The sequence below is a fragment of the Asparagus officinalis genome, chromosome 8 (assembly GCF_001876935.1).
Source record: "Asparagus officinalis chromosome 8, Aspof.V1, whole genome shotgun sequence".
NCBI classification, from domain to species: Eukaryota; Viridiplantae; Streptophyta; class Magnoliopsida; order Asparagales; family Asparagaceae; genus Asparagus; species Asparagus officinalis.
Window position 1 is genome coordinate 65,430,730 of NC_033801.1, and position 54,269 is coordinate 65,484,998.

The 54,269-nt window shown below is 38.9% G+C and overlaps 1 protein-coding gene across 2 annotated transcripts; it reads right to left on the bottom strand.

Annotated features, from left to right (window-relative positions):
- On the bottom strand, positions 15,808-29,534 carry LOC109822930 (sulfate transporter 3.1-like). Of its 2 annotated transcripts, XM_020389205.1 has the most exons (13): positions 29,107-29,534; positions 27,461-27,462; positions 27,165-27,372; positions 25,734-25,905; positions 25,525-25,590; positions 18,567-18,680; positions 18,131-18,247; positions 17,573-17,699; positions 17,187-17,473; positions 16,831-17,021; positions 16,653-16,741; positions 16,478-16,554; positions 15,808-16,147 (listed from the first exon to the last, which is right to left on the bottom strand). In XM_020389205.1, the coding sequence occupies exons 1-13, from the start codon at positions 29,409-29,411 to the stop codon at positions 15,974-15,976; spliced, it is 1,929 nt and encodes a 642-aa protein (XP_020244794.1). In that variant the 5' UTR covers positions 29,412-29,534; the 3' UTR covers positions 15,808-15,973. The 2 variants fall into 2 exon arrangements, with proteins under 2 accessions (XP_020244794.1, XP_020244793.1); XM_020389204.1 differs by lacking the exons at positions 27,461-27,462; positions 29,107-29,534 and having other exon boundaries at positions 27,165-27,373.

Genomic DNA, 54,269 nt, shown 5'->3' on the forward strand with positions numbered 1-54,269 from the left:
ATCTGACACTTTATTCGAATCTTTCCTAAGGGTCTGGACCCACTGGTGTTGAATTCGTAGATTGTAGTGCCCGTAGATGCTAGCTTGCTAGCTGGTATTCTGAGATTATGCATCAATCGGAATGGCATGATACTGACAGCGGAACCCGGATCGACTTGGATCCGGTTAACAACGCTGGAGCCAATGTGGCCGGTGAAGTATAGAGGCCGATCGTGCTTTGAATTCTTCGTCTGCATGTCTTCTTTGGTGAAAGAGATGCAGGGAAAACGATGCGCCGCGAGATTACAGTGTTCAACTGACGGCTCCGGTTCTTCAGACGACGGCTTGATTCGAGTCAAGAAAGCTTCAGAGTCATTCAAGGCTTCCTGCAATGCTTTCCTTGTGTCTTTTGATAGACGCAATAATTCATATAGGGTTATCCTGGCTGGTATATTAGCTAACTGCGCCATGATGTCAAAATGGGGCGGAGAGCTTGCCTTTCCCGGTTTGTCTCTCCCAATCGGATGATTGAATCGAGACTGCCTCGGGTTTTGGACTTCTTGGTGTAGAGGCTCTTTTCCTTTCTCCTTTTGCTGGACTTTCTCCGTAGCTACAGGTGTTGGGGGAGTCGCGACAATTCCCAGTTCTGCCAACGTCTTTGAGGGAACGGTTTTGTTTGCTCCCAGTTGCTCAGAAGCATCCGGATATTTGTAGTGATATTCATTCCCACTCCGTGTTGCAAAGGTCTCCTGTTCATCTTCAGAAAGCGGGAAGGCTGGGATTTCCTCGTCGTCTTTTCCTGGAATAGCAAAAGCTCCATAACAAGACTTACCTTTTCCTTTTGACCTCTTTTTGGAAGAGGCTCCGGTCCATTGTTCATCTCCAACCAAATCTGGATGAACCCAAAGAATCTCACCATTCGGGGCCGTGTGTGGTACAAGTCCCTTCTGGCGCTGTTTATGAGGATCATCGTTCACGGTCTTCACCGTTGCATTTATTACCGGCTCATGCTGGAACCAGTTCAAGGGAACAGAACCGAAGCTAATCGATACTGCATTTGCACCCACCTTCTTCTCCTTAGGTTGTTTCATAGTGATGACCCCAACATCAATCAAAGCTTGAATTTTATCCTTAAGGGCGTAGCACGACTTGGTAGGGTGGTGAACTGCTCTGTGGAACGCGCAATATTTCGGGTCATTAACCCTTTTGGCGTCTTCCTGATCTTGGATTGGCGGCAACTTAATCTTATTGTTTTCTATAAGGTATTTAAAAATACCGGGAACTTCATCTTCCTTGAATGAGTAAACCTTCGGGAATTTTGGTTCCGAAGTCTTCTGTTTTTGAGGCTGTTGTTGCCACCGTGACTGTTGAGGCGCCCTCTGCTGCTGCTGTTGCGGTTGCGCTTGCACTTCAAATGTTTGGTTCGCATCTACTGCATTCACCTGTGCTTTCCCTTTTCCCTTAGGGACAAAATTTTGTTGCGGGGCTGGTGCCGTCGTTTGACCTCTTTCGGCTTTTTTTCTCTTGAGGAAACGTTCGGCTCTTTCCCCTCGGACCTTCAAGTCTTTCCAGGTCTTAGATGGTGCCATTCCCATAGCTTCAAGAATATCCAATGAAAGATTGTTATGACAAGTCTCCAGAATAAAGTCTTCACTAATCGGATCCCTACAATTCATGGCCTTGTTTCGGAATCGCTTAATGAAATTCTCTACTAACTCTCCGTCCTTTTGTTTCTCATCAAATAATGTCCCGATCGAGACCTCAGTGTCGTCGTCAAAGAAATTTGTGAGAAACATATCCTCCATGTCATCCCAACTGGCGATGCTCCCCGGCTTGAGGCGGCGATACCAATCGAAGGCTGCTCCGCGAAGAGTGCCGACGAATGACCGTACCATCAGAGGTTCGTTCCCGGAGATTATTCCCAAATGAGACTTGAAGTATATTAAATGCTGCGTGGGGGAACCCTTTCCATCAAATGGCGTGAAATTGATCAAATTGAATTTTGCTGGATACGGGATTGATTCCCACTCCCTTGGGTATGGGCACGGTATTCCAGACCTTTTCACTTCCTGAGCATTCATCAACGCATTGATCTTGCTCTCCAAATCCCTCATCTTCTTGTCTTCACTCGTATCTGTCTTCGAGTGGTTTCGGGGAGAGGTAACGTGGTCCTCTTTCGTATTGTTATCATCCGAAGGGCCACCCCCATTATTGTTATTGACGGGAGGGGTGTTCATGTTGACATTATCCTCCCCTTCTCGATCATTATCAGCTTGGTCAGGATTGTTACGACGGCTAGTCTCTCCTTGATGAGTTGTCAATATCGCAATCTGTTGGTCATGCATTTCTCTCATCTGCTGCATGGCCATTTCCATTTCGAACTTGAAGTTTTCCTTCTGCTTAGTCAGGGCATCCTCAAGTATTTTGGCCATCTGTTCAGTGCTAATCATAAGTGACTCATAAGACTGTCCTGCACTTGATGCGGTGTCATCGGAGGCCATCGCCGAGCAAGCATCCGAGCCGGCATCCGAGTATACCTCCGAAGTTTCATCTTCTGAAGGAAGTCCCTTCTGTATTCTTTGGTAGTTCTTTCGCCTACTGGTCCCTGTTCGCAATCGAGTCATACGTTGGGACACTTCGGTGAACTGATCCGGACTGAAGTGTCGTGTTGACTTTCCTCTTCCGGTCATGTTAACAGATACTTTTAGAAATTCATCATCTTGGAGAACAACTCTCTTCTTTCGGAAACGTCTTGGTCTGGATTCAGACGTTTTGGTGGAGATTCTTTCAAATACTGAAACTCTCTCCGGGGTGGTCTTGGAACAACAACATTCTGACAACACTGCCTTGATGATTTTGGCACACGGACAGTGAGAATCCGTGTCCCGGGCATTCATTCTCCTAGATTTGTTCGCACTCCCATCTTGATAGTACAACTCGTCAGTTTGATGACTGGAGCAACCTATCGTGTGTTGGCACGACTTCCCAGGTATAACGTCTTCGTCTGACGAGTACGTTTTCTTCTGAGGATACAACGCTTTGTTAGCATTTTCAGGAGTCGCATGTCTAAGGCGACGTTTTTGTGAATGTCGGCCCTCAACAGGCTCCTGGATTTCAACACGCAGTCCAATGCGGTCATTTACGGGACTTTTCCCGTTATACCTTCTCTTCCACTGCTTAGGATGACGACCTCCAGCCTGACAATGTGCTCGAGATTCATTCAATCGGCCTAAGCGCTCTTTGACCGGAGTTTTGCCTCGATCATCTGGTGAAGGGCCAAGGCGATCTTTGATGGTCATCTTGAAATGGGACAAATCCACACTGTCACAAATCTCAACCGGAGGTGCGGAACTCGATGGAATCGAAGAAATAGGTGCAGGACACTTTCTGCCTTGAATCTGTTGCGGGTCAGATTTGGGTGACCCGTAAGTTGGAAGGTCGGATTTGGACGACCCACAAACTGGAAGGTCGGATTGGAGTGACCCGCGTTTTGGCGGGTCGGATTAGAGTGACCTGCGTTTTGGCGGGTCAGATTGAAGTGACCTGCGTTTCGACGGGTCGGATTGAAGTGACCCGCGCTTTGGCGGGTCGGATTGGAGTGACCTGCGTTTTCGCGGGTCGGATTGGAGTGACTGACGTTTCTCGACATTTTTGGCCGCCGTTTTAGACTTTGGCCTCCATACTTGCTGCAGTCTTTGTGGTTTATGTTCCACTCCTTCTTTCTCCAATTTCTTGGCCTCTTGCACAAGAATTTTTGCTTGTGCAAGTAATGCGCGGCGTTTGTGAATCCGCTCTTGAAGAGTTGATCGGTTCCTTTTGACGCGAACCCATTCGTTCTTCACTGGTTTAAAAGAGGAGGGGCTGTCCACTCTCTGTTGTGGTGGTTGGCGCCTTCTACTTTTCAGATCCGCCTCATAGCGGACTCCATCAACTGGTTCCAAGGCTTTGGCCAGTTGGCGTGCGAGGCGTTGACGTCGCCTCTGACGTGCTCTCTTTGATAGAGTGGGCACATCTCGAATCAGATCCGGTTGATGGAAAATTGGGCAGAGCTTCTACCTCACCAAGGGGGTATTTGCTTGAATTCCTAAAATCGACAAAGCGAAATCAGGGCTCTTCTCGAGATTAAGACAAAGCCTAATCTCAAGGAACGGACGTACGGGCTTCAGATCCTTCGAACGGCTTCTCCTTTGCTCCGAAGTTCGCCGGGATCTCGTTGTCCTTCGCTGAAATTTCGTGCTCCTTCACTCTTCAATCCGGCAGCACCTCGTCCTCTTGATAAAATTCCAGATCCAGAAAATGGAGGCATTTGGTTCATATTTATAGGCCTCAAAATGCGGTTATTTGGATAAGAACAAGGGATTTGGCTCTATCTTTAGTCAACAGCAGCCTAACCACGTTTGAGGATGATCTCAAGTCAGTTAAGAACCCCTGGAACCGATAAACCCTGCAAAAAACCAATTAAAAACCGTCAAAACGTGTTTGGGACATTAGACTGCGCGGCAGAACAATCTGACCCGCGCTCGCGCGGGTCGGAATAATCCGACCCGCACTTGCGCAGGTAGGAATAATCAGACCCGCACTTGCGCGGGTCGGAATCATCCGACCCGCGCTTGCGCGGGTCGGATTGATCCGTCCCGCGCTTGCGCGGGTCGGATCATTTCGTCCTGCGCTTAGCGCGGGTTCGCCGACTTTTTCTCTTTTTTGGTTTCTGGAATCATCCGACCCGCGCTTGCGCGGGTCGGATTGATCCGACCCGCGCATGCGCGGGTCGGATTGATCCGACCCGCGCTTGCGCGGGTACCCAACCACGTTTGGGGATGATCTTAAGTCAGTTAAGAACTCCTGGAACCGATAAACCCTGCAAAAAACCAATTTAAAACCGTCAAAACGTGTTTTGGGACTTTACTGCGCGGCAGAACGATCCGACCCGCGCTTGCGCGGGTCGGATTGATCCGTCCCGCGCTTGCGCGGGTCGGATCATTCCGTCCTGCGCTTAGCGCGGGTTCGCCGACTTTTTCTCTTTTTTGGTTTCTTTCTTCCGGGACTTGTTCTTGTCGCGTATTCGATAGATTTATTGATTCGTATGCTTTGTCGCGAGACCGATCGTCGAACGCGCGTTGGTTAATATACGCGTGCTGATCGATGCGCGTGGGCTGATTGACGTGCGCGCGTTGACTGGCGCGCACGAGGTGATTTGACGTGCACGCGTTTGACCGACGCGCACGAGTTGGTTTGACGAATCTTCTTGACTTGCCCATTCATTGCTTCGAGTTTCGTGCGGGCTCTCGTAGACAATTTTAGACGCCTACAAGTTAGAGAAAACTTCTCCATAGACAAGAAGAACAGTGGATGATGAGATTAAAAATCCTCTTCTTATAGTAGGAAAACTTCTTTTAAAAACAGACTGATGAAATCAGCTTAAACAGGTCTTTTTATAAGACTTTTAATCAAAAATTATAACTTTCTTTCAAACTACACATAATAGCAGTTTATCTCCTATTATTTACGTGGGATCTTAGCTGATGCCGGGATTTATCCGTCGACCGCATACGGATCGGATTCGGTTGGCAGAAGTATTGATCAGAGCTCCTACTTCACCAAGGAAGTATTCACTAAAGTATTGATATCGACCAAGCAAAATCAGTACTCTTCTCGAGATTAAGACCGAGCCTAATCTCAAGGAAAGGGGGTACAGGGCTTCGGATCCTTCGAAAGACTCATTCTTTATGCCGAAGTTCGCCGGGATCTAGCTAGCCTCCTCTGAAAATTTATGCTCCTTGACTCTTCAATCCAGCAGCACCTCCTCCTCTTAATAAAAATTCCAGCCTTGTAGAATGGAGGCCTCAGGTTTATATTTATAGGCCTCGGATGGGGTTATTTGGATGAGAATGGGAGATTTGGCCTTATCTTCAGTCAATAACAGCCTACCCACGTGTAGAGATGATATCAAGTCAGTTGGGAATCTCTAGAATAGATAAATCCTGTGAAAACTACTTAAAAACTATTAAAAACACGTTTGACGTAGCAGGCCACGGTGACCCGCATGACCGCGGGTCACCTCTTGGTAACCCGCATGGTCGCGGGTTACCAAGTGGTGACCTGCGTGCTCGCGGGTCACCAAATGGTGACCCGCTTGACAGCAGGTTACCTCTTGGTGACCCGTGCTCCCACGCGGTCACGCAAGTCACCTCTTGGTGACCTACGTGTGCACAGGTCACCAAGTGATAACTCACGCCCCACGTAGGTTTTGATCTTTTTGGTGTTTTCCGACTTTCTCGGATTTGTACTTTCTATCGTTTTGCACACTTGGTTGTCTTGTTAACTTGTACGCTTTGATAACTTACTTCATGTGCTCGTTAGCTTCTTTACGGTACTTGGAGCTGATTGATAAGCACGACGGGCACTAGGGTAATCCTTCTTAACCCGGATGATGATGTTCATCGTCTTCTCTTCGTCTTGAGCTTGAAAGTACCATAGAAGGGGGTGAATAGGGTTATTGCTAATCTTATTAGATATTAATGCCAATTAAAACTTATTAACAAATATATCCTAACAATGATGATATTCAATAAGCTATATGCAAGGATATATATGCAAAGGGAAAACTAAACAAGAAACGATATAAACAAATAGTGGACACAAAGAGCAATCCAAACACAATGATATGATCACGGAGTTTGGACCTTCCGTCCTACATCTCCGCTCCCCACTCTCGGGGAGAACTCCACTATCGACACACCCAGTTTGGAAGCCGGAACTTCTCTACACACTTGGTTTTCTAGCTCACCGAAAACTCTACAAATCTCTCACAATGTACATACACAAACTACAACCTCAAGTGTTGGTCCTCACGTATCGCCTCCCTCAAGTGCTCGCCTTTACAACCTCTCTCTAGGCTTTACTACCGACGCCACTCCTGTTGGTATCGACTACATCCTCACCACACACTCCTCTTGGTGTAAATGTGTATTACAAAGTGATACTCTCACAACAAGGGCTCAATTACAAGAATTTGTTCTCTACAATAGGTGAGAACACAATTTAGGCTCACTCTCAAGGCTACACTCATCACAACCCTAAATTATACAATATGTGAAAATACTTAAGCTCAATGGTTGTGTGTGCAAGCAATGAGAAAATAAAATCATAAATTATACAATATGTGAAAATACTTAAGCTCAATGGTTGTGTGTGCAAGCAATGAGAAAATAAAATCAAACTCAATTAAAGTCTAGCAAATATAAATATGACAATGTAAATGTAAATAAGCTAGATAAATGAGTTGACAAAACTTCTCTAGAACAAGAGAGATGGAGATATGAAATGGAAGGCTCAAACCAAAGATGATCTCCTCTTCTTGTGAAACAATCTTCACAAAACTAATTTTGTAAACACTTAAACAAACTTAAACCACCCTTAAAACTTGTTTTTAAACTCTCTTTTTCTTAGTTCAAAAATGAAATAGAATGAGGTATATATATGATGAAGAACTAAGGCACAAAACCCAAGCAAAACCAGCAAAAATGATAAAATAACCAAACCTAAAAATATAGCCGTTATAGGCCATCAGTCGACTGACGGGTTTCATCAGTTGACTGATGAGCTGACTGTTGTAGGCATTTTCTAGCTCATCAGTCGACTGACGATCTTCATCAGTCGACTGGTTAGTCGATCAAAACAAAACAGAAACATTTGGCAACTGCAGACACTTTCATCAGTCGACTGATCGGTCAACTGATTTCATCAGTGGACTGACAACAAGTATATAGCATGTTTAAAGCAGAAACTTAATTTTCAAATTGCCTTTAAAAATAGCAAACAAATTCTAAAAATTATGAAACTTTGGGAAATGAATGTAGACATGATAATACATATAAGTATGAACATGTTAAAAACCTGATTTTGCCAAAATAACTTAAACAAAACTTTGAAACACTTTAGAATGGATTTAGAGACTTATACAAGATTGATTTTGCCAAAATAACTTAAACAAAACTTTGAAACACTTTAGAATGGATTTAGAGACTTATACAAGATATGAAAATAGTGTAAACTTTGAAACACTTTAGAATGGATTTAGAGACTTATACAAGATATGAAAATAGTGTAAATAAGTCTTCAAACCATAAACATAATATTTTACAATTTCAATAGAATATGAAATATATAAATGTGAAAATGAAGATATATATTGTTTCATATCTATATAGCTAAACCAAAACAAATAATCCACATAGAAAACAAATAAGTATTATATATCTATTTGTTTGTAAAAACTTTTGTGGATAAAACACATAAACTATTAAATTGTGTGTGTATAATATCGAGCTTAAGGTATTAACACACAAAGTATAAACCCTAAACTAATTTACCCAAGCTTGATAGATCTTCAATATGCTTGACTTGGTTGCGGATGAAGCTTGATCTTGAATATGACTTGATGTGCAATGGCTTCATACCGATATTCCGCCAACCTCCATTTGATGTGATCGTGAAGGCTTAATCCATCCAACCTCCAACTTATTGTTTGTCTAGAATACCTAATAAGAAAATATAAACACTAGACAAATAATATTAGGAATTGTTTGTAATCATCAAAACAAGATTAGAAGATGTAGGCTCATAACATGAGACCTAACAGAGCTGCAAACGAACACCTATAGGCATTTAGACACCTACAACACATAGTAACAATAGTATATATTTCAGTGCAACTCAAACATAAGCTCGAAGCCATTTAGAGTGAGGTCATTTCTATGCTAGAATGGTGATATAGTGATTACACAAACTAAAAGTCAAAGAAGAAATTTCTACAAAGAAAAAGTAATTTAATATGTTAAATTAAGAACTAATTTATAAAATATACATGGGTAGTGCAGATAGCTATAAAAAGTAAGGTTTATATCTTCATAAAAATTTCATAGTGAGTGATCAACTACAATCATCCTAATTTAAACATAAATAATTATTATTTTAGTTACTAATTTGATACGCGTAACTATAGAATAAATCTCCAGCAAAAAATAGGAATTGAGATTGTATTATGCTGACTAATTTGATACGCGTAACTATAGAATAAATCTCCAGCAAAAAATAGGAATTGAGATTGTATTATGCTGTAGGTAAATAAATAAATGTTATTAGAGCTCCTCTTTATATTGAATTTAAAAGTAATAATTTAAAATATTAAGCACCAAATGTTAGCTCATGTGAGAAAGTAAAGTAATCTATGGTCTATACACGTATATAGTCAATCAAACAAACGTATTAAAATTATAATGACCACAGTCAAAATTATATGATGAGTTCACATTAAATATAATTTGTAAAAAATAGTACATTAAAATCAAAATTTTTTTAACCACTACATAGATTGTTTGAAAATTTTTACATATATAAACTATACTGTCTAGGAATAGTGATGTGCATATTTAACTATGGTCTAATAATCTTAAGAACGACTTATTCTTCAATATCATCATTAATTTATGTATATGTGTATTACATTGAAAACACAATAAAAATTTAGAAAACTACAAAATAAAAACCCTCAAAAGGTTTAAAAAGTGTAAAAAACACTCTAAAATTTGTAATTTATAAATACACAAAATTATTAAACATTACACTGAAATCAAGAAATTACAAAAAAAATCATTGAAAAATTTCAAACTTTGGAGCGGTAATTTGCAATGTACTAAACTTTAAGGGTATTTTTGTGACACCCCCTGGGTTCACACAAGGTTGCAGTCCAAGGTGAAACCAAGAATGTCAAACCTGTCATGCATCATACCGTGCAATAACATGTTTTACTATCACAATTACTATCTCTCTAGAAGAGTCAATAACAGGTGTAGGTACAAAAGCAAGTAAAAGATAGTACAAGGGATAACTGATGAAATGATAGAGATTAAATTAATCTTTCATCATTCAACATACAGAAATACAAAGTCAATGTCTGAAGTAAAATAAACTGGAGTTCTCAACAAGTCTCAAATACAACATGTCTGAGTAGAGGAAATAAGGCACACAGCCTTTACAACTTCTAGAATAAAATCCTCTCAAATACAACATGTCTGAGTAGAGGAAATAAGGCACACAGCCTTTACAACTTCTAGAATAAAATCCTTAAATATCTAAACAAAAGTCTATAGTGGAGCTCCAAAATAAAATATATCTATAAAAGACAGCTGAATCACTAAAGTGCATCGCCATCAACCTGCGACTCTCCGGGCACCTAGCTCGTTACCTAAAATGGGAGGGACAACGAGCGTCAAAGAGCTAGCGAGCAACATCACAACCAACCCCAAGGGATAGGGTTCGTTGTATACAAAAAATACAGTTAATACATATATATACATGAAATCACTAATCCTATTTAGGAAATTACAACACGAGCATAGGTACGTCGAGCGAAATAATCCAAACAAGAACCCTCATGTATATACCTTGTAGTTCAAATTGTAAATCCCTAACAATAAGAGGATTTTAGTATTTAGGAAATTACAACACGAGCATAGGTACGTCGAGCGAAATAATCCAAACAAGGAAACCCTCATGTATATACCTTGTATCTCAAATTGTAAATCCCTAAATACCAATCACCAAAATCTAATACAGGAACAATAATATAGAGAATACGTATTTAGGAAATTACAACACGAGCATAGGTACGTCGAGCGAAATAATCCAAACAAGGAAACCCTCATGTATATACCTTGTATCTCAAATTGTAAATCCCTAAATACCAATCACCAAAATCTAATACAGGAACAATAATATAGAGAATACGTATTTAGGAAATTACAACACGAGCATAGGTACGTCGAGCGAAATAATCCAAACAAGGAAACCCTCATGTATATACCTTGTATCTCAAATTGTAAATCCTTAAATATCAATCCCCAAAATCTAATACAGGAAACAATAAAATAAAGAATACTAACCCATCTCAGAACTCAAATACCATGTCATGTCATAACCCACATAAGTGTCATGTCCAGCTTATGTAAGTATAAGTGTCATACTCAAGGTTTAAACAGATGTCCACCACACGGACTAAACTAGAAGTAATGGATGTCCAACACATGGACTGTATATGTAAATTGTCCAACACATTGACTGGAAAATGAATGTCCAACACATGGACTGAATGTGATTATTGTCCAACACATGGACTACACATAATAATTACCCAACATATGGACTAAATGTAATATATGAAAAAGATGCATATACACTAATTTCACACGTGTCTCAGTGTGCAAATCCAAACTCGTGTCCGCAAGTCATCTCACATGCAGAGATGCATAATAAACAATAAATTTCAAAAAAATCAGATATTCGAGACGACTCCTCGTTCACATGGAAGCACGCAATAACAGTAAATATGTCCAAACAATTTCGGTTGAACTGAAACAACCCAAACAGATCCAAACCGAGGAAAACTAGAAATTTCCTTATCAGTCGACTCATGAGTCGATTGGGATCATCGGTCGACTCATTGGTCGATTGGTCAGACAGAAAAAAGGAAAGCTAGAAATTCCCGTCAGTCGACTCATTGGTTGACTGGTAGGTCGACTGAGCAGACAAATCTCCAGTTTCTTACATATGATATTATTTGCAAAATCATTATATCCCAAGCATAATATTACACGTTCTAACATATATTAATTAGTTTAAAACAACATTTTAATATGTAAAATCATCACCAAAAATTCGAAACATGTATACATAGGATTTAAACATTTTAAAGACTATAAAACGAAACTTTAAACTCTTATTAAAGTTGTTTCAGATCTAGATCTCTGTATTAAAAATTGTTGGTGAGCTTTTTATAAACTGAAAATTTGATTTCTCACATCATATGCTATAAAGATCTACTTTTATACACAAAATAATGATTTAGGCTCAATAAATCCGAAATAAAACTCAATAAAATTATACAAACAGTGGGTATAGGGCTGGGCGAGATGTTACTCGCCTCTGGTATGCTGCAAAACTCCTGAATCTACAAGAGAACGATCTCCTTTGCTGCACTGCACAAAATCCTGCTGCAAACCCCTTCGAAACTCCTCCAAATCGCCAAAATCCGAGCTAGGGTTTGAGAGGGAGAGAGAGGGGTTTTGTGAGATCTGATGGGTTTGGGGTTGGTTTCGGGTAAAAGAATATATATATAATACGGTAAAAACCCGAACAAAACCCAACAGACCCGCAAACTAAAAAAAACTAAAAATCAGCCCGTCAGCCGACTCATAGGTCGACTCATAAGTCAACTGAGCAGAAATTTTCCAGATTCGTACATGTTTTGCTTATTTGCCAAAACCAATGCACAAAACTCTATAAAAATAAACTCATACATCTCTAATAACTTGTTATCAAGTATATCTATAACCTCAAGTCATTTACCACAATAGAATTATTTATCATCAATAATTCACATATCTTCATAACAAAAAAATATGGGGTTTTACAACTTTTTATAAATTTCAAATTTAATAGATTTTCAATTAGTTATGTTCATTTCAAAAAATTTATGGGTAATATTTACCATGAAAAGTTTTTACTAAACCTATACTTTTAAAAGGTGTATGATATTTTTTACAAAATTTTAACTTTCTAGGGGTTGTTAGTAATTTTACATATTCATTTTAGTGTCTATAGGTTAGAAATTCTCATGGAGTTTTTTTTTGTAAATTATGAATTTTAAGGACTTTTTGTAATTTTTTAAACTTATAGGCATTTTCTACAGATTGTAAATTGTTTAGAGACTATTAATACTTCCTATGCTTTCAATTTACTAATGAATTTGAAATTTTTAGGGTGTTTTTTATAAATTTTAAATTTTAAATGTTTGTTTATAATTTTTAAAACTTTAAAGGTGTTTTCTATAAATTATAAATTATGTAAGGAATATTTATAATTCATATATTTTTAATGTACTGTTAGGTCATAAATTACTAGAAGTTTTGTAAATTTTATAATTTTGAGGGTTTTATTCAGTAATTTGTAAAAAATTCAGAGTGTGTATTGCAAATTCCATAAATTTTTGGGGGTTGTTTGTGTTATTTATAGGTTTTTAGTATGTTTATAAGTTTGACATTTTCACGATGTTTTTTATAAATTTTATAATTTTAGGGGTGTTTTTGTAATTTTTAAAATTTATAAGATATTTTCTCCAAAGTCAAAAACTTTTAGTTTCTAGTTAGCATATATTTTTTAAATTTCTCACTGAATTGAGATAAGTAAAATTTATAATTTTCTAGATGCTTTAATAAAATTTTGAATTTGTAGGGGTGTTTTTGTAATTTAAAAACTTAGAGAATATTTTTTACAAAGTCGAAAAACTTTTAGGTGCTTCCTAGCATATGTTTTTTAGATTTCTCTACAAATTGAAATAAGTAAAGAATTTGAATTATATAAAACGTATCTATTTTATCCAATAACATGTTAAGTCTTATTATGAGTAGAATAAATCATTTGGTTACCAATTCAAAAAAGATAAGATAATTAAAATAGATTAGGATAACAATGTAATATTCAAAAAAACCTAAGGGTAATATTAACCATAAAAAGATTTTTCCGAACTCATACTTTTAAAGGGAGTATGATTTTTATAAATACTAAAAATTTTGGTTGTTTTTAAAGAAAATTTAAATTCTTAGCAATTTGCTGATAATTTTTAAATTTGATGTGTACTAGTTATAAGTTTTTATAATTTTAAAATTTTTTGTAATTTTTTACTTTTGAGGGAGATTTTGTAATTTTTATAACTGTGAGGTTATTTTTTATAAATTTTAAAATTTTAAGTCACTAATGGCAATCCCTGGAATTCATCTATGTTGTTTCTAAGTTTTAAAATCTCTGAATTTTAGGGTGTTTTTTTTTGCAATTTAAACTTTTTAAGGTTGTTTCTGAATTTTTTGAAATATTGAGTGTGTTATTTGCAAATTTTAAATTTTTAGATTTCATATTTGTTTTTTAGTTTTTAAAAGTCAAGGTGCTTTGTGTAATTTTACACTTTTAAGGATATTGTATGCAATTTTTAAAACTTTTGTGTTTTTCGTAATACTTCATGTATTATAATATGTTATCTATGTATAATTTCTTAATCTTATTTTTCTAAATTGTTGAGTTATAGGTAGTTCATATGGAGTTAATATATCATATAATTAGTATTTGGATAGATTAAAAATTAAATTAAATATTTAAAATAATTTTTTTAAATTGTTGAGTTATAGATAGTTTATGTGGAATTAGATAAGATATGATTAAAATTAGAATAGATTAAGATTTAAATAAAATATTCAAAATAGTGAAGGGTAATATTGACCATGAAAAAGTTTTTCTTGAACTCGTGCTTTTAAAAGGAGTATGATATGATATGATATGATATGATATGATGATATAATTTTTTTTTCTTTATTTCAATTTATGCTTAATCACGTGACTACTCTTTAACCCAATGGTCAAGATTTATATTGGATTTTTAATTTAAAGAATTAAAAATAAACAAGGTTTTCTTTCCAATTTCGGAAAACAAAACTAAATTACTTCATACATTTTTGCTATCACGATGTCAAACATTCTGAAAAAAATATATGCGTTGGAGAGAGAAGAAAAACGAAAGAAATTTAAGGTAAATGAAGTATGTCGGAAGACAAAGAATAACCTTGCAATTTTCAGCCATTTTCTATTTTTTATTTATTTAATAATTTGAAAAATTCTATTATCAGAGTACTTGTCTTGGATAATATAGTGTGATCCTATCCTAATCAAAAGAAATATTTTTAATAGGATATATTATATTGTGATCCTATCCTCATTAATAGAAATGCCTTTGATATGATACAAATTTGATTATAGATATTTATCCTGGAGCTTATCAAATGACATTCCAAAGGAAAGGATCAGTTTAGCTATGATTTGCATCTATTAATTTGCCTCAAAATTTCCATTGTCAATATTACCTTTGAATTTTTTTTGTATGCACTTTCTTTCACCTTTGGTACTATCGTGTATTTAATTGGCAGGAGTTTTGCTGTAACAAAATGACGTCTCTCAAATTTTTAGAACTTCCCTAGGGAGATCACGGCTTGATACCTTGCTTTTTTTTGGAGAGATGTCGGTTTTCATGAATAATATTGTTGCCCATTCGCATAAAAAGTGTGCAAATATAATAGTTTTATAAGAACTTTGTTTTTGGTTAGAAATTTTTTATCCTTAATTATTAAAAAATATATTAGCTTTGTGTATTAATAATTTGTGTAACATCTTGATATATAATTTTATTGTTCTTAAACAAAATGTTTTAGTAACGTGTTTTCTACCTATGAAATCTTGTCATGGACAACTTGAAGGTGGGAATGAATTAATCTCCTTTATTGGTCTCATATGACTTTTGTCAAGCATACATATGGATTTAACATGGATTTATCGTCACGTTATGCACTTGCTTTATGACATATAACGTGCAAAAATTGCAAGTTGAGATTTTTTGATATATTTGTTAGACCAAAATTCTAACATTTGTAATGACAGTTCAATGCAATAGGAAACTTGATATCGGTCTATAAAATGTCAAGTATGATAAGAGCAAATCTTTGTCATCGTCATAAAGTAGAGGAATAAAAAGTATTACCTTATCTAGTATAATATATTATCTGGTTTCATAATCTATTTTATAAATGAGTTATAGTAAAGACATAAACCTAATAGAAACAAGCAAAATATTTGATCACGTGCAATTCACGTGCATCCCACCTGGACATAACAATGATGAATTCAAGTACGTATTTGATGATATCAAAATTTGGAAGACTCATTTGAAAATACTTTGCCAACAACTGTTAAATAGCATAAGAATACGTACAATTACAGTATTCTTCCCCCAAATGCATGCATTAGCCACTACTAAACTAGGTTGGCTATATACTTTGCCAACAACCAAAAAAAGAGCAAATTAATGCAGCTTAACAGTCCTAAATTTATGATCGTCTTAGACGTTGTTTTCAGTAACTAAGACTTCTGGCTTGCACGTTTCGATCAAGAAGCTACACGCGCTCACAGCCTCAGCTACTGTAAGAAATATCCATTCGTGGCCAATTTTCTCAAGGATTTTGGATTTGTCCAGCTTCTTCATCAATTCGCTTCCGGGGTTAGCCAACACAAGCTGAACATACATTTGAAATTATTGTTAGAACAAGAAAACTCTAATGAAAATTTATGACAAAATTAAGGCTGATAATTAAGGAAAAGAGGGTCCTCTACACAAATTTGTATAATGATATCACAGATGAAAACTCGCGTCTTAATTAACATGAACCTTGATATACTTATAAGCATCAGCTATCAGCGCAGACTGTACTGATATACAGTACTGAATACACCGCTAGCTAACATGTGAGGCCAAGAGGCTTGTGTTAAGTTAGATTTCTTCATCTGCTATCTCCCTATTTTATAATTCTCTGTAGACGGCTCTCTTTCCAGTAACTAATATTACCTGAAGCCCTCTTCTGTCAAAAATCTTCTTCACTTCATCAAGCATGCTAATTCCGCTTGTGTCGATGCTAGCCACAGCTACAAACACACAAGAGATGGAGAGTTAAGACTCATGTAGTCGCACACGTGTGACAAACATACCGAACAGTATCCGCACGTGTGAAAGGCTCACTCACCACCCATATCTAGAATGACATATTGCAAGCTACTACTCTCCCCTTTTACTCCCAGTTTGTTTCCCTCCTCTTCCATCCACCGCCATATCCTACACAATAAAAAACGATCAGTATCTATAATAGTAGACGGTGAGATATGAAAATGTGCACATTTCGGGCAGATTAGTTTCTAGCTCACCTCTCTCTCAAGTAACCAGCATTGGAGAAGTATATTGGAGCGTCAATCTGAAGAATTAACACTCCAGGCACGGTCTGGGCCATCGGATATTGATCCACCCTTCTATAGGTTGCCGAGTTCGGTATGTTCCCTACTGCGGTGATTCTAGGCCTCGCGACGAATAACAAAATCCTGAGTACGGAGATTGCAACCTGTATTGATGTGTCTAAAGCAATCTTAGTTTTTTCGTCTTCTTATCTTTCAGGTTATATTTTTTTCTCTTCACGTATTTCCCCTATCTATTTTCCAGTCAACAAATTAAATTGCCTGTTTACAATAATAATAATAAAAAGTCTGTGTTGTTTGAATTTATGTACCGCTAGAACAAGTCCGATTTCAACACTGCCAAAGACTACACCAAGGAACGCCGCAACGCACACAAAGAAGTCCATCTTATCGATGTTCCATAGATGGAATGCTGCTCGATAATCAATGAGACTGAGCATCGCAGAGATAATAATGGCAGCAAGGGCTACTAAAGGCATATAATAGAATAGCGGCGTCAATAATAACAATGTGATCATCATTGTAGTAGCCATCACCACGTTTGATATTGCTGTTTTGCATCCTGCGTTGTAGTTCACTGCCGTTCTTGATAGTGAACCTTTTAAAGAATCACAAGTATTTTAATTAGCCAGTATGAGAAATTATTAAATTAAATATATCGGAAGGTGCATTTGATGAAGTAATGAAAAAAAAAAACCGCTGGTTAGGTAGCAAGATGTTAAAGATCCAGCAATGTTCATCATCCCAAATGCAATCATCTCTTTGTTGCCATCATTGTTGTAGTTCTTGATCATGGCAAAACTCCTTCCTATTGCAATTCCTTCCTGTGGATGTATGTCAACCAAGTACAAATACGGCAATTATCGAGATGCTTTGGCCGGGGTTGTATTGAAATGTGGTAGAGCTTTTTACAAGGGAACATACTACAAATTTTAAAATCAACAGAAAATATAACTAAAACATTCAGAAAACTATCCTGAAATAAAATATCATGAACTTTTATTTATGTTATATGAAACAACCGTGAATTATCAGATGAGGTCATTTTGAGTGTAATGAATTTTCATATGAAGTCACTAAACTACCATGAAATTTACAGTATTGTCAATAAAATGACCAAATAGATTTCTGATATTATCTGATATTTTATTCCTAATAAAGTGAGTTTACATTAATGTTGTAGAAAACCCCTATTAATATTTTATGTTAGTTTGGTAAAATTTACACTGTAGATCAATTTGTATGGAGTACTTACAGCAAGAGCTATTATACCAGTTACAATGCCAGCCTTGAGAGCAACAATCATGTATGGAGGAGACAAGGTCAAGCTTGTCAAAGAGGGTGGATTCAGCCCTTTCTGTAGGCGTCCTATCTGCAAAAAAATATGTGACCGAGAAAAATTAAACCAAACCTGTATGTTAATGGGCCTGCACATTTGTCAACAACAAGGCCCATCACATCACTCCATATCTCTAGAAATAAGATGGAAAATAATAAGGGCATACCCCCAACCACAACTCCGACCACACCCTCTCTCTCATTTGCTACAGTGCTCCGGGCCCCACATGGGATTTTAAAATTTAAAATCCCATGTGAGGCCCGGCGTACTGTAGCAAATAAGAGAGAGGGTGTGGTCGGAGTTGTGATTGGGGTGTGCCCCTATTGCCACTCAAATAAGATGAAGAACTAACCACTTGAACACCGTGGTTTTCTACATGAGTGAGGTAAACCAAGATGCTGCCTAAAATTACACAGGTCAACGGAGCTGCTGCAGAAACCCAGAAGAACTTGGGCCTTCTCTTGCTCTAATTAATCAAACAAAGTTAGTATAAACGTCATTAGTATCTTCCTTAAAAAAGTGCAATATTATTACAATCAACTCTTAGAAAAAAGAAATGTAAAAAAGAGGGTATTCACAGCTTTTATTATGGACTCTTTCAGGAAATTTCGGCCTATAAAATTAATCCATGGTGGTTTTGCCGTTCAATAGTTTAATGAATTCTCTAATGTTTCGGCCATATATCCCAAACAACATATTGGCTGAGCCCACTAAGGTAATTTACATAAAATAAGGGTTTTTTCTAGACACCGCCTTTAAAATAGGGTCAATCTATGGAAACTACCTTATATTGACAATTTATACGTAAACCCTCAATAAAGGTTTTTCGTTGCAATCAGCCATGTGGACACACTTTTAAGTCAAGCGTTCTCGATTTTGCTGTCATAATTAGTTACTAAATACCAAGTATATTAGAGAGATGATCCGTAGTAGAGGTTAGATGTGGTCAATCACCTTAAAAAAAACTTACCTAAAATGTGTACCATGTGGTTGATTTGTATAAAAAAATATATATCAAGATAGTTTATGTATAAATTAAAAATAAAGGTGATTTATATAGAATGATCGTATTTTAAAGGTGGTTTTGTGGATGGGTGGGGTTCGGGAGAAGTTTTGACCATGGGAGAAGAAGAATGATGTGCATTTGAGTTTTTAACTTGCGGTTTAAAGGTTTAAACCCGTTAAAGAAACATGCTGCTTAATTGTAAATGAGATTTATATATAATAGGAATACCATTTTATATCATTAGATATGAGGAAATATTCTCTTAGAGCAAATGTCATCTAACTATAGAGATCAAATCACAATAACTCTTATGATTTAAGGAACCTAGGAGCAATTTCAGTGATTTGAGGGATTGATATCAAGTTATTGAAGACGTGATGGACTAATATCTAAACTCCTCTAGCATGTAAGGACCCTCTAGAGGAAATGGTGTCAAATGACACCACTTTCTCTAAGGTGGATCCGCCTATGCATATCATATTCAATTTTTCCAAAAAATAATAATTATAGAAATTTGAGAGAGCTAGGCTACCCTAAGATGGACACCGTACTTTGTATGGAGGAAAAGTAGAGAACTTGTATGGAGGAAAAGAGCACTCGCTGTTTTGAGATCGAGTATGTTGTTTAATTTCTACAACTATATATATATATCTCCACAACTTGATTCTCTTCAATTTGCTACCTTACAAGCGTCCATTCTGTTGGAAAGAGGTGTAGATCAAACCTCATTTCAGATGAGGAGCGCCGGCGAGGAGCTCCGACGAGCTCGATGTCGACGCAGGCGAGGTCCAGGCGATCTTCGGCAGCACAGGCGAGCTCTGCGTTCGTACCCATCCCGAGCTCTGCGTTCGAACCGAGCTCTGTGTTCGAATCCAGCCCTACGTTCGACCCCCCCTCTCCTTTCAGCTCGGCGTTCGACCCCCCCTGCCGACCTCTGCGTTTGTTTTGGCGAACCCGACCTTTGCGTCAGGGTTATCCGCTGGCGACAGGCTGTCGCCAGCCCTCCACATCCGCCTATATAAACCCCCAATTTGCCTAGGGTTTTGCTGTAGCAGAGCTTCCCCCTTCTCCGATTTCTTCTCTCTGGCGGTGGCGGCGAACTGCCCAAAATCGCAGCAGCGATTTGTGATAAATCTCCAGTGTGAGGGGATTTAAGAGGAGAGAGAGAGAGAGATCATTAAAGAAGATTTATAGTGGGGTATTCATTTATTCTCAAGTGAGAATTGAAAGGGTTCATACCCTTTAATTATTAACACTGTAGCTACAGTGTTTAATTGAGAGATCTCATTTTTGATCTGCTCTTATAATTGTAATTTCTTATTTGATTAATAAGAAATTATCTGTGTGGCTCTCGAGGACGTAGGCAGTTGCCGAACCTCGTTAAAACTTGGTGTACTTTTTTCTATTCTGCGTTTCCATTGCATTAGGGATTTCGGCGTTAAATTCCCAACAACTGGTATCAGAACGTGAAACGATCTAGAGAAAGTCAGATTCAAGTAGGAGCCATGGCCGCAGATGAAGGGAAAATAAGACTTGAGAAGTTTGATGGAACAGATTTCGGATACTGGAAAATGCAGATAGAGGATTATCTGTATCAGAAAAATCTGTATCAACCATTATCGGGGAAGAAGCCAGATTCTATGAAGGAAGAAGAGTGGAACATTCTAGATAGACAAGGCCTCGGAGTTATCAGATTGACGTTGACTCGTAATGTTGCGTTCAACATAGCGAAGGAGAAGACCACGGCGGGTCTTATGGCAGCGCTCTCAAACATGTATGAGAAGCCATCAGCCGCGAACAAAGTTCATTTGATGCGGCGGTTATTCAATCTGAAAATGGCGGAATGCGCGTCAGTAGCACAACACCTTAATGAACTTAATACGGTTACAACCCAATTGAGTTCAGTTGAGATTGAGTTTGATGATGAAGTTCGGGCGTTGATACTTTTGTCTTCCCTACCAGAGAGTTAGAACGCTAAGTCACGGCAGTGAGTAGCTCGTCGGGAAAGAAAAAGTTGAAGTTCGGCGACGTTCGTGATTTGGTTCTCAGCGAGGAGATCCAAAGGAGAGAGACTGGTGAAGCTACAACCTCTTCAGTATTGCATACAGAGTCAAGAGGTAGAAATTCAACCAGAGAAAACGGACGAGGAAAGAATTCTTCGAGAAGTATGTTCCCGGAAATCTTGGATACGTATATCTTGGTAATGATCAACCATGTGCTATTGTGGGCAAAGGCGTGGTGAAAATTAAGTTGAACGGGTCTGTATGGGAGCTGAATGATGTCAGGCATATTCCCGACTAGAGAAAGAACTTAATATCCGTAGGCCAGTTGGCTGGCGAAGGTTATACCACGACCTTCCATGGAGATGATTGGAAGATCTCAAAGGGCGCAATGACGATTGCCCGAGGCAGGAAGACTAGTACCCTATATATGACAGCAGGTGCACGTTGTTCGATCTCAGTTGCAGCAGGCAATGAGACTTCAAAGCTGTGGCACCAGAGACTCGGTCATATGAGTGAGAAGGGGATGAAAACTCCCAGGTCTAGAATCAGTTGATTTAGATATGTGTGAAGAATGCATACTTAGAAATCAGAAGAGAGTTAGCTTTCAGACAAGAACCCCCAGGAAGGAGAAGCTAGAGCTCGTTCACTCAGATGTTTGGGGACCAACAACCACCGCGTCCATTGGTGGAAAACACTACTTCGTGACTTTTATCGATGATCACTCTCGGAAAGTGTGGGTCTACTTTCTGAAGCATAAGTCAGAAGTATTTGAAGCTTTCCCGCGTCCATTGGTGGAAAACACTACTTCGTGACTTTTATCGATGATCACTCTCGGAAAGTGTGGGTCTACTTTCTGAAGCATAAGTCAGAAGTATTTGAGGCTTTCAGGAGATGGAAAGCTATGGTCGAAAATGAGACTGGTCTGAGAATAAAGAAGCTCAGGACCGACAATGGCGGTGAGTATGAAGACACCGGATTCAAGAAGTTCTGCTATGAGCACGGGATCAGAATGGAGAGAACCGTGCCCGGCACGCCTCAGCAAAATGGAGTAGCTGAGCGAATGAACCGAACGTTGATGGAGAGAGCCAGAAGCATTCGAGTACAATCAGGCCTACCGAAGCAGTTCTGGGCAGAAGCGGTCAACACAGCAGCTTACTTGATCAACCGAGGTCCATCGGTTCCATTGGAGCACAGAATACCAGAGGAGGTATGGTGCGGAAAGGAGGTAAAACTCTCACATCTTAAAGTTTTCGGTTGTGTAGCTTACGTGCATATTAGTGATCAAGGCAGGAATAAGCTTGATCCCAAGTCAAAGAAATGCACTTTCATCGGCTATGGTGAAGATGAGTTCGGCTACCGCATTTGGGACAACGAAAACAAGAAGGTGATCAGGAGCAGAGATGTGATATTCAACGAGAAGGTGATGTACAAGGACATGCACAAGACTGACGACTCAGAGAGCGAGTCCACATTTATAGATGCAGATGATGTCCCGAGTAACCTCTCGGAAGAACCCAATGCAGAGGGTCCTCAGCAAGAAGAGCCTGTTGAACAAGATGGTGCGCAGGAGCCCGACGCACCAGCTCCGATATTAAGAAGATCTTCTCGTCCTCCTGTACCCAACAGGAGCTACATGAACTATCTGTTGTTGACAGATGGTGGGGAGCCTGAAAGCTTTGATGAAGCTTGTCAGTGTGGAGATGCGAGCAAGTGGGAGCTTGCAATGAAAGATGAGATGAAGTCTCTCATATCAAACCAGACGTGGGAACTAGCTGAGTTGCCTACGGGTAAGAAGGCACTCCACAACAAATGGGTGTACCGGGTGAAAGAGGAGCAGGATGGTTCCAGAAGATATAAAGCCCGACTGGTTGTCAAAGGTTTCCAGCAGAAGGAAGGAATTGACTACACCGATATTTTCGCTCCCGTGGTGAAGCTAAATACTATCAGGACCGTGATGAGTATTGTAGCAATTGAAGATCTTCATCTCGAGCAGTTAGACGTGAAGACGGCGTTTCTTCACGGAGATCTAGAAGAGGAGATATACATGCACCAGCCAGAAGGTTTCTCAGAAGAAAAGAAGAAGAACCTGGTGTGCAGACTCAAGAAGAGCTTGTATGGCCTGAAACAAGCCCCAAGACAGTGGTACAGAAAGTTTGACGGCTTTATGCACAAGGAAGGTTTCCAGAAGTGCAACGCCGACCACTGTTGCTACTTCAAAAGATATTAGTCCAGTTATATCATCTTACTGCTGTATGTTGATGATATGTTAGTTGTAGGAGGAGATATGGAGGATATCAAGAGTTTGAAGCAGCAGCTGTCAAAGGAGTTTGACATGAAGGACTTGGGTCCAGCGAAGAAGATCCTTGGAATGCAAATCACGAGAGATAAGAAGAGAGGTCTCTTATAGTTATCTCAGACAGAGTACATCAACCGTGTTTTGCAGAGATTCAACATGGGCAACGCCAAGCCTGTGAGCACACCCTTGGCCAGTCATTTTCGTCTATCGAAGGATCAGTCTCCTCAGTCAGAAGAAGAGAAAGAGAGTATGGCTCAGGTACCTTACGCCTCAGCTATCGGAAGCTTGATGTACGCTATGGTCTGTACGAGACCAGACATTGGCCATGCAGTGGGAGTGGTCAGCCGGTTTATGTCGAATCCAGGAAAAGCTCATTGGGAAGCGGTCAAGTGGATTCTGAGATATCTACGAGGCACCACACAGAAGTGTTTGCACTTTGGTAAGGGAGAGGTAGAAGTGCAAGGGTACGTAGATGCAGACTTTGGAGGTGAAGTTGATCACCGAAGAAGCACCACCGGCTATGTATTCACCGTTGGAACTACAGCTGTTAGTTGGATGTCACAGGTACAGAAGATCGTTACCCTATCCACTACAGAAGCTGAGTATGTTGCAGTGACTGAAGCCAGTAAAGAGATGATATGGCTTCAGGGTTTGTTGACAGAGCTGGGATTCAAACAGGAGAAGAATGTTTTGCACAGTGATAGCCAGAGTGCGATACACTTGGCGAAGAATTCAGCATTTCATTCTAGAACGAAGCATATTGCGCTTCGGTACCACTTCATCAGATCCCTGTTGGAAGATGACGTGTTGAAACTGGAAAAGATTCCAGGAAGTAAGAATTGTTAGTTTTGGGGGTGGATTCAAACCTCCGACGGCGGAGGAGCTCCGACGAGCTCCGACGAAGCTCGAAGCCCAGGCGAGGTTGTCGACGACCAGACGCAGGCGACAGAACGAAGCTCGAAGCCCGAGCTCTGCGTTTCGAACCCCCTCGAACTCTGCGTTCGCCTCTTCCCCCTAGCTCTGCGTTCGCCTCCTAGCTCTGCGTTTGTTTTGGCGAACCCGACCTTTGCGTCAGGGTTATCCGCTGGCGACAGGCTGTCGCCAGCCCTCCACATCCGCCTATAAACCCCCCCCCATTTGCCTAGGGTTTTGCTGTAGCAGAGCTTCCCCCTTCTCCGATTTCTTCTCTCTGGCGGCGGCGGCCAACTGCCCAAAATCGCAGCAGCGATTTGTGATAAATCTCCAGTGTGAGGGGATTTAAGAGGAGAGAGAGAGAGATCATTAAAGAGGATTTATAGTGGGGTATTCATTTATTCTCAAGTGAGAATTGAAAGGGTTCATACCCTTTAATTATTAACACTGTAGCTACAGTGTTTAATTGAGAGATCTCATTTTTGATCTGCTCTTATAATTGTAATTTCTTGTTTGATTAATAAGAAATTATCTGTGTGGCTCCCGAGGACGTAGGCAGTTGCCGAACCTCGTTAAAACTTGATGTACTTTTTTCTATTCTGCGTTTCCGTTGCATTAGGGATTTCGGTGTTAAATTCCCAACACATTCATGAGGTATTTATAGACATCATTGGTACTTCTACAACACTCCAATTCTATGCACTTTCACTTCTACACATTTTTACTTTTAAATACTTTTACTCATCTACAAACTTCATAGCAAACTATGATTCTCCTTGAAGCTATTGAAGCTATAAAGTTTGAAAAAAATCCTAGGGATCCTTCTAGACTTTTACCAATTATCATGATACTTAGGAAATCTTCTAGAATACTCTGGGACTAAAGACTTCCAAAGTTTTTCTAGATTCTCTCAATAGCGTTCAACAAATACTTCTTCATCCTACGACTTGTGGACGAACTCTTGTGGACGAACTCAAATTGATCCAGTGATAGCCTTATTTGTGATCATTGTGCTAAGGGGGTATGTGGATACGTGAGAATATATACAGGTCCTAAAGAGTGAGGGGAAAATGAAAAAGAGAAAATTACTTACAAAATAGCGTGCACTGAGGAGAAGGACGAGGAAACCACATCCAAAAATTGCACTCTCCCATCTCCACTGCAAGTGAGAAGCGAAATAAAACCCCAATTATTACACAACAGAGACAAATTATTAAGCACATCCAAACATTCAACTTGAAAATTTTCCTTTTTGAGTTATCCTATATGAGGCGGGTATTTGGGTATATATGTCTAGTTAACCTCGTGGGTGCGGCTGAAGACTGATTTCATAACAGAGACAAGGTCGGTCTCTTTAGTGAAGTGTTCGAGTCCAAGAATGCCCTTGAGCTGGCGAAGGCAAACCACTGTGGCTGCTCCTCCAATGAACCCCACTATTGTCGCATGTGATAGGAAATCCACCACGAACCCTAACCTGCGATAAGATCCATTTATTTACAAGACAGTTCAATTCAAGAGAAAACCAATATTGATGCTAGCTTGTTAATATATAGGACTCATGCACAAACCTAATGCTTCCAATGAAGAATATTAATCCTTGTATATCTTTGTAATCCAAAAAGGGTTGGAGATTAGTGCACTATTCAAGCGTTGTTATTAGTTTGACGTGTCGTTAATGTTGTAGATATTAGATACTTGATATGTTACTTGGTAAGTTGATGCACCTCTAGTTTATTGATTTGACGTTTTATATGGTGTTCTCTCCTTCTTTCTCTATTTTTGTATTTTGATCTAGGTGCAGCCAGAATATATAGGATGGCACCATCAGTAGACTCCTGTGACAATCTATTTTCAACTTTTTAGTGAAGTGTAACCATTCATGTAACCTTTTTTCAACTATTTAAATTATTTAATTGGTCATTAAGATTGTTTCTTATAATCCAAGTCTTTCTTTCTTCTCACTCAAACTTTTAAAGCTTTATTTAAATATTGCATTAGGTGTAATTGTGAAAGATTGTCAAACCAAAATGGAACCCATGCATTAGGTGTAATTGTGAAAGAAACGTTTCGTCTGACTAATTGTACGAAAGAAATAATTGGGTCAGTTTCGAAAAGAACCCCTTAAAATTAAGCCCTTCTGAGAAAATCACCTAAACTTTCTAACAAATAACTCCGTTAAATGTCAGTTAACCTCCATACTTTGGGCTTCCCACATAATCTCCCAAATGTTTTCGAATTTTACAAATAACTCCCTTGACAGTGTCAGCCCTATTTTTGATGTTCGCAGTTCGAATTAAGGTGTTAGTTAGCTAGAAAAGTAATGTGGCAAAACTTATGAGGCATCAAGTGACCACATTTATGAAGTTTGTTGTCTCAAACATAGCCAAACCTAAGGTGGTTTTGTGAAATTTACCCTTAATAGTTATTTTAATGGCTTTGGAAATACACCTAAATTTTCATTATCTTAAAATTTTACTCAAGGTCGGTCCAGTTTTCTTCTATGTGCTGTTGGATAATACCCATAACTTGTATTGATATCTAGGACACAAACAGACACCGATACACATACAGATGGGGATATGATACGTAACATGGTGGATACGAAAATGAGTCTAAATTTTGGTCAGGTACGGATACAAGTACAGCTAACATTTTTCGATACAAATACGAATATTAATTCAGATTTCCTTAATTATTATTGACAGGGATATGTATGAAGCCTGACATGAGTACCTCAAGACGCCTAACGCCATTTGAAAGACCCCGGCAAAGAAGGTAGCGGTGATGGCCAAGCTTAAGTAGAGAGCCGGCTCTTTGACGGGAGAAACCTCCTTTCCAAGCATTGTTGCTAGCAAAAGCGAGGGAACTGGTCCGGTACCAATCGCCACATCCTTTGAGCTCCCCATTATAGCGTACACCATTGGTGGCACGAAGCTCGAATCTGCACCGTCCATTTATATACACGCCAGTTATTTTGCATCCTTTGATTCATTATGGTAGAATTATTGGGTAAAATAGCAAATATACACATCTATTTCAATTGTAAATTTGCTAATACGGTTGATGATTTGAAAAACTCTATCTTTTCCACCATTACATAATATATAAGAGGATGATGCATGTTTGACATATTAATTTTCTTAGCGCGCTTGAATGTATATATACTATAAGTAGATGAAAGGATCAAAGTCTATATTTTCTGGGTTTTTCTAATAGGTGCCGTAGGGCACCCATTAAATTGGATTAGATTTGCTATATATTGACAATCCCCTTAATTAGTACTTAATTGAAATTAAGTATCACATGTCCATTAATTCTATCATTTATCAATCATTCCAAATAAAAGCACTGAATTTTTGATGACATTTTCCCTTCAAAGTAATAAAAGAATAAAAGTCGAATTTTTTTTAGTTTTATTGAAAACAAAGTTAAATTAAAGAGGTGTTATCTTTCAAAAAATAAAAATAAAAAAGGGTTCAATTCCACTATACCTTCAAGGCAAATATAATATAACTTTTTATTTTCTACAAAATTTTTTATATTGAGTAAGTATTCATATGTTTGTTTATAGATAAGTTCAACAATATAAATGCATATTTGACTTATATTTTTCATTTTGTCAAACTTCATGTATTTAATAAATTGTCAAACTTTAAGTCAAATGAAAAAAAATTCCATGCATTTGATCCAATATTAAAACAATACATTTGTTCTTTATTTTGCGAAACCAATATTTTCAAACATAAGTCAAATGAAAAAAAAATTGTTATCCAAGTTTGGATTATCATGTATTTTTTTACTGATCATAATAAAAGTTGGTAACGTCAAAGAATAATGAGGGAGGAAATTCTACAAATTATCATGTGCTTTTTGATTTGGGATGATCAATAAATGGTAGGATTAATAGACATATAATTCTTAATTGCAATTAACCACTAATTAAAGAGATTATTCATAAATAACTAACCCTTTTTATACAGGTGATATTTCAGATCTTGCAAATCCTATTTCCAATTCTTTGTTTTGTTCAAACCTTTTTACAAAAATACTCCTCAAATCTTGATATTTATAAAATTACTCTTCAGAACTAGCATATTGGGCCTTTCTACCGCTCCAACTTAATAACGATGTTTTTAGACAAGGCAATGTCAAAAATTTGCAATAATTTTCTATAGGTTTGCAATAATTTTCTGTTTAAAAACTAAACTAGTTAAAATAGGAGGGATATAAAAAAAAATTCAATGTAAGAGAATTGGGAGATAATTTTGTAACTACCAAGATTTTGCGCGTAACTTTGTAAATATAGAAGATTTGAGGAGTATATATGTAAAAATCCCAAAAAAACAACCAACCCCCTTCGGTGATCCAAAAAAATCTTCTTAGAGTACCGACGGCATATAAACCAATTAAGCGACAGGCAACCGGGTATCTAGCTCTCTATGGAGTTCCACGGGCAAGAGTAGTGTAATTATACTGAACTTTGAATTTAACTGTAAGGGCAATTTAGGTACTAACAAAGAAGCGTCAGTTATAGAAAGTGACTTCAAGATACTCGCGGGGAAGTGATTATGATTCTACAGATGTGATTTTTTTTACCAAATTAAGAGGGAGTGCGGTTATTTTTTTACCTAATTAAGAGGGAGCAAGAGAGAAAAAAAAAAAAAAAAAAACTCACAAAAACCAAATAGGAGGCAAGCCGGCCAGCCTAGCATAACTAATACCCTCCGGGATAGCCAAGCTCGCTATCGTGATCCCAGAAACAAGATCAGCCTTAAACAGTTTCAAGTTATAGGAAGGAGCCCAGTTGAGGATGGGTAAGATGTACCGCAGGAAGAGTATAAACCTCCGAGAACCACTCTCTCCCTTGAATTGCCTCAATGGGTCGTCGGGAAAAAAAATCTCCTTCAAGTTGGCTCCTAGACTCTGTAGGAAAGGGCAAGAAGGAGGCACCGGCACGTGATGGGGACACCCCTCGCACATTGTTGGTATAATGGTGTGATTTGTAGACTTGCTATATTTGGTAGAGTAGAGGATCGATAGAGCAAGAAGAAGAGTGAGATTAGACTTGCTCCATTTGAAAGAGTAAGAAGAAGACTGAGATTAGATGAGAGGAGGGAGACAAGAGGGTGCTTATATAATAGGTATCTTGTGTTAAGCTATGGCTGAGAATGCTAGTAACTTAACCTGGTTCTAGCCCACATCACTTATAGCGAGGAAAAAAAAGTCCTATAGAGTGATCAAATATGAACAAAAAAGATGATCCTACATGTTCCACTATCAATTTTAAATTTGTATATTCATATTAATAAGATGACACGAGGGAAATGAGAGAGGTGATTATCATGGTGGAGCGACATTGTATCTATTGGTATTTTAGGACATCCCTGGATTGTCTATTTTATACATATGTTTCTTTTCTATTTTTTTTTTTTGTATTTACTACTTAGCATGCTAATAGAATTAGATTAGGACACCAGTAAAATGTTTGAAATTGCAAAATTACCATTATAGATTCCAAACACAATATGATATATTATATGGGGACACACCCGGTAATTATACAGTAAGATTCTTATTAAGTTAAGCTAGAGGATGTTGATTACTTAACTTGATTCTCTAGTTAGCTACAACGAATAGGGGAAAAGAATCTTACATATACGAAGAAGCTGGTGACAAATGTTTCACTATCAATTCTAAATCAATCAGCGTATATGATATCAGTGCAAGTAGAATACATATCCATAATCGTAATCACTAGCTTTAGAACATAGATTTGACTCAACCACTTACTCTGCAAATGATCTTGTACAGAGAATCTTTCATATGATTCAAACCATCCCCCCTAGTGGTATGTACGCCCATATATATTAAAATAATTTTATTGTTTCATCCATGATGTTGTTTATGCTGTACTTATAACTTTTTTCCCTTTCGTCTTTTATTATTATTATTATTTACACTCACATGGTGTCAACATTAGAAACAAAGCAAAATTATGCAAGTTATTCTTTCCAAACACTTTCCGGCAAGAAACTTTTAAGTCCTGTGATGAAGAAAACAAGAAGATTAAATGAATATCAACCCAAGATATTTAAATTAACTTGAACGATATGATTATTAGCGATTATTGATAAAAAAAACATGATCCCATAAGGCATCAACCTTCACATTCTGATTTAATAGTTTACCAAAGATTGATTTTATTTATCAAAAGAATGTACAGAAAATTTTAATAGATGTTGATCGATTTTTGGCAAGTTTATAGCATGAATGTTGATTTACTTCTAATTCTCTACATCTTTGTTTACGTTGAAGTCTCACAATCAGTCATGTATAAATCAATAATATCTCTTCTTCCGGTTATAATTCTATTATTTCATGGGTCTTACAGAATAAAAGATATTATTTGTTCACATGAATGAATGAATTGATAGAATTTCTCTATAATAAAAAAATAGACAAATTGTATCAAGGCCCCAGAAATTAAAACCCAGTGTGTCACAGTCCTCATATTATTCCCCTTGTGTTTCAGCCCCCCCTACCTTGTATTTTACCAAGGTTCCTTTTTTTTACCATTTTTTACTCTTCACCAATTAAAAAGCCCTATGTCCCTCTCACGGAGTTCTCCTCTTCCACTTCCCATGCTGATGTCGTCGCTGCTCGCCTTCCTCCTCTCTCTTCATTTCTCCTTGTCTTCTCCTCTTTCTTAACCCTCCTGCTTTCTCCTTCCCTGCTCTCTCCTAGACCAAACCGTGACCCTCCTCCTCTCCCTTTTAATCTTTCCCTCTGCCCCCACCATCTCCTTCTCTTGCCACCTCTTCCCTCACCACCAATCTCGAGCGCATCAGTGGGCTCGTTGAAATATATTCAGAATGCAAGAAAATTGATAATATATGTATGTCTTTGATGAAATGATTAAGAGAGATGTGGTTTCTTTGAGTGAAATTGATTGAGAGATAGATGTGAAGAGGAAGAATGAAGGTTTGGGGACATTTCGTGAGATGTTGAGGTGTGGAATTAAATCAAGTGATTTCACTTTTACTAAGATTTTGGATGCTTGTGGAGAGATTGCGACTAATGGGTTTGGGAAGGAGATTCATGGACATATGATAAGTATTGGATTTGATTCAATATTTTTTGTTGTTGCTACTCTTGCTGATATGTATTCAAAATGTGGGAATGTTGGGATATGTATTCAAAATGTGGGAATGTCGAGAACGTGAGGTGTTTTTTGAGGATAAAATGATGATTCTGTTGCACTTGTTTAACATTTGTGTTTTGTTAAGTATTAATGACCATGGTCGAAGCTTGAGATAGTTGAGGAGTAAAGTTTAGAGACAGGGATTGTAGTTTGAGAGAATGAGTATGTAATAATAACACGTCATGTACAAAGAAAAAGTAATAAAGATATTGTTATATAGTTGTGTGTATGTAAACAACAACATTACACGAACTTGTAGTTGTATGAGTTGATTATGAGTTATGAAAGATTGGTTGTGTCTTACCTAGTTAATGTTAAATTTACTTTAAAGAAAAAATAAAGTTGAGAAAGCATTAGGTGCTCGCTAAAGCTAACAAGTAACAAGTACTAGCTAAAATTAATAGGTACTTGATATATAAGTACTAGATAAGTTTAACAGATACTTGATATAGTTAGTATGTAATGAGTATATCTAACATGCATTGAATATAGCTAATAGATACTAAATATGGTTAATATGATAAGTGCTGGATTTAATTCGGGATTTTTTGTGGTGCTACTGTTGTTGATATGTATTCAAAATGCGGGAATGTTTAGAAGGCGAAGGTATTTTTTGAGGACAAAACGATAATTCTTTTGCACTTATTTAAAATTTGTGTATTCTTAAGAGTTGGTGGTCATGACCGAAGCTCAAGAGAGTAAAGGACTAAAGTGTAAAGAAAAGGATTATGGATCAAAAAAGAGATAGTATGTAATAATAACATGTCATGTATAAGAAAAATGTAATGGATATACTATCATATAGTTGTGTGTATGTCAACATCAATAGTATGCAAACTTATAGTTGTATAGGTTGATTGTGAATTATGAAAAACTAGCTGTGAATCTTACCTAGTAATATTAACTTTACTTTAAAGCAAAAAATAAAGATGATAAAGCATTAGGTACTGGCTATACTTAACATGTACTGGCCAAAGCTAATAGTTATTAGATATAATTAACATGTACTAGATATAGTTAACATGTAATAGATATACTTATCAGGTACTGAGTATAGATAGTGGGTACTAGATACAGTTAATATGATAAGTGTTAGATCTGACTCAGGATCTTTTGTTGTTGCTACTCTTGTTGATATATATTCACAATGTGGGAATTTTGAGAAGGCAGTGGTATTTTTTAGGCAAAATATTAATTTTTTTACACTAGTTTGATATTTGTATTTTAATAAGAGTTGGCGGCAATGACCGAAGCTCGAAAGAGTAAAGGAATAAAGTGTAGAAAGATGGATTGTTGATCGAGAGAGGGAATATGTAATAATAACACGTCATGTACAAAGAAAATTTAATGGAGATATTGTCCTAGAGTTGTGTGTATATAAACATCAACATTACACAAACTTCTAGTTATATGGGTTGATTGTGAATTATGTAAGATTAGTTGTGAATCTTACCTAGTTAATGTTAACTTTACTTCAAAGCAAAAATAAAAATGAGAAAGCACTAGGTGTTGGCTAAAGTTAACAGGTACCTGGCTAAAAATAATAGCCACTGCTTATAGTTAACATGTATTGGATATAATTAACATCTACTGGATATAGTTAAAATATAATGGATATATTTAATAAGTATTGAATACAGTTAACATGTATTTGATATAGTTAACATATGGTGGATAAACTTAAAATGAAAGTGATAAACTTAGCGTGTAATAGGTAAACTTAACTTTTAATTAATTAACTTAACAAGTTATTAAAGAAGTCATGAGGTAGCTTGAAGGAACATATGCATTTATCTTGAAAGTGCATGCTATCCTTACAAGCTTATTGCGTGCAATCATTGTAGTAAACTAATCTTTAGTGTCAAGGAACATTTTAGTAAAGTTTTCTAATCTTTATTTTTTATTCAAAATATTTTTTTTGTATTTACTTAGCTAAAGCAATATTGGATTGTCTAACTAAACACAAGTATTAACTTAAAATCAAAACTTTGTACTCTTCTTTGCATTTAAATGATGAGAAAACTCACATACCATTAGCACGGACCATAAAATCCTAATTCAACAATGTTGTGCATTACAAAAATTGAATATTGTCTCTAAATCAAATCTTTAAATTTGTAGAGACCTCACACATCTCTTTTCAATGTTTTATTAAATACTTTACAAGCAATCTCTAAGAAATCAAATTGATGATGGTGGTGGAGGGGAAGATATTGTCAAACTAGTGGGGATGAGCTCAAGGCTAGTGGTGGAGGACGAGTGTAAAACCCTGTAAATTTGAGAATATTGTGATTAATAATGATAAATAAGTTTTAATTATGATAAATACCATTTAATGATGGATGAGTATGGTAGTAATTGATTTGAGATCAACAAAGTGTGTATATGAGATTATACAAGTGTTAAACATACACAAAACGAGTGGAAACATGTACACATGCACAAATCAAATGACTCAGTTAGACCTCTAGTCGGTCGACCAATGACAAACCATCAGTCGACCGATAGGCACCTATCAGTTGATTGATGGCAACCCATCAGTCGACCGATGGGCAGTTTTCCAGTTTTACTGGGTTTCTGTTTTCGGGTCTATTGTTTAGAATCGGGTTTATTCGTATATATATGTATATTTCAAGAATTCTCCCACTTTTCTTACTCATATCTAAGCCCTAGCAGAAGCTATACCCTCTCTCAAAAACCTAACCCTAAATTAGAAGTTTGGCAAAGCTTCGTGAAGCGGATACCGAAAGGAGGGTGAGATTTGCAACGTTTGGTGATGAGGGATTGAGCTTTGCTTGTCTCTATGAGATTTGCACGTAGTGAAAGGAAATATCATCTTCCTCCAAACCTCTCCTTAGTTAAAAATTAAGTCTTTACGTGATAACAATAGGCGTCTAAAAATGCCTATAGGTTCCTACACACAGCTCGAGACGAAATGTAGACGATAAGCGTCATCATCCAAGTTGAGAAGATTTATACGAGTGGCCCGCATGTTCACCGACCACCTCCAAGTGGCCCGCGCACTCATTAATCAGCCCGTGCGCGTTGGTCAGTTCCAACTGACCGAACCCACTCGTCAGTCAGCTCGCGCGTATCGATCTGCTCCAAGTGCCGTAAAGAAGCTAACGAACGCATGAAGCAAGTTAACGACATGATCAAATACAAAAAACAGTAGAAAGTACAAATCTTGGAAAGTAATGTACCAACAAAGGAGTTCAGCTGAGGTGGCGAACCCATGCTAGCGTGGGACGATGCTGGCCGACCCACGCCAGCGCGAGTCAACGCTGGCTGACCCGCGCCAGTGCGTGTCAGACTTGGCTGACCTGCACCGCTGCGGGTTAGCACGAGCTATTTCGTGCCTAGAAGTTCTGAAAACATGTTGTTTTTAGTTTTTTGCTATTTTCTTGGAATTTATTTGTTCCAGAGCATTCAACTGCCTAAATATCATCTCCAAACGTGGTTACATGGTTGTTAACTAAGGATAAGACCAAATCGATCGTTCTTATCCAAAAACCCCCAAACTGAAGCCTATAAATACAGGCCTAGGGTCTCCATTCTAGAGGGGCGATTTATTATCTAGAGGACGAGGTGCTACTGGATTGAGAAGTCAAGGAGTACAAATTTACAACGAAAACAAGTCATATCACGGTGAACTTCAGCATAAAGAGGAAGGCTTTCGAAGAATTTGAACCCATATTTCCCCCCGTCTGTTCCTTGAGATTAGGATTGGTTTTAATCTCGAGAAGAGCTACTAATTTCGCTTGGTCGATTTTAGTGCTTCAAGAGAATACTTCCTTGGTGAAGTAGGAGCTCTGTCAATTTTTTGTCAACCGGATCTGATCCGCGATGGTCCACAGATATCAACGTCCCCGGCACAAGCAAAGATCCCACACAAACAACAAGCGATAAACATCTATTGTGTGTTGTTTGAGAAAGTTATAATTTTTATTTTCATTGTGTAAAGAGATATTATAAAAAGATCAACTTTTTATTCGAGTTTAATGTAACGATTAAAGTTGTAATAGATTCAAGGCAATGAAATCAACTTTTGACCCAAACACGTTGGCGATCACAGTGGGAGCCAACAACCTTTCTACGAAGGCTGATGTGTTGCAACCTCATATCTAGATCCCGGTTGACGTGGAGCTCGAGTATGAGTCCGAGCAGGCCAAGTTCGAGGAATATTTGTTGTCTTCCTCCTCCAGATCCTTCGCCTCTCACAAGCGTAGGAAGATCAATGTCCCCGTTGTTACGGTAGTTGCACCCCGCAACGCCCCTCTGGCCTCTAACGAGGTCAGATCTGTAGATATTGTCTCCTCCTCAATCAAGGAGATAGATGCTGAAGGCATGCCCACTTTAATGAAAAGAGCTCGCCAAAGGCAGCGCCAACGCCTCGCACGCTAATTCACTAAGGCTTTGGAGCTAGTGGACGGGATCTGTTACAGGATGAATCTGAAATTCAGGGAACACCAAGCGTCCCAATAGCGAGCAAACGCCCCCTCCTCCAAATCATCAACAAGTGAATGGATCCAAGTCAAAAGGATCGTTCAACTCTTAAGGAGCGAATCCAGAAGCATCGCGCACTGCTTGTGCACACGTGAATTCTTATGCAAAAGGCACAAAAGATGCAGAAGAAGGACATAGCCAAGAAATAACCAAGACTGCATCAAACATGGAGGCCGAAGTACGAAACAGCGGCCAAAAAGATAAAAAACACGAGGCACACCTAGATGACCCACCCAGCCACGGGTCACTCAAGTCTGACCCACCAAGCTATAGATCACTCAAGTCTGACCCTCCTAGTCACGGGTCACTCAAGTCTGACCCTTCCAGCTGCGGGTCACTCAAGTTTGACCCTCCAAGCTGTGGGTCACTCAGGTCTGACCCTCCAAGCGGATCATTCAAGTCTGACCCTCCGAGCCGTGGGTCACTCATGTCTGACCCTCCCAGCCGTGAGTCACTCAAGTCTGACCCTTCAAGCCATGGGTCACTCAAGTTTGACCCTACCAGCCGTGGGTCACCAGGGTCTGACCCACGCCAGGACCGAGACATGAGACACTCTGCACCCGTTTTTCTGATTCCGTCAAGTTCCGCCCCTGCTCTGATTGATCCAGTACTTCTAGTGAAGCCTTACAGTAGTGTAGACTTATTCAAAAGAAAGAAGCCAATGGTGGATCATCTGGGTCTTTTGCACAAGGATTGATGCAAAGTTTCGATCAAAGAGCGCTTGGGTCCGGTGACTGAATCCCGAGCAACTACTCGAGCTGGGGGTCGCACATACCCTCGCAACAAGTCACAACCTTTCTATGATGGGAAAACTCCTGTAACTGACCGCCTTAAATTGCAAGTCAGTATCCAAGAGCCCGTTAATATCTCATGCTCATGAAAGCGTGGCTCCAAACGTGTGACTCTTGAGAACGCCATCAAGGCAATAAGTCCTCAGAAGGAAATGTGTTCATCAGACGACGACGTTATACCTGAGAAGTCATGTCAACATGCGATAGATTGCTCCGGTCATCATGCCGATGAGATGTACTATCAGGCTGGGGGTACGAACAGACCTCGAAAGAGAGATTCCTAAGGGATGGACTTTCATTGTCCGTGTACCAAGTTAATCAGGGCAGTGTTATCAGTATGTAGCTGCCCCAAGACCACTCCACAGAGGGTCTCGGTATTTAATAGGATCTCTAACGGAATGACTAAGTCCAAACCAAAGCTTCTCCATAAGAAACGATCAGCTGTTCAAGATGACGAACTTCCAGAAGTCATAATTAACATGGATGATAAGGGAAAGTCGGCTCGACCTTCTAGTTCTGACCCACTCATATCTCATCGTCTAACCCGGTTGCGATTGGAAACCATTAGACAAAGAGATTATCAGAGAATACAGAGGGGATTATTCTCGGATGATGAAGCATCAGATGCCAACTCTACAGTCGCCTCTGACAAAACGGTATCTAGTCTAGGACAATCCCGTAAAGTATTTATGATTAACATAAAGGAAGTAGCCAAAATGGTTGAGGATGCTCTAACCAAGCAGAAAGAAGCATTCAAAGTTGAAATGAAAATGGCTGTGTAGGAGATGAGACAAATGCATGACCAACAGATTCAGGCCTTGTCTAATCAAAATGGTGAATCTAGTCGTAATAATAATGCCTACAGGATAGGTAACGATTCAGACATGGACGAATACCTTGATGTAGATAACCCTCCCGTTGATCAAAACATAGGGGGTGACCCCACTAAAGGTAACGACGTTGGGGGTGGTCCCACCGAAGATAATAATGCTGGGGTGGCCACGTTGCTCCTCTTAGAAATCGACCAAAGTATGATACAGATGAGGACGAGAAGATAAAAGATCTCGAGAGCAAAATCAACGCTCTGATGTCTACTCTAGAGGTAAAGAAGACCAGTATTCCGTGTCCTTACCCAAGAGAGTGGGAGTCGATCCCGTATCCGGTGAAGTTCAACCTGATTAACTTCATGCCGTTTGACGGGAAGGGTTCGCCCACTCAGCACCTGATCTACTTCAAGTCCCACTTGGGCATAATCTCCAGCAATGAAACATTAATGGTTCGGTCATTCGTTGGCACCATTCGCGGGTCCACCTTCGATTGGTATCGCCGTCTTAAGCTTGGAAGCATTAATAGCTGGGATGACCTGGAGAAGCTGTTCCTCGCTCACTTCTTTAATGATGACGCTAAGGTGTCAATAAGGACACTCTTCGATGAGAAGCAGGAATACGAAGAGACGGTTGACGATTTTGTCAAGCGCTTTTAGAATAAGGCGATGAACTGCCGAGATCTGATCACAGAGGACTTCATCCTCCAAATCTGTCACAACAACCTCTCTTTGGACGTATTGGAAGTTATGAGAGTAGCACCGTCCAATACCTGGAAAGAGTTAAAGGTGCGTGGAGAGCGGGCCGAACGCTTCCTCAGAAGGAAGAAAGCTGAAAGAAGTCAACCGATAGCTAACCCTCCGAACTCGAGCTTCGCCTCCTGTGGTAAGGGGAAGGCACTTGTAACAGTTGTTGACGTTAATCAGACGTTACAACAGCAATCCCGGAGATAGCAAAAGACTTCAGATCCGAGACTTCAAAAAGAGTACTCTTTCAAGGACGAAGACGTTCCAACCATTTTCGATTCCCTCTTTGAAAACAACAAGATCAAGCTACCACCTATCGCAGATTAGGAGGAAGCTGACAATACTTCGGATCTAAAGTACTGTGCGTATCACATGAGGATCCTTCATCCTACCAAGGCTTGCTTTGATCTCAAGAATAACATCGAAACCATAGTCGAAACTAGCGTCATAACGCTAAATTAAGCCGAATGAAGACTCCAACAAGTATAAGAGTATAAACTGCTCCTTCCGACACTCCAAAGAGTATACGAGTATAATCTGCTTCTCAATACTCCAACAGATATACGAGTCTAAATTGTTTCCTTTCTTTTATGAGAAGTTCCCAAAGAGTGCCATGCCTGGTATTCTTAAGGGTAACCCGGTCATCCAACTAAGTACAAGGTTAGACCCGGTTTCGAAAAAGAAGCTGGGGGTGGATGTAACGGGAAGTTCCCGAAAGAATTCTATATAGTGTATTATTAGGGATAACCCCCACTCAAACTCCCGCTACGTATGTGCACTCAACACTCCCATTGTCAGAGTCCAGACATAGTGCTCGAAATTTTAATCTCCTGATAATTGACAATTGTCAAACCCCTTCGTGTTAAGTATTTGTCACTTAACACGAGGAACTCCCTTCGAGTGATTTGTACGAATCAACACTTCCACTATAATTTGTACTCCCATTTTCACTATTAATTTGGTCAAACCTTCCTATAGTTAGGACCACAACCACAGCCAAAGTACCCTCTCGATTCCTTCAATGAACAAGAGGTCTACAAATTAAGTGACCAAACCTATAAAAGTTAGAGTCATCTCAAACTCCTCTTTCGGTCAAACCTTCCTAAAGTTAGGACCAAAGCTAAAATCCCCTCTCAATTCTTTCCATGAACGAGAGGTTCACAAATTGACCAATCAAACTTTTCTACAGTTAGGATCGACTCAAACCTTCCATTTGATCAAACCTTCCTACAGTTAGGGCAAAAGCCAAAATCCCCCCTCGATTCTTTCCATGAACGAGAGGTCCACAAATTGAACGATCAAACCTTTAAACCGTTAGGATCATCTCAAATCTCATTTGGTCAAACCTCTTGGACCTTAGAGGGGGGTGATTAGGGTCTTATGCTAATCTAATCCGATTTTATGCCAATTAAAACTAATTCAAACTATTCTTCTTGCAAGATAGATATACAATATGTTATAAGAAAGAATAAGCAATATGAGCAAATAAATATATCCTAGCAATGAGATATACTATGAAATATATGCAAGGATATATAAACTAACACAAGGGTGAAATAAACAATCTACAAATGTGATAGGGTAATTTACGATGGCGACAAGAATGTAATGAACACTAAGCACAAATGAAACGCTAAAGCAAACTCAAACACAAGCAAATGATCACGGAGTTCGGACCTTCCGTCCTACGTCTCCGCTCCCCACTCCCGGGGAGAAATCTACTATCACAACCGGGTTTTATACGCTCACCCGAATAACGTTTACACCTCACAATGTCAGTTTTTAACGCTCACCGATCAACGTTCACACCTCACACTCTTACTAGGTTTTCTTGCTCACCGAAAACTTTACAACAACACACTCGATTTTCTAGCTCACCGAAAACCTTACAATCTCACAATATAACAAATGATTTGTTATTTACAATAGATGAGAACACAATGTAAGCTCACTCTTAATGATACAGTCCCACAACCCAAATATACTATGAATGTAAATATAATAAGCTCAATGGTTGTGTGCGTGTAAGCAAAGAGAAATAAATCAAAACTAAACTCAATATAATTCTAGCTTAATAACAATGATAATCAAATATATTTAAAAGAGCTAGAAATAAAGTTTAAAAAACTTCTCAATAGATCAAGAGATCGAGGGAGTATAGTTGGATGCTCAAACACCAATAGACGATCTCCTCAAGCTCTTGTGAAATAGATTTTACAAATTCAAACTCTCAAATGCTTAAAAACTTCTTAAACACTCTTTTAAACAAAAGCAAAACAAGCTTAAACCCTTGTTAAAATCTTTTAAAACATTCTCATAGTGTATCAAATGATAAATGCAATGGGGTATATATAGGGTAGAAGAAAACAACCCCCAAAACCCCCAAAAACCACTAAAAGACAAAATTCAGAAAGTTACTGTTACTGTGGAACGTTAACTTCGACGGTCGACCGTGGCGGTCGACCACAAGAAGAAAAACTAAAAAACTGGTCTCTGGACTACTGACGATCGACTGTGGTGGTCGACCACACTGTAGCACAGTCGACCGTGGCGGTCGACTGCACTTTTCCAGATTTTGACAGATGTTGGAATTTTGCGTATCTGATTTTGTAAAATCAATTAAAAATAGTAAATCAAGTCCAAAAATTATGAACTTTTGAGAGAATGTTCTAGACAAGTATAAGAATATATTAGAGAAAGAATTTCTAAAATATCGCTTCCCATTTGAGATAAATAAATGTTTTAACACAGATATACAGTTTTTGAAAAAACTTCTTAAAATACGGTTTATTAAATTCAATTGAAAATAACAAAACAACTCCAAAATTAGTAAAACTTGGGGAAATGTTTGTATATATGATGATAAAGATTTAAATGAAGAAACTTTTCAAATCACATTTTCCAATTGTGAAAACGTATCTGTTTTGTAAAAACATGCACGGACACATGCACGTACATGAACAAAAAACTTAATTTTTCCAAAACCGAGTTCAAACAACTTGGAAACACTTTAGAATGGATTTGTAGACATTATACGAGATATGAAAATAGTATGAATAAGTCTTTAATCCATAAACACAATATTTTTCTAAATACAATAGAATATGAAAGAAACAAAAGTGTATATGAAGATATATATTATTTCATATCTACATAACTAAACCAAAACAACTTAACCATATGAAAACAAACATGTATATACATAAATATGTATTTGTTTCATAGTTAAACTTGAAAATCAAAACTTATATATATATATATATATATATATATATATGACTATATATATATAAAACCAAATACGTGTATGTGTGTATATGATTGATCTTAGAGTACCAACACACATAATATAAAAACCTAAACTAAATTACCCAAGGTTGATCTTGTTCTTCAATAAGCTTGACTTGGTACACTTGTAGAAGAAGCTTGAACTTGGATCTTCAACTTGAATTGTATGGCTTCACTCCATAATTCCGCCAACCTCCATTGGATATGATCGTAAATGCGTAATTCCATCCATCCTCCGACACGTTTATTATCTACAATAAATAGAAAACCACAAACACAAGACAAACAATATTAGTAGTAAATTATTTGTTAAATATCATCAAAACAAAGAGGCCAACAATCTCCCCCTTTTTGATGATGACAAACAATTTATAAAAAAAGATATATGCACTCACAATATTTCTCCCCCTTTGACAACATCAAAAAAGAGAAAAACCATAAAGATGAAAGAGAGCGAAACTCCCCCTACAAATAAGCATGGGTGAGTATAAAACAAGTATAGAAAAGAGAAGACTCTCCCTATCAAAATGCCATATGGAGTATATGAAATGGAGACCAAGACAAAATATATGAGCAAGCATAGATGAAAAATATGCTATATTACTCACATACAAGAGGATAATGAGGACACATATAGATATATTATTTATGAAAGAAGTGTCTCGTTATACAACTATAAAAACATAGTGTATAAAAATAGATTTATGAAATCAAAAGAGGAACATGAGAATCATGCAAAAAGTTTTCCAATGAAAAACAAATCAACCAATGAAATCATAAATCGCAAGTAAATCATATAAGAACATAAAACAAAATCATCATTGATTTTCAAAAATCAAGAGAGGCAATTGTATCTAGCTCTTGAGCTAGTATCAACCCATATAAACATTTTACCATCCGGTAAACAAGATTTTAGGAATAAACACCTAATAAACCCAGAGGGTATATAACTACAAACCTCTCATTTAAAATAAAAATTAATAATCATGAAAACAAAAGATTTGATCAACGAAAAATTGTTTTCATAACCAAAAGATTTTAAAACATAATTTTCAAAACCAAAAAAAGGAAAAAGTAAAAGTACTAAAATTCTTAGTTTAAAAATCATTTTGGCACCCAAGAATTCTTGGTGCCGGATTGGTTAGGGACATGACCCCTATCATTCAAGCTCAAAGCCCTAGGGTTATGAACCCTCTTGGACATATGTGGTGCACGGGATCGGTCATAGCAATAACCACTCAAATGACCATTCTGATTGTAATATGTACAATCAAAAGGAAGCATTTGGTTTCGTTGACCATTAAAACGTGCACGTGGAACATTTGCAAACAAAGGTAAATTATTTGAAGCTTTTTGCAAATGTGAAACATTATCAAAACATAACTTTCCTAAGTGGCCAAATCTACCATAAACATTACATTTATAAACATGTGGTCTACTAGAAACATTTGGCAAATGAGACATATTTTTCAAATCAAAAGATGAAATATAGTTTTTAACATTGTTCAACTCATCATTAGGCACATATGCATTAACATTAGAAGTAGAACATAAATAGTCGTTTATGAAAGAGGCAGTATCATTTTTTATGTTCTCTACTTCTAACATGGCATCAATCTTAGCATGACATAGGCTAGCAATTGATGAGGTCAATTTTTCATTTTTCAAATTTAATAAGTCATTGTTTTCTTTAAGCATAGTATTTTCTTTTGCAATGACATTAAATTTGGACACTAGCTTCTCATGATCGGATTTTAAAATTACATGTTTGCTTTGTAAATCAATAAAATCTTTATGCAATTTATTAAAGGCATGCAATAATTTTTAGGAAGCACAAGCAAGTTCATCACTAGATAAATCATTTATGGATTCGAACTCGCAAACCTCACTAGGGCTATCGCCTAGTGCTCGTGTGCATGATGCTCCTTTTGAACTTGAAGCGGGATCTTCCAAAACTTGTCGGATCGCCTCTAAGTCCCCTTGATGTGCTTCAATAAGTTTCCATAAGGTGTAAGCACTATCAAAAGAATCAAGTTTGTTAGAAAGAGACGAATTGAACGTATTATGTAAAAATTCTAACAAAATCTTGTTTATTATAAACATACGATGATCATTTTTATTCCACTTGGATTTCTCCAAAGTGGGCACAATATAAGCATCATCTATAATTTCCCATAAATCGAAGTGTCTAGATTAAACAAAAAGTTTAATTCTAACACACCATTGGACATAAGGGAAATTATCTAATCTAGGAGTAATATTAATGGCATAACCTAAACTAGATACACCGTGCATATCCATAATTTATATATGCAAGCAAGATACAAAAATCAAAAATTGGATTAACATAAAAAGATAACTTGGATCTTTAAATCAAGGCGATTAGACCTTAAATCAAAGAGCATCAAGCTCTGATACTAATTGTTGGACCCTATAGGGGGGTGATTAGGGTCTTATGCTAATCTAATCCGATTTTATGCCAATTAAAACTAATTCAAACTATTCTTCTTGCAAGCTAAATATACAATATGTTATAAGCAAGAATAAGCAATATGAGCAAATGAATATATCGTAGCAATAAGATATACTATGAAATATATGCAAGGATATATAAACTAACACAAGGGTGAAATAAACAATATACAAATGTGATAGCGCAATTTACGATGGCGACAAGAATGTAATGAACACTAAGCACAAATAAAACGCCAAAGCAAACTCAAACACAAGCAAATTATCACGGAGTTCGGACCTTCCGTCCTATTTCTCCGCTCCCCACTCCCGGGGTGAAATCCACTATCACAACCGGGTTTTCTATGCTCACCCGAATAACGTTTACACCTTATAATATTGGTTTTCAACGCTCACCGATCAACGTTCACACCTCACACTCTTACTCGGTTTTCTAGCTCACCGAAAACTTTACAACAACACACTCGATTTTCTATCTCATTGAAAACCTTACAATCTCATAAAATAACAAATGATTTATTCTCTACAATAGATGAGAATACATTGTAAGCTCACTCTTAATGATATGTAAGACCCCGTAGATTTTGATAATTTATATATGTGATTATTAATAAAAAATAATATTTATTTATGAAAAATATCTTTAGGACATGGTTGTGCATGAAAACTTGCGTTTTGAGCTTATGAGAATGTATATATGCATCAATTATGATGTTGAGTTTGCAATTTGCAAATCATGTGCAGCAGAGTCGTAGAACCCAGTTTTTAGCTCATGAGTCGACCCATAACTGTCATGAGTCGACTCATGATATCAACTCCTATTGTCATAAGTCTCTGCTGAGTCAACTCATTATCTTATGAGTCGACCCATGAGTCATGTGTCGACTCATGACAGTCATGAGTCGACTCATCGAGGGTTTTCTGGTTTTTGTGAATCGGGTTTGTTTGGGTTTCGGGTCGGGTTTTAACTATTCATATATATTCTCCTCCACCCGAAAACACCTCTTTTCATCAGTTCTCCCCAGAGAAACCCTAGCTTGCTCTACCATTCAAAACCCTAGTTCGTTTTTGGGCATTTTTGGGAGATTTTCGAGGGATTTCAGCAGCTCCTTGTGGTTTACAGTGAGGGGAATCGTTCTTCAACACATCTGAGGCGAGTAGCATCTCGCCCAATCTCTCTCCCATGTTTTTATCACTTTATAAATGTTTTTCATGAGTTTTATTGAGCCTAAGACTTATTTTCAAGTATAAATCAATGTTCTTATTAGTGTAAATGCTAGAAATCATGTGTTTCAGATTTTAAAACCCCCACCAACGAGTTTTTGATGAAAACCCAGATCTGAGAATTTATTTAAAGAAATGAAAATATGAGTTTTATTTCTTTAAATGTCATCTTTCATGTTTAGGGGTTAAATGTTAGATCTAACATGTAAGTGTTCGTTTCTCATGCTAGATATGAATTCTTTTTCACTGTCTCAAAGTTTAGAATTGATAATTATGGAGGTGTAAATCAGTGTAGTGGAGGTATGAAATGAGATGACGAGTTGCAGTTGTGAAATATCTAGTTTTCAGCTCGTGGGTTGACTCATGACTCATTAGGTTGAGTCGACCCATGACTGTCATGAGTCGACTCATGAAGTCAATTCCTGTTATTCATAAGCATCTGTTGAGTCGACTCGTCAGTTTATGAGTCGAACCATGAGTCATGAGTCGACTCATAGCTGATTATGAGTCGACTCATCGGAGTTTTTCCTATTTCGTTTGTATTTCTCCTTGATCACCTACTGTGCTTATACTTTCATACAGTGTTCATAAATGATCGAGGGTTCTGTTTATCTTTTGTTGAACATGAGAAGTTGCCTTGTTTATCGGGTATTAAATTGCAGTATTTATGATTTCATCTACACATATAAGATGACTTTTCTGACACAAGCTTAGATCTGTACAGCGAGGCATGTACAAGAGTAGAATATGTATACCTTTACTTCTAGTATTCCATGGTTCATATACACAGTCCTCGTGTTAGACTATAATACGGTATATACATGAGGGTTTCCTTGTTTGGATTATTTCGCTCGATGTACCTATGCTTGTGTTGTAAATTTCTAAATACTAAAATCCTCTTTAGTAAGATCAATGATTTTAGATCTATTATGTATTATCTATATTTTCTCATACAACGAGCCCTGTATCCCTTGGGATTGGTTGTGATGTTGCTCCCTAGCGCTTTGACGCTCGTTGTCCCTCCCCCTTTCAGGTAACGAGCCCGGAGCCCGGAGCCCGGAGAGTCGTAGGTTGAGGGCGATTTTTATTAGCGCCGTTTATCCTCTTATTAGATGTATTTCATTTTGTACTCCACTCGAGACAATTTTTTTAGACGTGAGAGATTTATATTCTAGAGTTGTAAAGGCTGTGTGCCATACTTTATGCATCAGATGTTTTGTATTTTGAGACATGTTGAGATCTCCAGACTGTTATTATTCATTTCAGACATCGACTATGTATTCCAGCTTATTTGGTTGATGAGAGGTATTAATCTGAGATCTATCATTTCATCATGTATTTATTGTAAGATCTTTTACTTGCTTTGTACCTACACCTGTTGTTGATTCCGCTAGAGAGATAGTAATTGTGATGGTGAAACATGTTATTGCACGGTGTGGTATATGGTAGGTTTGACATTCCTGGTTTCACGTCGGACTGCAGCCTTGTGTGAACCTAGGGGCGTCACAGTTGGTATCAGAGCTCTAGTTCCAGTATCCTTTGTGTGAACCTAGGGGCGTCACAGTTGGTATCAGAGCTCTAGTTCCAGTATCCTTAGGATCATCCTGTGTTGAGTCGTGGCTCTAGTTCCAGTATCCTTAGGATCATCCTGTGTTGAGTCGTGGAGCTAGGTTAGAGTTTCTTAGGATTTATGTATAGAATCCGATAAGAAGTTCCTAGTGTGAGTGATGACGGTATATGCGTATATCTCAAAATTTTGAGAATTTGTTTTATGACAACTATTTTTGCTTAAAGTATATGCGTGAATACTATATGATGTAAAAATCGTATTATGATATATTACGTATGTATATATGTCTACTTTGACTCATGAACTTTTATTTTCTTATGACCAGAGAGAAATGGCAGGATATTGGGCAGACCTCGCACTCGCAGAGCCGCTCAGGCAGAGCCACAGCAGGCTCTACCCAAGCAGGAGCAGGCACCACCTGAGCCGCAGCAAGCTCCCCAGTACCTCATTGATCTCATGGCTCCTATCGTAGCTAGGATGGCAGCGATTGAGGAGCTTGTGGAGAGTCATATCGCGCTACCGACACCACCACCACCTCCAGTAGTTCCACCACAGGGGATACCAGCCGTCCCAATCAGAGAGAGAGACCCAGAGGTAGCACCTGCAACTATTCCACTAGCGGTACCGGATAGAGCCACGGAGCAGGAGGCTTGGCTCTGCTTGGTAGAGAGGTACCAGAAGATGAGAGCACCGGAGTTCCAAGGCTCTTCAGACCCACTTGTAGCCAACAAGTGGAAGGAGGATGTGAGTAATGTTCTAGACATACTAAATGTAGACTCAGTACAGAAGCAAAGACAGGCATCATATAGTCTAAAGGGGGATGCCGGGAGATGGTACTGATTCTAGTTTCCATTAGAGCAGCGGATGATCCTCACTTGGGAGGATTTTGTTTACTTCTTTGACGCGCAGTATGTTTCATCTACAGCACGGACTGGGAAGGAATTTGAGTTGTCTTGTTTGACTCAGGGGGACATGTCAGTTTCAGAGTTTGAGAGCAAGTTCATGGAGTTGCTGTATTTCACGGGGATGTGACAGACAGGAGAGCATCAGGCTCAGATGTTCCTAACAGGGCTTCGTCCTAATCTTCGTCGATACCTCGTCTCGAGGAAGTTCTATTCAGTCCGGGAGGTAGCTGAGGCCGCCACCTCACAGGAGAATGAGACGGCTATGTTTCAGAAGGACAAGAGGGGAAGACTAAGATGTTTTCTTTGAAAGTTAGTTTCATTGTGGAATTCATTATATCTTCAGTCGATTACAACAAATTCGAAAAGAAATGGTCTTTTTATAAGACTTCTCTTACACAACAAACAGAAAATTACAACTCTCTAGAAAATAACACAGAAATTATTTATCAACTCCTGCTTTGTGAGACTTTGCCTGTGCCGGGAGTGCTTTGACTCATGGACCACCAAATCACAGATTGTGAAAGGGGTTTAGAGATTCTTCCTTCGTTTATCGAAGTAGGAATTTGAAGTGAATATCTTATCGATGTAAGATGTTCACTCTTCCAAAGATCAAGTCTGAGCTTAGATCTCTAGGAATCACCCAATGTTGTTTACGAAAGGCGAAAACTCTCTTTCTCTTCCTCAAAATTATCAAAAGCTCAAGTCTCTATGCTCCAATCTGCTCTCTGTCCTTTTTTTCATGTCTAGGGAGGTATTTATAGGTATAGGAGTGCACCACAGTGGAAACGGGGATGAAATAACTGACCAAGTGACTGCTCTTTGGGCGCGCCATTCCACACTGCCGCGGCTATAGGCGCGCCAGTGTGGACTGGCACGGCCAAAGAGGCCGTTACAGCTACGTTCCCATCGCGGCTATAGGCGCGCCAGTGTGGACTGGCACGGCCAAAGAGGCCGTTACAGCTACGTTCCCATCGTGTTTAAAACTGTCCTCCCACGACTTTTAACCACTTTTTTTTTGTGGTTTAACCGCTTGTCCACGTCAGCACACATTCTTTTTCTAATATGCCGCCACGTGGATCTTGAAAATCATCGTATAACTGCTTTTTTAACTACCGCGACAGTTCCCTATAGTTTGCACATCACCGTGGACTGATGCGCAATAGGCGCGCCACCATAGGTTGCCGCGCCTTAGGCGCGTCACCATGGACTGCCGCGCCTAGGGCGCGTCACCATGGACTGCCGTGCCTAAGGCGCGTCACTATGGGCTGCTTGTCGGTGTGTATATTATTCTTCTATGTTGTTTCGCTTCCTTTGAATGATCCCCTCTGACTAAGAAAATGGCGTTTATCGTCTTCTCCTTGCCTTTGAGCAGTATTTGGATGTCTGTAAGTATTTTTTAACACCTACAAATACCCCCTCCAAAGTATCTCAGACTCGTTCCTTAAGAGAGGAGTCTGGGACACTTTGGATAGGATAAATTTTACTTGCAATCTCTTCAATACTTTATTGAGAAGATTACGTAGAAGAATCTATGAATAGCTTCAATTCCTGACTTCTTCATCTTTTAGTCTACTCAGCGCTTTGTAGAATAGCTAAAATTCTTCCGGTGCTGCGTTTATCGCCTGACCGTTGTTGGAGTCTTAAATTAGAGCTAGTGTTGAAGAATGGAGGAATAGTTTATACTCATATACCTTATCGGAGTGTTCGGGAAATAGTTTAACCTCATATACCCGTTGGGAGGTTCAAGGAGATGTAGTTTATACTCATATACTCATCGGAGTGTTTAGGTATGTATTCCAAATACAGCGGGAGATGTATGTGTTCAAATACCCAAGGAATCATTGTGTATGCATGGCGCTTTTGCACGTCAGAGTTGACTGTGGTGCGCTAGCGTGACAACATCAACTGCCGCGCCAGCGTCCACTGCCGCGCGCGCTCGAGCGTGACAGTGTCGACTGTCGCGCATAGTCTCGGCCAGTCGGGTTTATAAGACTGACTTTGGGCCTTTTCGGGTCATTCTTCCCCGCTTCCCTGAGTTCGAAATCTTCTCAAATACCCTATAAAAAGATCTTTTGGCTTTTCCCCTCTTCACCTCTTCATATTTGGGCGATTCTTGTTTGAACAAGATCTAGGGTTTTGGGTTCCTCTTGGTTCTGAGCCTTTCCTTCGACCAAACTTGGTTTTATTCAACCTCTGGTAAAAACCGCACCCATATGTCATGTTTTAGGGTTCTATTTTGGTTTTTTGCTTGAGATCTCACCTAAAAACCCTAACTTTCCTTGTTTTTAGACTGTTTCCACCATGTCTCCCAAAAGAGCTCGTGTTCCCAAGGCAAAATTTGCAGCCCAAGTGTCTGAGGAGGTCGAGACCGCTGCTACATCGTTTGGAGATAAGCTTTTCAACTTCTTTTCTGTCTAAAATTGATGCTTTTGATCATATAACTTCGTTTGTCTCCTTTGAGAGGCATCCAGGAAGAGTTGACATCCTCCTTCGAGGGGATTGACGCTATAAACACATGTCTTGTTTAATCAAGACGTGTACCACAGCCAAAATACCAGTTTGGTTCAAACTCGTGGTTCTTTAAAATCAAGGGTTGCTGTTCAGTTACCGCGACAGCACGTGCTGCCGCGGTTGAACGCGGCAGCGTGCACTGTTGCGGTAACGCGCGACAGTAAACACTGCCGCGGCTACTTAGAGCTGGGGTTTTGCTCTTTTAGCCTCTTTTATTCAATTGTTTTCCAACTTTCTCTGCAGTCCCCTTTCCTTCTGTGGCCTTTTCTGATAGAGAAGACCCAGGCCAGAGTGGTATTCTTCATGCTTCTTTCAACGGTGATTTTCTGGTCAGAGAGGCTCGTCAATTCAATGAGGGTTGTGACGATAACATTCCTGAACTGATTCGTGAAGGAAGTCGTCACACTCTGCGTGCTCTGTTGATCGAACTGATTCGTGAAGGAAGTCGTCACACTCTGCGTGCTTTGTTGACCGACTCGCATTGAAGATCCGGATAATCTTTGCTGTGGTCCTAAAGCTTGGTTGAATGAACATGAAGGGGATTTTCTGTTCCTCCCCCCATTCCCTCGACAGTATTCGATTCTGCAACTAAGGAATTTAACCGTTTCGAGGAAGATGTCATGGCACTTGACAAATGACCATGAACGCATCTATTGCGGGTTCATTGGTAAGGATATTAGTGCTCCTGGCTCTAGTGGTCGGTACACCATTCGTGGTCTTCATCCCGGGGTACTTGGACCAGATAGTGGACCTCAGAATGAACTGATGATAAAGGCTAATACCGTGAAGAATAGGCTTGCTCGGATCGGTAGAGAGTTTCCCCTCCCGAAGTTTAGATGTTATGGATGGGTCTACTCGCTCCCAGACAAATGGTGGTCTAGGATGACCAACTACGTACTCAATCATTGGGGTCAAGAGTTAGCGAACTTAGGATTAGACATTCCAATCCGAGCTAGCATGCATGGCCTCCCCATAAGTGTAGATCACTTTCTCGTTCTGTTCGAATCTTATAATCCGGATACCAATACATTCTTCACCAAGTACGGGGAGTTAGGGCTTCCACTTCATGAAATGATGAAAGTGTCCGGATTGCCACTGGGGAACACTCCTTATCAAGAATATTTTCCAACCAATCGTCAGCTTACGAGGATGAAGAAGGCTGGTTCCGTTGCTTATGACATTCTCTGGGAACTGACTTGTCATTACCAAACAGCCATAGCCAGGATCGAAGTAAAGAGTAAGAAGGCAGCTCAAGTCAGTCTGAAGCAGTTCGTCGATTACTTGTTCCATAACCTCGAAAGCTCGACTGGTGAGGCCGTTTGTGAATCACCTACCTTGACCCCTTCTAACGTTAACAAGCTAATCACGAAGATCAATGCTCAATCTTATACGACCGGATCATCTGAGGGTGGTTTTCCGAGGGGGACAAAGTTCAGAACTTTCTTGTGGGAAGCCACAAAGAGGATGAAACTTGAGACTCTCCTCTCCGGTTATTTCGCTATATGGTTAAAGAGATGTGTAGTGCCGCATCAATCTTCAGATGCTCTTCCTCTTGAGGTCCTCTTTCCAGCTGTTCAATTAGACATCGGAGGTAGATTATCTTTACTCTCTGCTATGATTGCTGATATCCATAGCGGTCTGTGCAATTTAGCCAACACTTTTACAAAAGTGGGTGCTGAGCCTTCGAGTAAGATTCCCCTGTCGAGAGTTGAGCTACCATATACATATCTGATAGCGTGGTTGGTCCTCCACCGAACCGACATGATGTCAGCTCCCGACGTATCCGATCCAGAGATTCCGCTGTTATCCGATCCAGAAATTCCGCTTCTACAGCTTTTAGAAGGATGTAAGTGGTTGAATCCTTCCCGACAATGGCCTGACAGGGTGAGGCAGTTCAAGAATGCTAAGTGCTGGGAATTTTATAAATGTTTCCCTCGATTTTCCGGTGCATATAATGACATGCTCATTGATGAGGAAATGCCTAGGACTAGCAAGAATTCTCTCAACATGGGTAGTTTCCATTGGCTCATGAATATTCGACCAGGCTACAATGTTTTCCGGTCGAGGAATCTATGCAGAATCGAGCCTTAATTTCCTTGCTGATTTGCGCGACAATTCGGCTATGACCAACTATATGTCGGGAATCCCAATAACTGGCTAATGACCTGCGGAGGCCTTATTGATGGAGTGCGAGCCTGGTTTTGGAATGTTGTTGGCTGCACAGAAGCTCGATTTAGCTTGCCTGTTGCTGAGCCCGCTCTTCACATGACTTTCCTTTACTGCCGGTGGATTTTAGCCGCCAACACACCTGTAACAAAGAAAAAGGTTTCTAAACTAGAAGCGGAAGTCGTAGTTCGAAGAATTATACCTTCTAGGAGAGGAAAGGGTCCTGCTACATCTTTCCGCAAAGGAAAGCAACTAGCCGATTCCGGAGAAAGTGATGAATTTGAAACATCTAGTGAGGAGGATAAGACTGGAGATGAAGCAGAAGCTAACATTCCTCTTTCTCCTGTAGCCCACAGGACTCGTCGGGCTTCTTCACCCCAATCACCAGGTGCTCCTTCAAAAGGTATACAAATGAAGGAAAGGAATATTCCTTTGTCGTCTTCCAACAAGATGACCGTCAGATGGCCCGCACTGGAAGAAGAGGAAGAAGAAGAGGATGAAGAAGTCGCCCCACTCATCGGCAGAAAGAGATCGTGATCTCCCGCTTCTTCTGAGGTTCAACCTCGCCCTGCTCAAGGAACTGAACTACGCACCAAATTTCGTCACGAGAGCTCTGAAGTTCCCAGAGATACTCGCGTATCGAAGAGGATTAAGAAGATTGCCCATCGACAACGTAAACTTCCCCCATTGTTCGAAGAGGAGTTTACCCAGGATTTTCCGGTTGACGAAGGAGGTAAAATCTCATTCTCATCTCTTTTTCACTATCTTATCTTCGAATATAAAATCTCACTTATTCTTAGGCTGTCGTAGGTGAGCCAGAAGAAGAAGGTGAAATTATGTCCGAGCCTTCCTCCCCTGGCTTGATGAATATTGATGAGCCAAGCTTCACTCAACAAGTACACAGAGCGATGAGTGAAGAACCTGTCAGTATGGACACCACCGTTCCTCCAGTTACCGCATCGACCTCGCCAACCACTGAGATAGGTACAAATGCTTTCTCATTTGGAGGAGACTTTCGGGAAATAAGTGAATCGGAATATGTTCCTCTTCTACTAACTTCCCGTTACACCGACTGAAGGTTGGGACGATCATATCCAAAGTATTCCAGACTCTTCTATAAAAGAACGAGGCTGAAATACTTTGGAGGGGGTATCTGTAGGCGTATAAAATTGCTTATAGGTCCCTTAGCATAGCTCGGCACAAACCGACGAACCGACGAGGCGACGAGGTTGACGAATCGCACGCAAGCAACGGAATACATCCATTCGCGTGTGGAATCAAGCCAAGTGTTCGAAGAGTCAACGAGTCATCCAACCAAGGGCAGACCCGGACGAATCACGATCGAATCAAGATCAGTTTCAGACTCGAACTCAGAAGTGGATTTACTGCCAAATCAGGAATCGGATTTACTGCCAAATCAGATCAACAAATCAGAGTCTAAGTCAACCGAATCACGGACTGAACCGAAAACGCAAAACGACGAAACCCAACGCCTAAGGGGGGCTCGGCCAAAGCCGAGCCACCCATGGGTGGCTCGGCCCAGTGCCGGCCACCCATAGGTGGCCGACCCAGATCTGTGCGCGGGCACAGTTCAGAGAGCCTATAAATAGGCCCCCCTTGGTTCATTTGAAAAG

What these genes read in the sequence shown, in the direction of transcription:
- LOC109822930 (XM_020389205.1), bottom strand. Translation starts at nt 29,411, where the DNA reads ATGTGCGAGGGGTGTCCCCATCACGTGCCGGTGCCTCCTTCTTGCCCT. An exon ending in CTGGTATAATAGCTCTTGCT is followed by an intron (nt 17,700 to 18,130) that starts GTAAGTACTCCA and finishes ATACATCCACAG; the next exon opens with GAAGGAATTGCAATAGGAAG. An exon ending in ATCTTGCTACCTAACCAGCG is followed by an intron (nt 17,474 to 17,572) that starts GTTTTTTTTTTT and finishes ATTCTTTAAAAG; the next exon opens with GTTCACTATCAAGAACGGCA.